This window comes from Lissotriton vulgaris, chromosome 11, assembly GCF_964263255.1.
Source record: "Lissotriton vulgaris chromosome 11, aLisVul1.2, whole genome shotgun sequence".
NCBI classification, from domain to species: Eukaryota; Metazoa; Chordata; class Amphibia; order Caudata; family Salamandridae; genus Lissotriton; species Lissotriton vulgaris.
Window position 1 is genome coordinate 472,265,521 of NC_141699.1, and position 72,089 is coordinate 472,337,609.

Sequence of the window (72,089 nt, forward strand, 5' to 3'; positions counted from 1 at the left end):
TGTACCCACTGGCTATCGCCAGTAGGTAATATACATATATAAACATATATAATCTGCATATCTATATAAATATAAATGCATGCATACATATACATATATGCATACATATGCATGTTATTTACATGAAAGTTTTAAAAACACTAATAAAAGCAAAGCTAAAAAGCCACCTCATTACAAACAGAATGGCTTTAACTTAAACGAGGGCGAGATCTATTGCATTTTCAATGCTTGTTTACTTTGGTTCTACCAAGAAGGCATTCAGATGTGTCACACATTTGCCATAAATTCTGAATGTTAGCACTCTAGTTGCTCATTAGATCACTGTAGTAAAGCTAGTGCTCACCAGGGAAGTCTGCTGCTAATCATGGTTTGCAGCCATTTTCCCGCATTTTTTATCCCGCAGACTTTCAGTCCGCATACCATTATCCCGCAAGGTCATTGACCTCGCATACCATTATCCCGCATTGTTTCAAAACGCATGTGCATTTATCGCGCATGCCTTTACAAAGAATTACGTTTTAAAGGCATGTATGGTAAATGCATTTGCGTTGTGAAAACCACGATGACGAGAGAGGTAAGTGGGTTTGTGTTAATTTTTTCGTGGGTTAGTGATTGTGTAGTGTAGTGTAGTGTTGTGTAGTGTAGTGTTGTGTTAGTGTAGTGTAGAGTTGTGGTGGTTGTTTAGTGTAGGGTCATGCTGGGGGTAGTGTTTTAGGGTTTAGGGTTGTGTTGTAGTGTTTGCGTAGTGTAGGGTCATGCTGGGGGTAGTGTTTTAGGGTTTAGGGTAGTGTTGTAGTGTTTGCGTAGTGTAGGGTCATGCTGGGGGTAGTGTTTTAGCGTTTAGGGTTGTGTTGTAGTGTTTGCGTAGTGTAGGGTCATGCTGGGGCTAGTGTTTTAGGGTTTAGGGTAGTGTTGTAGTGTTTGCGTAGTGTAGGGTCATGCTGGGCGTAGTGTTTTAGGGTTTAGGATAGTGTTGTAGTGTTTGCGTAGTGTAGGGTCATGCTGGGGGTAGTGTTTTAGGGTTTTGGGTAGTGTTGTAGTGTTTGCGTAGTGTAGGGTCATGCTGGGGTGTAGTATTTTAGGGTTTAGGGTAGTGTTGTAGTGTTTGCGTAGTGTAGGGTCATGCTGGGGGTAGTGTTTTAGAGTTTTGGGTAGTGTTGTAGTGTTTGCGTAGTGTAGGGTCATGCTGGGGGTAGTGTTTTAGGGTTTTGGGTAGTGTTGTAGTGTTTGCGTAGTGTAGGGTCATGCTGGGGTTTAGTGTTTTAGGGTTTTGGGTAGTGTTGTAGTGTTTGCGTAGTGTAGGGTCATGCTGGGGGTAGTGTTTTAGGGTTTTGGGTAGTGTTGTAGTGTTTGCGTAGTGTAGGGTCATGCTGGGGGTAGTGTTTTAGGGTTTTGGGTAGTGTTGTAGTGTTTGCGTAGTGTAGGGTCATGCTGGGGGTAGTGTTTTAGGGTTTTGGGTAGTGTTGTAGTGTTTGCGTAGTGTAGGGTCATGCTGGGGGGTAGTGTTTTAGGGTTTTGGGTAGTGTTGTAGTGTTTGCGTAGTGTAGGGTCATGCTGGGGGTAGTGTTTTAGGGTTTTGGGTAGTGTTGTAGTGTTTGCGTAGTGTAGGGTCATGCTGGGGGTAGTGTTTTAGGGTTTAGGGTAGTGTTGTAGTGTTTGCGTAGTGTAGGGTCATGCTGGGGGTAGTGTTTTAGGGTTTAGGGTAGTGTTGTAGTGTTTGCGTAGCGTAGGGTCATGCTGGGGGTAGTGTTTTAGGGTTTAGGGTAGTGTTGTAGTGTTTGCGTAGTGTAGGGTCATGCTGGGGTGTAGTGTTTTAGGGTTTTGGGTAGTGTTGTAGTGTTTGCGTAGCGTAGGGTCATGCTGGGGGTAGTGTTTTAGGGTTAACGGTAGTGTTGTAGTGTTTGCGTAGTGCAGGGTCATGCTGGGGGTAGTGTTTTAGGGTTTAGGGTTGTGTTGTAGTGTTTGCGTAGTGTAGGGTCATGCTGGGGGTAGTGTTTTAGGGTTTAGGGTTGTGTTGTAGTGTTTGTGTGGTGTAGGGTCATGCTGGGGGTAGGGTTTTAGGGTTTAGGGTAGTGTTGTAGTGTTTGCGTAGTGTAGGGTCATGCTGGGGTGTAGTGTTTTAGGGTTTTGGGTAGTGTTGTAGTGTTTGCGTAGTGTAGGGTCATGCTGGGGGTAGTGTTTTAGGGTTTAGGGTAGTGTTGTAGTGTTTGTGTAGTGTAGGGTCCTGCTGGGGGTGGTGTTTTAGGGTTTAGGGTAGTGTTGTACTGTTTGTGTAGTGTAGGGTCATGCTGGGGGTAGTGTTTTAGGGTTTAGGGTAGTTTAGTTGTTTAGTGTATGCTAAAGGCATATTCGTTCTAAAAGTTTTCGTTATTTTAATTTGCGGCCTAATAGTACATGCAGGATTTCGTCATATATTCGCTAATCATACTTTCTATGGCAAAATGAACCCCCTCATTTTGTTCCTTTTTAAATTAAATGTTTTAAGAGTTACCACTTTATTCCAATCAAGATGGCTTCAGGTGTGCCATACCTTTGTAATAAGTAGGACTGTTAGCACTCTAGTTGTTCTTTAGAACACTCTGGGACATTCTGTCATTGGGCTATAGTTGGGCTACATCTGGCTGATATTTGGGCTACATTTGTTTTTTTTTGTCTCTGGTGGCCATCTTTGGGCTACATTGGGCTACATTGGGCTACATTGGGCTACATTTGGGCTCCAACATATATATAGCCCAATGTAGCCCAATATATATTTTTCAAAGTTAATTTTTGTAAAAACCACTGGAGCCTATATCTTGAGACATAGCAAAGGCACATCGGGCTACCAGTCCCTACAATTTTGCCAAGTTTGGTGTAAATCCATTCAGCCGTTCAGGCTAAAAGTGAGGCCAACCGCCCTATGGAAAATTGCATGGGAAAAACACGTTTTGGGACCCCCCTTTTTTCTCGGCCCCCCCTTGGCGAAACCCCCCCAAATTTTCAGGGGCTGCTCAGAAACAAAATGTTCCATTTTCCTGAAAATTTCTGCCAATTCTGTCCTTAAACGCCAAAGTTATTTGACATAGAATTTTCAAAAATCCCATAGGAAAAAAATCCTAACTATATATACCTACTGGCTATCGCCAGTAGGTAATATATATATATATATATATATATATATATATATATATATATATATATATATATATATATATATATATATATATATATATATATATATATAAAATGTTCAATAAACTTACCTTGCCGCCGACCGGGTCCCACATCTCGGCTCCTACCCTCCTCAGGCACATAGAGGAACAGGATGCAGGCCTCACTAACCAATCATAAACACTGCAGCAGCATTTTGATTGGTTTTGAGCATCCTGGTATGACGCTCAACCAGGGAACGGGGGCCTGGGCTTGTTCTCCATGCAGGCTGGGAGATGGGGAAAGTGTGCATGAATGGTTTGGGCAGCCCGAGAGGGCCGACCAAACATTCATTGAGCACTTGAGTGGGCAAACCACTCTGTCCCTGCCCTGTTCAAAGAGTAGAACAGCACCCGCCTGCAGAACTAAAATGATTATAACGCAAAGTTATTATCATTTTAGGTTTCTGCTTCCCACTGGTTAAAAGCAGTGGAGTGACGCTCCTCTGCCATAGTGGGTGATCTGCCCCTGTAACTCTTGCCCTGGGCGCATTAAATTGGGCAAGTCTCTACTTTGCAAGGGACCCCAGCTTACATGCAGTTAATTTTATCATCCATTACCTCAGTGCCTGAGTTCATTTTCCCAGTGGGACAACCCATGCTTCCTTGGCTCTCGAACAATTAATGGTGACTAGGATCATTTCTGTCTTCTCCCAGGGGGACCCAGTCCTCTGGCTTTCTTCTTGCTTACTGAATTGTACTCTAGTATTCCAAGCCAAGAGAAACAAGCAATGAAGCAATCCCAGCAGTACTATTTTCCTCAGTCATTTTGCAGTAGGTGTCCTTCTTTCAGCCTTCTATTGTTTGGGCTGCCCTGCTCAAGGGGCTGACATGTCCCTCATTGCTCCTCCACTTATTTATGGCTGCCACGCTACCCATACAGGCACACCATGAGGGGTGGCATGAAGAGGAGGGTTGAGGCATTCAGGCCTAGCTCCATGCACCTCCTCCAACAGAGTTCATCCATGGAGGCTCTCGATATTGACTCACTGGGGTCTTGCCAAAGAGGTCAATTGTCTGCTACCACCCTTGTAACTAACAAAGCCACTGCCTTGATCTTGATTCAGCAGCATGCCACTGAAAGATACGACTCTCACCTTTTGAGGGTGGCCTCACTACTTCCTGGGATTCAGTAAACACTGCCCAATGTCATGTGAGCACCTCAGCTGGTGCGAGGGAAGAGAGAAATCAACATCTGAAGAATTGAAGCAGTCTCCGGCTGCCATCGCCCCCCACTCTTCGGTGCAGGCAGCCGTGTCCTCTGGTCGTTCTATTTTAATAGGTAGGATTGTTCAAAATGATATTGATTTACGTTGGGTGCTTGTTCACAGTGCATCCACCGCCTGTTTCAGGGTAATGATGTTTGAATATGTGCTGAACAGTTGATATTAATGCACTTTCTTAGTCTTAAAGATATACTTGCTCCTATGGGAATTTAGAGGCCTATTAGGATGGCGGACGGACCTACGTCTGTCCGCCACCCCCGAGGTGGATCGACCGTCCCCAGGGGCAGCAGCGGTCCCTCCATTGGAATTAGGATGTGAACCCCACCCTGGCGGTCACATCCCGTATATTTTACATTAAGGCGGGTGCTGCTTTAAGCAGCACCCGCCGCAAAGTCAAATATGAATGCTGGGAATTTGCATGCACAAAGCGGCAGGCACTCACGGTGCCTGCCGCATTATGCATGCAAATGCATGGGGGTACCTTAGGTACCCACCATGTGCACCCCCCACCCCCCAACACCCTGGGGGCTTGCAACGGGCCCCCAAAAATAAAAGACCACATGCTTTTCCACGGTGGAAAACCCGCAGTGGAAAAGCATGTTTCCGCCTGCATCGTAATATGGCTGGCGGTGTCTTGCTGCCACTGCCACCATATTTGTGTACACCCACCGCGGATCAGCGGCGGACGGACTTATTGTCCGCCGCTGATCCCAACGCCATCCTAATTTGGCGGTTGGTGTTTTCCCTCCCCAAGGCGGTGAATCCGCATCCTCCAGCCCGGCGGTGGCTACCGTCGGCCCGGAGGATGCGGATTCACTGCAATCCTAATCGGCCCCTAAGTTGGCCCTCCTACTGTGCTGCCACATAGTTGTCCTAATTTTGAAGTCAGTAAAGACATTATTTGCACTTATTTTCTCCATGTTTGTGCAGGTATTAGGTTTTGGAACAATTGCAACCATTTTGTCTATACTTATTCTCATATGAACGAGCTACACAAACACATATATAGAAGAAGAAAGTGGTACATTGGTTTCCTGTTCTGAAAAGTTAATTGTATTCGCAAGTAGAGATATGTACTATACTTGCTCACCATAGCAGGGTCTGCATTGGGTTATTAAAACAAGTATAACATGAATGCCCTTTATTTGAAATGGAACATCAATCCTCAATTGAGGTGTTGCAGAGGTTGTTCAGCACCAGACTTATGGAATCCATAACAACATGTAGAATACACGTTGAACATGGATCCAGCGAGGAGCCACAATTTATGGAGAGAATATGACTTTTTAATTATCTGGAGTGAGAGTAATAAACTGAGTGATACAGGCACCTTTAACGTGATGGTTCTTAAACTAAGCTCTATTTGAGGCTATTAGTGTCCATCAGTAAGTCTATAGAACACAGATCCACAACTGAAGTATTTGGATCAGCCATCTTCAGCCATTGATGGGTACTTTATCATATCTTGGATCTCTGGTGTGGCTCAGTAGCTTACCTGGCTGTCCTCTTCAGTTAATGGCTGATTTGATTCAATCACAAGTTTGATTTGACTACAACAGTATTGCTCCCTCACTTTGCCCCTTGGTTGATGTATTCCTCCTCATAGACAGCGTTTTCATTGTAACGCATTAGGTGCATTACTTTCAGAAGGAGCAGATGATACTAGTGACTCTTTTTTGAAGACATACCCATCTTGGAATTAAAGCTTCATCCACAACAAGCAACATTCAGCAAAATAAAGAAAGATTTACCTGTAATATATTGTAAAGGTGTTCTTGTGTGTAAAAACGAAATAAAAAATATTTTAGGGAACAATAATATCTAACAAATATGATGTTGCATTAAATACTAATTTAAATCACATTTTACAAAAATGCTTTCTTTTTGCTATGGTGTGTGTTGCTTTCATTCATAAAGTAGCCTAAGGAGGCTTCTATCTAATGGCTTCTACAGTCTGGCTATTCCAAACTCATGGGGTAACCCAGTGATCCTCAAGGCCTGGGTAACAACTGATACATTTAAAAGAAAGCCCTGTCAGTATCAAAGACCATTATAGCCAATCTATATGCTTTTTAAGGGACACAAAGAACATAATTCAATACATGCTGCGAGGAAAAAATTGGGAATATGAAAAAGACACAAGATACATAACCCTCATGAAAGTTACTGCACACAGTATGCATTACGTTTAAGGTGCATGAAACAATCTATGTACGTGTCAATGATGGTTGCTCAAAATATCAGCAATAAGTGTTTGTGCAGAGTGGCATATGGAAAAATAAGTGCCTAAAGATTAAAAAATACAGAGAAATTTAAAAACAGTGTGTAAGCCACATGCAAGCTGTCTGCCAGTACAATTATGATCCTCTTTACCGAGGGCAACTAGGAGAATTCCTCAGATGTCCACGTGGAATGTTAAGCTTGTGTCCAGATACTTAAAGAGCATTGATGTTTCAAGCCTATAGATTGCGTGGGTATTCAAAACCATCAAGGGGGTCTTCATCAGCATGAGGGGGGGAGAGCAACCTGTATGATAAGGTAGGGATAGATTAAAACCTGGCTTCGCGTGTGTTAAAAAGGAGAGCGAGTGCTTCGATTCATGCAATGGCTCTCCTTAATTCAAATGGAACAGCATCGGATAATGAAGAATTTACAGAGGTGGCACGTACGGCAAGTGTGCTTGCACTGAGAATACCTGCATATGAAATAATGTGCCTCAGTAAATCAATAATTGAGTATCAGTGAGCGTAACAACATAAAAGGTGAGAGTAGGGAAAACAACTCACCTCTGCAACCTGGTCTGATTGCACAGAACTGATGTGAGACATTTGATCCAGCGGAAGAGGTGTAACATTTGTGGGCACAAACATGAGTTACTCACTCCACCGTAAACTCAGTTTACAACTACACAATTCCCAATAATACAGAGTTTGGCCCACAGAAACTCTATAAACATTCACAAACCATTAGACCCTCGATACATCATTGTATGAGCGACTAGGGACTCAGATAATTAGAGATGGAAAGCCACTCCTTCATGAGGACCTGTAATAAATAAGTGCCTGTCTAACAACAAAATCCTCACAATGTCAATGAAATCATCAATAAGTAAGGACAAACACATGGAATAGTTATAAAGAAACGTTATCTAAATGTCAAGATGAATGGTCAAACCACAAACATAAATTGAAATTATTTATTAACGGTTAATCATTTGTATACAAGTAAGATCACAAAACATCACAGTTCAGAGCAAATACATCACAAATTCAGTACCTGGTGAATGGGTAAGAGGGGGAGAAAGAGAGCAAGAAAGAAATACACATTGCAATTACAGTATGCAATTTTGAATCATAGAAACCAAAAATTCAGTTGAAGATTTAACAGGATCAGGACACGAGATGGACCCAGTAGGATACCAGAGCACCGCAAGCAAAAGATAGAGTCATTGAACCATTCAGTCGAAAGGGTTTGTCTACTTGACTACACCAGGGGGTAAAGTGCAGAGGCAATCAGGAGAGTTCAGTTCAAGAAAATCAGAGTTCAGACCGACAGCATGTCAGGGTCAGGATTTGCAAGAAAATATCTGCACACTTTCTTTTCCCATGGGGCAATTATCCCTCCAAACGTTCACGGTTCCTACCCTTAAAGTAACTTTCGCACAGTTGGCATGATTCCTATTGGTCAAAATCCATGGTGCGATCATGGTGGGATCGTTCTACCCAAAATCGCCTGGAACCCTCATGTAATATCTTTGTTCAGTGTTCACTGTTTTCTAAGAATGTGCAATATCATTTCCCTTCGGAAATAGGAAAATACACTTGTAACTTAACATGTCCACTCCACTCGCTCTCACAATTTATATCAACAGAGAGAATGTCCATTATTCAAAAAGTAGAAAAGAAACTTCACCGATAATACTCGTACCTATAATGCAATCAGGTCAGCATTTTTAGTCTATTCAGAGCAAATAGTGAAGGACAAAATACATTTCTGAGCCTACAACAAAAAGCACTAAATCACCATTTTCTACAGGAAAACACAAATTTTGCAAACATTAGAGATATAGAGATGCATTAGAAAATAATATAAGAACACTTTTTCATTATACTTATAAGCAAAGTCTGTTTACGATGTCGTTAATAAATGAGCAAGCACTTTCTTTCAGATTTATATTCTGGAAAAACATAAACAGATATCATTTTACTTCAGCATTTTCATAACCATATTTTGCTAGAAACTACAGATCTCATTATTCCAGTTCACAACTGTATTATTCGTCTTACCGCATTAGTAGTTTTTCTCTCCCTCTGTTATGAAAAAAGTAACCTCAAGACCAATGTGCGACCCTTCTGCATGCTTTTACGATGCAGTTTTGAACTTTCACGTGCTTCAGAAACACACTGTGAGTCATGTTTCTTTTTCTTAGGTATATGTTAGTATCACATCTAATGGGGAGGAATTGATCGAGCACAACACATTAAAATAATCACACTCCACCACCTTCAGGGAGATAGGACTGGTACATTTTTCTAAAGGGGACACGATCAAAATAAGAAAACTAACCCCAGCCAGCAGAATAATGATAAGACAGTATAAAGTATCCAGCTAAAATTATGGCAGTAAGCACTTACCAAAATTGTCGTAAAATGAGTCCTCCCTTCTAATTAAGGCTGGAATGGGCTGCAAAGATTACAAAGGGACAATGTCATGTCGTGCTGGATTTGAAAAACAAAATTTAAATAAATTTAAAGGACCCCGTGGATACAGGCTGGAGAAACTCATTTAAAGCGGCTGTTTGAGGCAAGCACATTGGAACGCCAGTGATGTGCGCTCCGCCCCTTAACGATAAGGGAAATCACCTAGTGTGACATGAGCATCCACAATGGTGATAGACATGTGATAGACATCTCGCAATCCTCCCAAAGTGCCCGCCAAGGTGGCGTGTGGTCTAGTGTCTCTATGACACGATTGCAGCTCCGTGATCCCATACGTAAAGAAATGCAGATTCAGGGCCTCATCAATGAATGAATTCTCAAGGGAGAGTTGAATTCAATATGTCAATCCCCGGTGACAAGTGCTTGCGGGTGCTGACAAAATAACATCATTATAAGGTTACACGTGGAAAATTATTGTTACGGAGTCAGCACCTCACAAATTGATTCCTTAACAAAGGAGAATTGGTAAATATGTCAGATGCCAGTGACAAGCACGTCAAGCTGACATATGAGGTGACATGTAGAAAAGTGTAATTGCGGAGTCAGTGCCTCACACATTAATTACTCAACACAGGTGAGATTAAAATATGCAAATTTTCAAGGACACAAAGTTCCCTTCCAAGTGTCAACAGCCTGGCACACTTCTAACTTAGCTTTGGAGTATACATTTGTACAAGTTAAGGCCATGTATTGAGCCCATCTCTGGGTAAAGCAAAGAGCCACAAGCATTTTCACAGAGTAAAATCAATCACAGCTGGCATGTTGAAAACAGCATCACACTTGGAGTTCATGTATCAAGACAATCGCATCTCTGAAAACAGCATGGTGAGGAGTGCCTGGCTATGGGGATCAAATACATATGCTAAAGTTAACATTATATAATGAAAAGTGATGTTCCAGTAAATCACCATGGGAGAAATTGACAGTTTGTTCATTGACACCCATAATATTTGAAGTAGCGTCAACATCAAACAGTAAGCACTGACATCGATAACGCAGAATTATTACGTCACGATAGGGGAAATAAAGGGTTTCATCAGCCATTACTTAATGTGGTAGCCTGCCTGGCAATGGCCTCAAACTTATTGAGTCCTTTGGAAACTGTATCAAGAAGCTGCATTCACTTACATTCTCACATATTTTGGATATTGTTGATTTCCCCAACCCTGGGATTAATGGTAATCTTTTCTACTACAAACCATTTAAGGCTCTCTACAGTCTGGTTAAATCTAGTAAAATCTAGCACTAAAGGGGCACCCTGTACCTTATACCTTATCCTGCTGCAGTGTTTTAATATCTACGCCTTAAGTTTTGGCTCCATCACGGTCGGCCTGAACGTTTGGATTTACCCCGTCAAGGGTGACCAAATATCCCTGGTTAATGCGTTATACTTTTAAGCACTATATTTCAATGTAATCTTTAAAAAATGATGACTCCGGTTCTACTTTTACATTTTTGTCATTTGGATCTTGTTTTGTTCATTAAATTAAGCTCTATATTTCTGACGTAGGCCCTCATTACAATGTCGGGTGGATTTGCATCCGCCCGACACTGTTTTGGTGAGGAAAGAGTCCGACCATAGGTCGGCAGTTCTGCATACTGAATTAGGATGCTACTGCACATGGGGCAGACGCAAACTTCAATTTTTCAATGGGAGCTTATGCGGCAGGTCAAAACTGCCCGCAGCACAAGAACCCATTGAAAAATTAACGTTTTTGCAGATCCTGCACTGTGTGGAAGGCACATGGAGGGATCTGAAGGGGGCCACAACCGGAGGGCCAAGGGGGCCCTGCTAGGGCCCCACAAACACACTTTCCGACAGCAGTTCTATGTCGGAAAGGCTGGCATGGAACTGGTGCTGGAAAGTGCATCATAATCCTAATGGCGAAAACGGCGTCAGTTAGGGATTATGAGGCCCTTCTGACTGGCGCCCGTCGGAACCTAGTCAAATTAACCTCTTGTTTAATCTCTGACCGCCATCTTTGTAATTAGTCCTAACCAAACTTTTATTCCAGAACTAAACTGCCTAATTAAAAGGTTGAGAGGGGCATTGAACTAGTCTTTAAGTGTCTAGTGGTGTGTGCCCTGCTCTCGGATGATCAACATGTTTCGTGTCTCAATTGTCAACTCGGTCAGGACACTTCTTCAGGATCAGTGATAAACTATCTACACCCAGGTAAGTGAAAACTACATACCCTGTATGTTCATAGTAAACCTAGAAGATGGATAAAAATGGGAAAGGGAACATGTTAAAACAGCAGTTGTGTGAATAGTTCGTTATAAGCCAGTGAACCAATCACTGACCAAGCATGCTCATTCGCACCTATAATCATAGTGTGCTGTGCAGGTATAGTGTCCACAAAATATACAACATGCTTAACCAATGCAAGCCACTATCTAGACAGATCATTTATTGTAATGTCTCCACTGGAGTGCTCGGGTGCAAATCATATTGCTATTAATGGTATAAAAATAGAGATTCAGGGCCCGATGTAGGTAATTCTAAATTACCACTTCTAAAATACCGAATCATACCGATTCGGTATTTAAGAAGTGGTAAATTAGAAGGGGGGAAATGTAGGTATTTCAGATTCGGTAAATACCAAATCGTTAAGATTCGGTATTTACCGATTCTGTAAATACAGAATCGGTAAAGCCCATTGATTCCTATGGGCATTCCAGCCCATAGGAATCAATGGTCATTACCGAATCGGTATTTACCGATTCGGTAAATACCGATTTTTTGCAAGGGTGCAGGGGGTGTCACTTTGACACCCTCTAGCACCCTGAATTCAGGCACGTGTGCCATGTGGCACACAGACATGCCCTAAGGGCATGTCTGTGTGTCACATGGCACTGGTGTGCATGCACACATGTGCATGCACACCTGGATTCGGTATTTTACCTCCCAATCAGATTGGGTGGTAAAATACCGATTCTTAAAGCCCTGTGGCACTCTGACTTGTGCCAGCTACATCTGCATTTACAGAGTCGGTATTTTACCGAGTCTGTATTTACCAATTCGGTAATTTTACCGAATCGGTAAATACAGATTCGGTAAAATACCGATTCTGTAAATGCATGCCCTACATCTGGAAACCGTAATACCGGTCGGAAACGGCCGAATTCGGCCGTTTCCGACCGGTATTAGGGCACCTACATCAGACCCTCAATAAGATCCATTATGATCATATGGTAGGTTTGATTTAATAAAATAAAGGAAATAAATAACAGGACATCGCAGGACTCACCAACTGCCCGCAAAGTTTGCTTACTGCAGTAATCAGCGGTATTGGACGCCAATTGGGTCCTAGTGGGGAGGGGCGAACAAAAGGTGGAGTCGCGGTTGAACTCCATGTTAGTCTAAAGGGCCAGCAACTCTCAACAGAAAAGTACTGAGGAGTTCAAAAACAATGTCATTAATGATGATGTCCAAAGTTAGGGTGAATTCATAAGGTGGCTTAATCCCGTTTAGGAGCCGGCCCAGAGCGGCAGACCATGTAATGGGCGGGCTGCCCCGGGACCGAGTCGCCGACCGGCGCACTCTCAGCAAGCTGGAGCACGTCCTATCAGCAGCCCGGACCCGGCGCAGCGCAGTGTCCAAGTTCCAGCCGGACAACAGATGGGCCACACAGCAGGTTGCCAAAAGGGGCCCATAGCTAGGAACACTAACCTTGTAGCGGGGCAATGGGCCTCAGTACTCACCGGCGTAGCAGACGCTCACGTGTGAAAGACCTACCCTTCCGCCGACACTGGGATGGTAAATGTGCACGGCGGCGGGTCAAAATCTATTGGTACGTTAGGGTCCAGTGATGAGTCATGTGTAAGGCATAACCAAAGACATAGAAAATGTGTCAGTCGGATCGCCGGGAAGTATCAAAGTGGCGGCCATCTTGTGATGTGTTATTCCAACCAGAATGTACACCTAATAGTGGGACCAAGGTGTCTATTCTATTAAATGGGACTATGCTCCAGTGCCGATCAAGATCTTGGAGGGCAGGGGGAAAATAAAAGTCCACTTTGGGGGTGCCACCTTTAGCACGGTATCTGCGTTTGCTATAAAGTAGTGTAAACTAGTAAATAAAAAGGTGTTAGTTGTGCCTTACGATCTCCTCTTGGAAAACGTCAGTGGTTAAGGATATACTGTGCCAGGGCCATCAGGGGTTCAGTGCAACGAGCCCCAAGGTATATCTTAGTGTGCGTGTTGTTTCTGGGATTGGTTCCATTTTGGAACCGCTTTCCATTTTTTGCGACCCATTCCTGCAACCAGTTGTGAGAGAAACCCATCATTTGTGAGAGACACCACCAACATCTTATGGATCATAGACGAAACACCACACCCACGAGAGATTGATCTCCTTGTTACACTTGACGTCAAGGCCCTCTATACCAACATTCCTCAGAGGGCCACCCTAGCGACCATTGGGACGATTCTCAACACTCGTGAGTGGTCATCACCAACCCCAATCTCGTTTATTATGGATTGTGCTACCCTGGCTCTGACAGAGAACTTCTTTGAATACAGCTGTTCCATCAGAGCCAGGGTACATCTATGGGGAGCACATTTGCTCCTAGCCTAGCCTGTATCTACAGAGGCTGAAATGCCAGAAACCGGTCCCCGGTAGCTTGTCTCCTTTCTGGTAAAGAATTGGCTTGGTAGTTTAGTCTGCCCTGTTCCCATGATGCACTGGGCCAGGGACAGACTGATTTGCATATAGCCAGGTTCTGAGCTGGGATGGGGCAGTGAGATAAATAACGGTGATGGATCAAGCCCTGATCTTTGGACTGGGTAAGAGTGGTCCGCTCAATTCAGACACTCTGTTCATCACCACCCCCTTTTGTAAATCGATTTTGGCCACTATAGGTGTGGCAGGGTATACTCAGACATGAGTCCCTTTCTCACTGCTCCATCAGGATTCAAGCAAGCCGGGCCGAAGAGGCTGAAATGCCAGAAACCGGTCCCCGGTAGCTTGTCTCCTTTCTGGTAAAGAATTGGCTTGGTAGTTTAGTCTGCCCTGTTCCCATGATGCACTGGGCCAGGGACAGACTGATTTGCATATAGCCAGGTTCTGAGCTGGGATGGGGCAGTGAGATAAATAACGGTGATGGATCAAGCCCTGATCTTTGGACTGGGTAAGAGTGGTCTGCTCAATTCAGACACTCTGTTCATCACCACCCCCTTTTGTAAATCGATTTTGGCCACTATAGGTGTGGCAGGGTATACTCAGACATGAGTCCCTTTCTCACTGCTCCATCAGGATTCAAGCAAGCCGGGCCGAAGAGGCTGAAATGCCAGAAACCGGTCCCCGGTAGCTTGTCTCCTTTCTGGTAAAGAATTGGCTTGGTAGTTTAGTCTGCCCTGTTCCCATGATGCACTGGGCCAGGGACAGACTGATTTGCATATAGCCAGGTTCTGAGCTGGGATGGGGCAGTGAGATAAATAACGGTGATGGATCAAGCCCTGATCTTTGGACTGGGTAAGAGTGGTCTGCTCAATTCAGACACTCTGTTCATCACCACCCCCTTTTGTAAATCGATTTTGGCCACTATAGGTGTGGCAGGGTATACTCAGACATGAGTCCCTTTCTCACTGCTCCATCAGGATTCAAGCAAGCCGGGCCGAAGAGGCTGAAATGCCAGAAACCGGTCCCCGGTAGCTTGTCTCCTTTCTGGTAAAGAATTGGCTTGGTAGTTTAGTCTGCCCTGTTCCCATGATGCACTGGGCCAGGGACAGACTGATTTGCATATAGCCAGGTTCTGAGCTGGGATGGGGCAGTGAGATAAATAACGGTGATGGATCAAGCCCTGATCTTTGGACTGGGTAAGAGTGGTCTGCTCAATTCAGACACTCTGTTCATCACCACCCCCTTTTGTAAATCGATTTTGGCCACTATAGGTGTGGCAGGGTATACTCAGACATGAGTCCCTTTCTCACTGCTCCATCAGGATTCAAGCAAGCCGGGCCGAAGAGGCTGAAATGCCAGAAACCGGTCCCCGGTAGCTTGTCTCCTTTCTGGTAAAGAATTGGCTTGGTAGTTTAGTCTGCCCTGTTCCCATGATGCACTGGGCCAGGGACAGACTGATTTGCATATAGCCAGGTTCTGAGCTGGGATGGGGCAGTGAGATAAATAACGGTGATGGATCAAGCCCTGATCTTTGGACTGGGTAAGAGTGGTCTGCTCAATTCAGACACTCTGTTCATCACCACCCCCTTTTGTAAATCGATTTTGGCCACTATAGGTGTGGCAGGGTATACTCAGACATGAGTCCCTTTCTCACTGCTCCATCAGGATTCAAGCAAGCCGGGCCGAAGAGGCTGAAATGCCAGAAACCGGTCCCCGGTAGCTTGTCTCCTTTCTGGTAAAGAATTGGCTTGGTAGTTTAGTCTGCCCTGTTCCCATGATGCACTGGGCCAGGGACAGACTGATTTGCATATAGCCAGGTTCTGAGCTGGGATGGGGCAGTGAGATAAATAACGGTGATGGATCAAGCCCTGATCTTTGGACTGGGTAAGAGTGGTCTGCTCAATTCAGACACTCTGTTCATCACCACCCCCTTTTGTAAATCGATTTTGGCCACTATAGGTGTGGCAGGGTATACTCAGACATGAGTCCCTTTCTCACTGCTCCATCAGGATTCAAGCAAGCCGGGCCGAAGAGGCTGAAATGCCAGAAACCGGTCCCCGGTAGCTTGTCTCCTTTCTGGTAAAGAATTGGCTTGGTAGTTTAGTCTGCCCTGTTCCCATGATGCACTGGGCCAGGGACAGACTGATTTGCATATAGCCAGGTTCTGAGCTGGGATGGGGCAGTGAGATAAATAACGGTGATGGATCAAGCCCTGATCTTTGGACTGGGTAAGAGTGGTCTGCTCAATTCAGACACTCTGTTCATCACCACCCCCTTTTGTAAATCGATTTTGGCCACTATAGGTGTGGCAGGGTATACTCAGACATGAGTCCCTTTCTCACTGCTCCATCAGGATTCAAGCAAGCCGGGCCGAAGAGGCTGAAATGCCAGAAACCGGTCCCCGGTAGCTTGTCTCCTTTCTGGTAAAGAATTGGCTTGGTAGTTTAGTCTGCCCTGTTCCCATGATGCACTGGGCCAGGGACAGACTGATTTGCATATAGCCAGGTTCTGAGCTGGGATGGGGCAGTGAGATAAATAACGGTGATGGATCAAGCCCTGATCTTTGGACTGGGTAAGAGTGGTCTGCTCAATTCAGACACTCTGTTCATCACCACCCCCTTTTGTAAATCGATTTTGGCCACTATAGGTGTGGCAGGGTATACTCAGACATGAGTCCCTTTCTCACTGCTCCATCAGGATTCAAGCAAGCCGGGCCGAAGAGGCTGAAATGCCAGAAACCGGTCCCCGGTAGCTTGTCTCCTTTCTGGTAAAGAATTGGCTTGGTAGTTTAGTCTGCCCTGTTCCCATGATGCACTGGGCCAGGGACAGACTGATTTGCATATAGCCAGGTTCTGAGCTGGGATGGGGCAGTGAGATAAATAACGGTGATGGATCAAGCCCTGATCTTTGGACTGGGTAAGAGTGGTCTGCTCAATTCAGACACTCTGTTCATCACCACCCCCTTTTGTAAATCGATTTTGGCCACTATAGGTGTGGCAGGGTATACTCAGACATGAGTCCCTTTCTCACTGCTCCATCAGGATTCAAGCAAGCCGGGCCGAAGAGGCTGAAATGCCAGAAACCGGTCCCCGGTAGCTTGTCTCCTTTCTGGTAAAGAATTGGCTTGGTAGTTTAGTCTGCCCTGTTCCCATGATGCACTGGGCCAGGGACAGACTGATTTGCATATAGCCAGGTTCTGAGCTGGGATGGGGCAGTGAGATAAATAACGGTGATGGATCAAGCCCTGATCTTTGGACTGGGTAAGAGTGGTCTGCTCAATTCAGACACTCTGTTCATCACCACCCCCTTTTGTAAATCGATTTTGGCCACTATAGGTGTGGCAGGGTATACTCAGACATGAGTCCCTTTCTCACTGCTCCATCAGGATTCAAGCAAGCCGGGCCGAAGAGGCTGAAATGCCAGAAACCGGTCCCCGGTAGCTTGTCTCCTTTCTGGTAAAGAATTGGCTTGGTAGTTTAGTCTGCCCTGTTCCCATGATGCACTGGGCCAGGGACAGACTGATTTGCATATAGCCAGGTTCTGAGCTGGGATGGGGCAGTGAGATAAATAACGGTGATGGATCAAGCCCTGATCTTTGGACTGGGTAAGAGTGGTCTGCTCAATTCAGACACTCTGTTCATCACCACCCCCTTTTGTAAATCGATTTTGGCCACTATAGGTGTGGCAGGGTATACTCAGACATGAGTCCCTTTCTCACTGCTCCATCAGGATTCAAGCAAGCCGGGCCGAAGAGGCTGAAATGCCAGAAACCGGTCCCCGGTAGCTTGTCTCCTTTCTGGTAAAGAATTGGCTTGGTAGTTTAGTCTGCCCTGTTCCCATGATGCACTGGGCCAGGGACAGACTGATTTGCATATAGCCAGGTTCTGAGCTGGGATGGGGCAGTGAGATAAATAACGGTGATGGATCAAGCCCTGATCTTTGGACTGGGTAAGAGTGGTCTGCTCAATTCAGACACTCTGTTCATCACCACCCCCTTTTGTAAATCGATTTTGGCCACTATAGGTGTGGCAGGGTATACTCAGACATGAGTCCCTTTCTCACTGCTCCATCAGGATTCAAGCAAGCCGGGCCGAAGAGGCTGAAATGCCAGAAACCGGTCCCCGGTAGCTTGTCTCCTTTCTGGTAAAGAATTGGCTTGGTAGTTTAGTCTGCCCTGTTCCCATGATGCACTGGGCCAGGGACAGACTGATTTGCATATAGCCAGGTTCTGAGCTGGGATGGGGCAGTGAGATAAATAACGGTGATGGATCAAGCCCTGATCTTTGGACTGGGTAAGAGTGGTCTGCTCAATTCAGACACTCTGTTCATCACCACCCCCTTTTGTAAATCGATTTTGGCCACTATAGGTGTGGCAGGGTATACTCAGACATGAGTCCCTTTCTCACTGCTCCATCAGGATTCAAGCAAGCCGGGCCGAAGAGGCTGAAATGCCAGAAACCGGTCCCCGGTAGCTTGTCTCCTTTCTGGTAAAGAATTGGCTTGGTAGTTTAGTCTGCCCTGTTCCCATGATGCACTGGGCCAGGGACAGACTGATTTGCATATAGCCAGGTTCTGAGCTGGGATGGGGCAGTGAGATAAATAACGGTGATGGATCAAGCCCTGATCTTTGGACTGGGTAAGAGTGGTCTGCTCAATTCAGACACTCTGTTCATCACCACCCCCTTTTGTAAATCGATTTTGGCCACTATAGGTGTGGCAGGGTATACTCAGACATGAGTCCCTTTCTCACTGCTCCATCAGGATTCAAGCAAGCCGGGCCGAAGAGGCTGAAATGCCAGAAACCGGTCCCCGGTAGCTTGTCTCCTTTCTGGTAAAGAATTGGCTTGGTAGTTTAGTCTGCCCTGTTCCCATGATGCACTGGGCCAGGGACAGACTGATTTGCATATAGCCAGGTTCTGAGCTGGGATGGGGCAGTGAGATAAATAACGGTGATGGATCAAGCCCTGATCTTTGGACTGGGTAAGAGTGGTCTGCTCAATTCAGACACTCTGTTCATCACCACCCCCTTTTGTAAATCGATTTTGGCCACTATAGGTGTGGCAGGGTATACTCAGACATGAGTCCCTTTCTCACTGCTCCATCAGGATTCAAGCAAGCCGGGCCGAAGAGGCTGAAATGCCAGAAACCGGTCCCCGGTAGCTTGTCTCCTTTCTGGTAAAGAATTGGCTTGGTAGTTTAGTCTGCCCTGTTCCCATGATGCACTGGGCCAGGGACAGACTGATTTGCATATAGCCAGGTTCTGAGCTGGGATGGGGCAGTGAGATAAATAACGGTGATGGATCAAGCCCTGATCTTTGGACTGGGTAAGAGTGGTCTGCTCAATTCAGACACTCTGTTCATCACCACCCCCTTTTGTAAATCGATTTTGGCCACTATAGGTGTGGCAGGGTATACTCAGACATGAGTCCCTTTCTCACTGCTCCATCAGGATTCAAGCAAGCCGGGCCGAAGAGGCTGAAATGCCAGAAACCGGTCCCCGGTAGCTTGTCTCCTTTCTGGTAAAGAATTGGCTTGGTAGTTTAGTCTGCCCTGTTCCCATGATGCACTGGGCCAGGGACAGACTGATTTGCATATAGCCAGGTTCTGAGCTGGGATGGGGCAGTGAGATAAATAACGGTGATGGATCAAGCCCTGATCTTTGGACTGGGTAAGAGTGGTCTGCTCAATTCAGACACTCTGTTCATCACCACCCCCTTTTGTAAATCGATTTTGGCCACTATAGGTGTGGCAGGGTATACTCAGACATGAGTCCCTTTCTCACTGCTCCATCAGGATTCAAGCAAGCCGGGCCGAAGAGGCTGAAATGCCAGAAACCGGTCCCCGGTAGCTTGTCTCCTTTCTGGTAAAGAATTGGCTTGGTAGTTTAGTCTGCCCTGTTCCCATGATGCACTGGGCCAGGGACAGACTGATTTGCATATAGCCAGGTTCTGAGCTGGGATGGGGCAGTGAGATAAATAACGGTGATGGATCAAGCCCTGATCTTTGGACTGGGTAAGAGTGGTCTGCTCAATTCAGACACTCTGTTCATCACCACCCCCTTTTGTAAATCGATTTTGGCCACTATAGGTGTGGCAGGGTATACTCAGACATGAGTCCCTTTCTCACTGCTCCATCAGGATTCAAGCAAGCCGGGCCGAAGAGGCTGAAATGCCAGAAACCGGTCCCCGGTAGCTTGTCTCCTTTCTGGTAAAGAATTGGCTTGGTAGTTTAGTCTGCCCTGTTCCCATGATGCACTGGGCCAGGGACAGACTGATTTGCATATAGCCAGGTTCTGAGCTGGGATGGGGCAGTGAGATAAATAACGGTGATGGATCAAGCCCTGATCTTTGGACTGGGTAAGAGTGGTCTGCTCAATTCAGACACTCTGTTCATCACCACCCCCTTTTGTAAATTGTATCTACATGGCAGCATTTGAACAAGACGGTTCATCACAGTGGGGGATGCACACCAGTTTTTGACCAACATTTTTAATTCATTCAGTTCATCCATCCTTCATTAGAATTGCGTGCAGATGCGATTTGTAGGCATGCCCTGCTGCCATCAGTTAAAAACACAAAAGAAGAGGGACTATACAGCCCTATATCCAAATGCACAGCTTCGTGCCGCTTGATTTGCGTGCACTTAATATTCACACTCCTTAGTTCATTTTAAATTTTGTCAACCTTTTTTATCCATAACTTGACTCTTTTTTATGACATTTTGAATCATTTTTTCAATCCACGAATCGGGTAGAGTGCCAATTTTCAATCTTTAACATTCAAACCGTGCCAAGCCAGGCCTTCAAGAAAGAATGCGATGAATGCAAGAAGTCCTTCACAAGTGGTCGTTTATTTATGTAGTTAAAAAACCCAATGCATTTCGGGCCTCCAGGTGCCCTTCTTCGGGGGTCACTACAAATCAATGATAATACAAACAAAATTAATCACATTCTGTAAAGATACTCCTGGTTACAACGCACTTTCAACACTACAAACAACTTTACAATAATTGTGACATTTTACCCTAATGCGCTGCGTTCCTGTGTTTACCCTCCTTATATCTGAATCCTCATGTACTTAATCATAAATATGCGGGGTATGGAAACCAAATGTATATCTTGACAATGCTCTTACCAATTATGCCAATACTCTTCTCAAATAGCTTGCGCACAAACAGAAACCCTCCTGTGCCTTTCCGTTTGCAAAAACGATACCTCCGCTAATAAAACTTTACGCGCTGCTGTATACCGAAGTTTTCACTGTTCCACAGGAGCTGTGCTTCACTCTCAACTATATACTATAGGTTGTGGAGTCGATTATTAACAGATGCATGTTTGCATAGATTGCCACATAAACCAATACTTTTGCTTCCTGACACTTACTTGTAGCAACGGACCGCTAACGTCTCCCGGCCTCATCTTGGTTATTCAAACCGGTATAACTGATCCTTTCCCACCCACGCTATTTGAAGTGCTCCCCCCACGTGTTCCCTCTCCCAATTCCCCATGGTCCTAAAACCTGCCATTACATGAAGAACATTTCCCCACGGCAAACCCCAATTCCCAGACTACATCATTTTTTAAAAAAAGTTCACGTTGTGCTTTAACATACAGGATTTAGAGAGTCACTTAGGTGTGTCAACTCGTTTCTCAGATCTTAATAAAAATAATGCACGTGATTGATTTTCTTGTGAGGGACTCCGATGTAACCTCCGATTGTGTGTTTTCATCAAATTGTGTTCCACCATTCGTCATAAATTCTTTCGTACGGGTGCAATCCTGTATTTTGGGCTCTGGTTAAGACGGTTCATCACAGTGGGGGATGCACACCAGTTTTTGACCAACATTTTTAATTCATTCAGTTCATCCATCCTTCGTTAGAATTGCGTGCAGATGCGATTTGTAGGCATGCCCTGCTGCCATCAGTTAAAAACACAAAAGAAGAGGGACTATACAGCCCTATATCCAAATGCACAGCTTCATGCCGCAAGCTTCAAGCGGCACGAAGCTGTGCATTTGTTTGTAGTGTTGAAAGTGCGTTGTAACCAGGAGTATCTTTACAGAATGTGATTAATTTTGTTTGTATTATCATTGATTTGTAGTGACCCCCGAAGAAGGGCACCAGGAGGCCCGAAATGCATTGGGTTTTTTAACTACATAAATAAACGACCACTTGTGAAGGACTTCTTGCATTCATCGCATTCTTTCTTGAAGGCCTGGCTTGGCACGGTTTGAATGTTAAAGATTGAAAATTGGCACTCTACCCGATTCGTGGATTGAAAAAATGATTCAAAATGTCATAAAAAAGAGTCAAGTTATGGATAAAAAAGGTTGACAAAATTTAAAATGAACTAAGGAGTGTGAATATTAAGTGCACGCAAATCAAGCGGCACGAAGCTGTGCATTTGGATATAGGGCTGTATAGTCCCTCTTCTTTAGCATTTGAACAAGAGCACATCTTAAACACTGCCAATCCTTACCACGGTAATTTGAGACTGTGGAAACGTTTTATTGATGATATTCTGATTTTTTGGCATGGTACTAGAGCGGACTGTGAAGAATTTGTGGGGTAGATTAATGGACTTAATGAATATCTCAAGTTCACTCACACAATCACAGACACATCCGTTCCATTTTTAGATGTGAAGATCATGCGTACAACAGGAGGTCTTACTACTTCGTTGTACAAAAAACCAACCAACCGAAATAACTTACTCCTGTACTTCAGCTACAACCCCAAAGCACTGAGAGATAACCTCCCGTTCTGTCAGCTTTTGAGAATCAGACGCAATTGCACCACACTCGCTGACTATAAGACAGAGGCCAATAACTCAGCATCTAACCTCTTGGCTAGGGGTTACCCTAAGAGACAAATCAGCAACTCACTGAAAAGGGCCAGAAACAACCCAAGGGAAACACTACTGGAACCCGGCTCTAAACCACTGACTCATACTCTCACTTGTGTGACGTCTTTCACCCCAGACTCCGCAAGAATTAAGAAGATTATTCTTAAACACTGGCAGATCTTGAACACAGGGGATTTAAATCTTCCAAACTCAGATTTGGTTCAAAAGGACTCGCAATCTCAAAGACTCACTGGTGCATACCAGACCTTCTAAACCTAATATCGATACTCAGAGGACCTTATGGGATATGCCGGCAGTGACTGGGCACTACCCCTGCGGTTCATGTGTTTCTTGTCCATTGACCACCGCCACTAAAGAGCTGACTCTACAACCTAACTTCAAATGGACGCAAAAGAGACACACTAACTGTAACACCAAACAATGCATCTACATGCTCACATGCCACTGTGGAATGCAGTACATAGGTATGACTATGCGACCCATCAAGACAAGGATTGCTGAGCACCGGAGTTACATCCGTTGCCAGAGGGTCACGACTAAACTCTATACCCGCTAGAAAGAAAAACAACACACGCCAGATAACCTGGGTTGGACTATACTAGAAGCCTTCCCCACCATTAACAAAGCAGCACTGTTTAGAGTTGAACAGCTATGGGTGCATAGACTAGCAACACATACTATGGGCCTTAATGATGATATACCTTGGGGCTTGTTGCACTGATCCCCCAATTAGCTCTGGCACAGTACACCATCTACCGCTGTAGTTGCCCATGAGGGTACTATAAGGCACAATGATTACATTCTATCTAGTAGTTTACACAAGCCTATACCGATTGCTATTTATTGTTCCATCTATCCAACCACACAGTGACACCATGCCAAATATGGGATCACCACTATTGCCTCATGGTTACCATGTCACCTCAACATTGTTTAAATCTTGATTAATACTGGAGCATGTTCCCGTGAAATAGAATAGACACCTTTTGGTCTTGCTATTAGTTGAACATGCTGGTTACATAACACATCACAAGATGGCCACTACTATGATACTTCCCGGTGCCCCCACGGATACCTCTACTATGTCTTGGGTCAAGCGCACACTATGATATACCTTGGGGCTCGTTGCACTGAACCCCTGATGGCTGTGGCACAGTATATCATTAACCACTGACGTTTTCCACAAGGGGACCGTAAGGCACAACTAACACCTTTTTATTTACTAGTTTAGACTACTTTATAGCAAATGCTATTTTGTTGGACCGCACAGAGATACTGTGCTAAATGTGGCAACCCCAACGTGGCCTTATATTTTCCCCCTTCCCTCCAAGAACCATCACATGACCCTAACGTACCTATACATTTTGACCCGCCGCCGTGCACTTTTACCATCCTGGGTGTCGGCGGCAGTGTAGGTGAGCGTCTGCTACGCCGGTGAATACGCGAGACCCATTGCCTCGCTACAAGGTGAGTGTTCCTAGGTATGTGTCCCTTTTGGCAACCTGCTGTGAGGCCCATCCCGTGTGCAGCTGGAACGTGGACACGGCGCTGCGCCGGGTCCTGGCTGTTGATAGGAAGTGCTCCAGCTTGCTGAGAGCGCGCCGGTCGGCGACTCGGTCCCGGGGCTGCCCTCCCGTTACATGGTCTGCCTCTCTGGGCCGGCTCCTCAACGGGATTAAAGCACCTTAGGGATTCACCCTAACTTTGAACGTCATCATTAATGAGATTGTTTTTGAACTCCTCAGTACTTTTCTGTTGACAGTTGCTGGCCCTCTAGACTAACATGGAGTTCAACCGTGACTCCACCTTCTTTTCCCCCCTCCTCACTAGGACCCAATTGGCGTCCAATACCGCCGACTACTGCAGTAAGCAAACTTTGCGGGCAGTTTAGGTGAGTCCTGCGATGTCCTGTTATTCATTTCCTTTATTTTATTAAATCGAACCACCCATGTGATCATAATGGATCTTATTTGATCTCTATTTTTATACCATTATTAGCAATATGATTTGCACCCGAGCACTCCAGTGGAGACCTTACAATAAATGATCTGTCTAGATAGTGGCTTGCATTGGTTCAGCATGTTGTATATATTGTGGACACTATACCTGCATGGCACACTATGACTATAGGTGTGAATGAGCATGCTTGGTCAGTGATTGGTTAACAGGCTTATAACGAACTATTCACACAACTGCTGTTTTAACATGTTCCCTTTCCCATTATTATTCACCTTCTAGGTTTACTATGAACATACACGGTATGTAGTTTTCACTTAGCAGGGTGTAGATAGTTTATTTCACTGATCCTGAAGAAGTGTCCTGATCGAGTTGACAATTGAGACAAGAAACATGTTGATCGTCCGAGAGCAGGGCACACACCACTAGACACTTGAAGACTAGTTTGATGCACCTCTCCACCTTTTAATTAGGCAGTTTAGTTCTGGAATAAAAGTTTGGTTAGGACTAACTGACCTATTTTAATTCACGTACTTCCCTTACATCTCCACACACTAGGCCCCTCGCCCCCACTGTACCCACAGGCAGGAACAAAAGATCCCTCACAAAGAGCCCCGGTTCCGGGTGCCCACCAGGTATTGCAACGCCGACCTGGCGAAGGGCAGGCTCAAATGATAAAGCATGACACTTAGCTTGTTAGGTGTGTGAGAGCCCCAGTTCCAGCAAGGAAAACTCCCCCTCCTTACTACACACCATAACAGCCTGCTTATGACCACACTACCATTTCATGTTCGTGATACCCTAACACGCCTACTTTGAGAAGCTTCGTACTTTTTTTTGCAACATAGCCATTTCGGGGCATGTGCGCTGGACCTCAATAAATAAGCCCCCCGTCCCTCTGTTTTGCTTAAACAAATCTATTTATTGTTCTCCCATACACTTTTCTCACATGCAATTCTTTCTCAGTTTTCACCATAGGAAGCATCTTGGAAGACCTAGCTACCAGGCTCCACTCTCTTGAGGCTGTTTGAGCTGCACCGGGAGGTCCACTTTTGCTGGCCCCCAGACCAGAACCGCAAATCACACCACCCAGAAAAGCATCTGAAGACACCACTGCATCAGCACAAATGGAGGTAAGCTTGCCTCTTTCTGAGCAAGGCTCTGCTACCGTGCATGAAAGCAACAGTTAGGATGCCACATGTGAAGGGCTCACATTTTACAGGCAGTACGACTTTTTTGAAGTGTTGACACCTTGCAAGTACTGTAAAAACGACAACAAATAAACTTTTTTAATGTAATTATGTTTGCCCTTTTCTTAAGTGCTACAGTTTAACTCTGCTACTGACCAGCATGCTGTTTTTATTTTTTCACACTTTTACCTTGATCTTGCTTCATTTCAGTCACCATTTCTTCCTGTAATTTTACATTTTTCATTTTAATTCTGGCTTTTAATCTTTCTTCAATGCCTTCTCATGCTAACCTTCTCTTCAAGAATCTTTTTGGACATGTGCCTGTTCAAGTTCTCCTTTCTCTTTGCTCGTGTGACTTTTCAATTTTGCTGTTGCTTATTGCCCTTGGCTCATTATGGTTTGGCTTTTCTCACCAGATGTAATCATGCTTTTATTTTCTTTATGTTTTGCATAAAACATTCATCTACGAGTTGTGCCAGGAGAAGGAAGTGAGGCTACTAACCATAGCATAGTTATTTCACCCATTGCATTACTTCAAGCGTAAAAACCTGTCGTAATGATCATCTGCACCCAAAACTGACAACACTGCTGTAGCCAATAGGTCTGCCGTGATGAAATAACACATAGAAACACGTTCATGCTTAAATGCTGTTTATAAGTATTAGCGAATTAAAACCAGACATATTGCTTTTGCTTATGCGGAGAGAGTAAGCAGTCAAGCCAGAACAAAAAAAAATTATTATACTTCTTTAGTCCCCGTGGAACAATTCGAGCAAGAGGTTCAGCATTTGAACAAAAATAAGACTAATAATTGAAACCTGAACACTGTGCAAAATCCTAAAATAGGTTTAGTTTTAGGTGTTTGAAGTTTTGTTAATGTTAGTTATATGTATGAAAAACCGAAAACATTTGATTCATTTTTTCATTGCAATATTGTGTGATTTTTTAGATGATCTTTTGAAAACTAAATTAATTCAGACTGGGCTGTAAATATTGTGCCTTACAATTTAATGTTGTCTGAAAGATATGCATAAGTGTATGTGAAATGTACAAAAATATCACGTTTAAAAATTATTAAAAAAAGATTAAGTGAATTAAATTACTTGATCTTTCAGCAAAGAAGTGTTGATTAAATAATTACATCCTGGGTACACTGCATGGATTGAACTTTTTGAAAGTAGGCATCTTCTTGTCCTAGCCGTTTTTGCCTTCTGCCAGTGTTCAGGATCCCATGACTCTAAACAGCTCTGCTGTTGGAATTTTTGTATTCTCCCCAGACAGTGACATAAAGGGTACTAGCTGTGGGCAGGGTGGGCCATCCTGCCAAGCTAGTGGCGGAGCTGTGCCATGCCCCACTTTCATTTCAAAGGGCTTGCCTCTAGCACACACAAGCGACCCTGAGATCAGCCAGTTGTCATCCAAGACAGTTTTAAAGAGTTTTTCATAACCATTTGCTTTTGCATTTATGTGGTTCCTGTCTCCTGCTCTATTGCCATGAGCTTCAGGGGCTTGGGGGAAGAGGGGGGAAGAGGAGAAGGGTTGGCTCAGAGAGTCTCATACATATATGATAAAGACTTTTCAAAGTTCAAAATAATGTGTTTCTTTATAATGTGGTCTTTGCAATTAATTTCAGTTCAGTTGTTAATGTATACTACTGTATTGAGTGACAATTGTTAGAAGTGACAGATTCTAATCATGATGTCATTAGAAAAAATCACGCCCTAACCAACACACTGACGATGATGCTGTTAATGAACCAAGAGCAAAGCTGTCTTTTATCCCCTAAGTTGCACTGAATCGGAGCGACATTCCGCCCCGTGCCGGGTGCACAACTATGTTCATAGCATTCCACAAATGCCAACACCATTACTTATTTTTCTTCCAATTTTTTTTTTTTGTCCATTATTTCAGTTTTCCATCATTTGCAATCCAAATTGTAACATAGTTTCATTCCTTTTGCGCAAGTCACAGGAAAGACTTTTTATGTTTTTGCCATATTCTAAACGATACAGAAGTGTTTATCCAAACTTTATCCTGCACCCCGAAGGTGATCGTAAATCCTTAAGCATAACTTTAGTTTACCCAATGCATTTCGGACCCTCCATTCGGTCCTTCGTCAGGGGTTAATGTATCTACAATATGCAAGAACATGGTTCAGACTCTTTTTCAATCCCCCTCTCTCAGTTTAAAAGCGCACCCCCGCCCTTATGCCACATATCACAATCAACGTCTTCCCGCTTTCCGGGGAGCACGCAATCAATAAAAAATGTGAAATACGATACATATAAAGAAAAGTATGAAAAAGGTGTGCACCGTGCCACTCTCACAGTGCAGTTTACTTATACTCAGTTGTTGTTAGGTGAAATCTATCCTGTGACGGATTGTCTCTTATGCCATTTTTGAGTTTTATTCCATGTTGTTTAATCTCCTCTGGTGGGTGCTCCGTGACCGGTAGGGGGCCAGTTTTGTTACTTGGAGCTGAATTTATAACTGGGGATACTTTTTCAGAAGTGTTGCATAATCAGCCCACACTAGCAAAATCAGCAAGCCTCCACTCGCTTTCCAGCCTCCCGGAGGTATTTGGTAATGTGGCAGTGACTCTGAGTCAGAGTCAGGCGGAAGTACATATCCAGCTAAGCACCCGGCAGTGTCCATTTCTATTACATCAGTGATTGTGGAACTAAAAGACAGACAATGGCTCTCAGTCTTCACTCATTATGCGGCTGAATATGCAGATGTGATGCAGCAGAGAATGAGAATGAGTAAGAATGAGTAGGATCAGAGCTTGGTGACCTGTGCTGCCATAAATGACCTGGGAATCAACACACTGTTGACTATATCTTGGTACCAGTGATGGAGCAGATTTCATCTGCAGTCAGGCATTGTTTTATTTTTTGTGCTTCAGACAGACTGCATTTAAATTGCCACGCACCTTTTGGTGCAAGTTAAAAACATGGCACATGAAAAATATGAAAGTGAGGCCTATTCACTCTCAAATGCTTTTGCTGAATTAACATGTGTTTTTGCAATGTAGAGAAAGGTGACCTTTTTTAGCTTTGAAGATTAATAGAATATGTTTCTCTCTTCCCAGCTCATCCCTAAATCCACTATTTCTGTCTTAATAGACTTTGACTTGTTGCATATTTTGATACATATTTTCAGTTAATAACATCTCTTTTTCTTTGTTGCACATTGCCATGTTGTCATAAATAATAGAAAAGCTGCTTTACACTAGTAGCTTGGCTAGGTAAACATTTATACATGACATTAATATTATCTTTTTGTTTGTTTTATTTTGGGGCCTACCATTAAATGGCTGCCTGTGAAACCAGGCTATGGCTTGCTTTGAAAGAGAAGAGAGCATGCGCAGACTGTACCAGCCTTCCTAAAGGAGTCAAGGACATCTTGAACTGTACATTCTTGTGATTCTGCCAATGTACCAGTGTTAGTTAAAAGTATCCATCTGACTGCTCTGTGAAGGAAGGAAGGAAGGAAAACTATAGAAACATTTTCCCTAGCAATTGTTGCAAACTTATAAAATGTATTTATTATGTATGCTTCTTTTGGTAAAACTAATATAGTCAGGTTTTTAGAATGAGTCAGGGTGATGAGAACTCATGCCATCATGACGGACCAATCAGGTACAGGTTTTCCTGAAAGTTGAAACATTTTGTGTAGTCTGCCAAAATTTTGTGTATAAATACTACCTCTCCGGAGGAGGGGCTGGCTTTCTCAGCTCAGCTGGCTTCTAGGCTCATTAGGGGCGTGTGTGAGCTCTTGAAAGAAGGAACAGATTAGGCCAGAAATCCTATGGGTTAGGTACGAGAACGTCCCGGGAGACTGTGAAGCGTCCGAGGAGAGTCAGGGGGAGGTTTCTTGCTTTCACGTCATATTTTGGCACTGCAGGCGCATTCCTTTGAGGTCTGGTGAAGGAGGGGCTATCTCACTCCCTGCTTGTTCTTTAGACACAGAGATGCACAGGGCACCATACAGATAGAAAGGCTTTTTAGATGTAGATGCTAAACTATAGGTTTATGCTTTGACTAATTAATTAGGTCTGAAAAGATTTTATTTGTTTTATGCATTTATTTCTCTTTATGGGTGATTTTTGCAAACTATTTGATTTTTGATTAGCCCTGCAAGACTCTTTTTCTTAGAAACTCTTTAAGAGTTTTGAATGACATTTTGCGCAACATTTTCCTTCCTATATGTAATGCTTATATGCAGACTGTAATATGTTCTGTATTAATGCTATTTTTCCTGTTTTCCAAATTCTGTAACCTGATTGATATTTTACTAATGAATAAACTGTCAGAGAAAATTTAACTTTTGACTAGAAAATAAAACCCTTTAAATACTCAACAACGGGGGCGTGGCCAAGATGGCGGGGTGAGCGGACGCTTCCTCCCGCAGCTCCTCCAGCCCGACTAGGCTCGAGCCCTTTTCTTCAGCTTTTCTCCCCCCGCTGAAGCTCAGCGTGTGAGAGGAGTGTGGCGGAGTACCTGGTGCACACGTTGATGTCGCTTTGACAATAATCGCTCCGGTGGAAGCACCTCAAAAGACCGATTGAAGATCGAGGGGCGACGGAGCGCCCGGGAGGCGGAGCGAATCGGAGTGCTGTCCAGGCGCCTCGGCTGGGCCTGGTGCTGAAAGTTGGCGATCCGGGTGGGGACCGTCCCGGCACTCGGCGGAGGTCGAATGAGAGCTACAGGCTGAGGGCCGGCTACGCGGAGGACTTTGGGCATGTGCTTTGGCGCCCGGACTTGAGGCGGTGGCACCCTGCATGGCGAGGGCCCCGGTCCCGTGATCGGAGGGCGATTGGCTTGAAGCCGGGGACAGATCAGTCGACTCTTCTACGTAACAGTGTGGTATCGGCTGTGGAACTTTTCAGATCGCCTGGTTTCAGCGGTGCCCCGGTGGTGTCGCCGGGCTCGGACGCTCCGCTTGGCCCCACCCAGCCGCCATTTTGTCCCCGAGGGGTCGGTGTCGTTGGCCTCCTCCAGAGTCCTTTGCTGGCGGATTTCTGCGCCCCCGCCTTTGCAAGGCTAACTCCCTGTGGAGCGTACTGACCGGGGCCCCCCCAGTGTAGTTTTCAGCTGTCGTCTCGACTGGGCACCCGCGGCTGGCAGTGCCCGGACTGACCCGCCATTTTGTCGTCTGTGACGCAGCACCCCGGTTCTGCTGGGAGCTCCCCACATCGAGTGCTTGCTGGCGGTTGGACATTCCCCGGGGCGGTTGGGCCCGTGCCCACTCATCAACTAAAGCGCCTGCGATGACTGGAAGAGGTGGTTCGAGGAAGGGGGACCGCACCCTGCCGGATATGCTTGGCAGGGCCCAGCAGCTACGGGACAGAGCACAGCCGTCGCCGGGGTCTTCCCGGGCCTCGGCAAACGCATCTGGGGGAGAACCCCCGGTCACGAGATCCTTCATGGAAGAGCTGTTCAGCTCCCTCAAAGAGGACTTCCAGACACTGAAGCGGGAAGTGGCCAGCGAGGTCCGTGAGGTCCGCAGGGAGGTGGAGGGCCTTGGTGAGCGGGTTGAGACGGTGGAGACAGCGGCCCAGCGCCGGGACGATGAGATTGTCCACTTACAACAAGACGTTCTCCGTCTCCGGGAGCAGTGTGTTGAGCTCCAGGCCCACTCCGAGGACCTTGAGAACAGGTCACGGAGAAATAACATCCGAGTGCGTGGTGTGCCGTCTGCGGACGAAGGGGCTGACTTAGTGGGCTATCTGCAGGACCTGTTCCGGGAGATCCTGGGGGAAGCCACAGACTTCCCTATCCGCATTGATAGAGCACACAGAGTTGGTCGACAGCGCCACTCACCGGCGCCCCCACCGGACATCTTAGCTTTCCTGCCCGACTTCCCGCTGAAGGAGCGCATCATGTCTGAGGCCCGTAGGAAACAGCCCCTGACTTTCCGGGAGCGGCCTGTCGCGCTCTATCAGGACCTGTCCGCCATCACGCTGCAGAAGCGCAGGTCCTTCAGGATTGCCACCGACTTCTTGCGCGAACAGGAGACGCCGTACTCCTGGGGGCATCCCTTCTGCCTGATCTTTCGATGGAACGGAGTGCTGCATCGACTACGCTCCTTGCAAGACATTTGCGGGGTCCTGGGGCTCACAGCTACGGAGGAGGAAGGGGCCACACCGTCATGGAGGCGATCAGAGAAAAGGGGCCGGCGAATGTCGTAGAGGAGACAATCGACGGCGAGCGCTGGGCGTCCTGATTCCCCTACTATCAGGGCGGACATGGCCGGCGCTTTGAGGGCGGCAGCCAGGGACTTGGCCGACTCCAGCGGCGTGGCCTTGACGGCCTAGACTCACTCCGGGGGGAGATGCACCTAGCTTCTTCGATGCCAGGTTTTGGGCTGGGAGGGGTCGGGGGGGAGCGGGTGGAGGTGAGTGGCTGGACGTCCACTTTTCTATTTTCTACGGACTTGCCCGTTTTGGAGCTTGACTGAGACAATGGGGTGTTTGAGTTGGCATTTGGCTAGTTGCCATGGGTGTGTTTTGGGTGGGTTTGGGTGTTGTTCTAGAGTTGGGGAAGTCCCGTCCGATGTTGTCCGTGCCCACGCTCGGCCTACTCTGGCCTGTCCCGCACTGCCGCCCCGCGCGCCCCACCCGCTGATTCCTTGCCCGCAACATAGCGTTCCTGATCCCTGGGAGACATGTCATCCCTGAAGGTGGTGACCCTTAACGTTAAGGGACTGAATAATCCTGTTAAGCGCAGGGCGATTTTGTCTCTGCTCGAGGGGACGCAGGCTGACATTTGCCTTTTGCAGGAGACCCACTTATTGTCCTGAGACTGCCATAGATTGCGCTCTGCCAAGTTCCCCACCCAGTTTTTCTCCTCTGCAGCGACCAAGACCGCGGGGGTGGCCATTCTCATAGCGAGCTCCTTTAGGGGGGAGGTACTGTATAAGTATGCTGAGCAGAAGGGGAGGCTTCTTGCATATCGCCTACGCCTGGGGGGCATAGCGTTCACAGTTGGCTCCGTCTATAGCCCAAATGACCACCAGGAACGCTTCTTGGACTCAGTGCTGGTGGACGTCACTGCCTCTCCTGACCGACATGTAATCTTAGGGGGGGACTTTAATATTGTCTTTGATTCGGTATTGGATAGATCGGTGCAGCGGTCTCCGCAGACGGGAGAACTTTCCCAGGCTGTGAAGGCCCGGATTGCGGACATGGACTTACACGATCTTTGGCGCTCCATGCACCCCACGGATGCAACTGGGGGGTATGAGAACAAATTGTACTGCCTAGAACGCTAGCTGAATGACACTCGAGCAAACTGAATAGCTTTTTTAAAAACTGTAACCTAGATGTGTTTGACACTTATTGCTGAATCAATAGCATTTTTAAAATAATTCTCTTCTATTTTGCGCCGTCATTGTACTAATATTTACCACTACTTGCTAATACCGGCTGCCTTTACACTGAGCCCCGCCCCGGCATTTCCCCGGCCCACCGTGGGTTAACTTTCCCGACTGAAGTGGAGGGAAAGGCTGTTCCGGGTAGGCGGTGGCGGAGTGCTGCTGCAGGTTATGAATTTCACACACAAGGCAGAGCGCGCAGCGGATGCGACTGGGGGGTATGAGAACAAATTGTACTGCCTAGAACGCTAGCTGAATGACACTCGAGCAAACTGAATAGCATTTTTAAAAACTGTAACCTAAATGTGTTTGACACTTATTGCTGAATCAATAGCATTTTTAAAATAATTCTCTTCTATTTTGCGCCGTCATTGTACTAATATTTACCACTACTTGCTAATACCGGCTGCCTTTACACTGAGCCCCGCCCCGGCATTTCCCCGGCCCACCGTGGGTTAACTTTCCCGACTGAAGTGGAGGGAAAGGCTGTTCCGGGTAGGCGGTGGCCGAGTGCTGCAGCAGGTTATAAATTTCACACACAAGGCAGAGCGTGCAGCGGATGCGCGCAGCGGTGCGCCTGAGTCGCGCCAGACCAGCGCAAGACGCCACCTCCCTTACATCTTGAGGCAACACCGCGCCATGGCCATCATCAGGTATACCCGGTCTGAGCTCCTCTCTCTGAATACTTCCCACTCCCTGCCCCATAGTTCTGCCCAACAGCCTCTATCTACGCCATGTCCCAAATATCTTAGCTGTATGTATGGCAATGTACGTTCACTACCAAAAAATGCCCTAGCAGTATGGTCTTTACTTGACCTAGAACAGCCAGATCTTTTCTTCATTACGGAGACATGGCTGAAAGACTCATCCCTCCCTGACCTTGCACCAGCCCTACCCACGGGCTATAGTATCATAAGACTAGATAGGACTGAAAAAAGGGGAGGTGGAACAGCTATAGTATTTAAATCTCACATAAATATTGCCATCATTGACACGCAAATTACAGAGAGAGGTGAATTTCTAGTTTTCTCCCTAAAAGTAAACAATAATGAATCATGGAAAGGAGCACTCGTTTATAGACCACCAGATAGCAAAACTCATTTCACCACTCAGTTATTAGAGATTTTGGCCCCGCATGTCCTTGCCTGCAATAATTTCTTGCTAATAGGTGATTTTAACTATCATATAGAATTAAAACAAGACACGCACACCATGGAACTCATTGATAGCATCAATTCTCTTGGCATGACGCTACTAGAAACTGGTCCTACACACAAGGCTGGCCATGCTCTTGACTTCTTATGTACTAACTCCCAGAATATACAAATGGTGGAACTCTGCCCAGTCCTATGGTCAGACCATATGATAATAAAGTTTAACATTTGTATGAAGATGGTTAAACCTGTCCATACAAAGAAGGCGAAATTAAGCAGGCCTTGGAACAAAATCACTCCTGATTCCTTTGCCAGTGCAGTTACACCCTCTCCTGTGACTCCCAACATGAACCCAGACATAGCTGTAATAAATTTGGACATAGCTATCACTAAGGCATTAGACCACATTGCCCCAAAACAACAAACCAAATGTCCTAATACTAGGTCTCCTTGGTTTACTCCTGAGTTGAAACTTGCCAAACAGGCTGCCAGGAGCGCAGAGCGCAAATGGCGTAAAACTAACGACTTTACGGATAAACAAAAGTACAAGTCCGCACATAAAGAATATATGTGCCAGATAGCTGCAGCAAAAAAAAGTTACCTGGGAAATAGAATTGAAAAAGCGGGCAATTCCCATAAAGAGCTTTATTCCATACTAAAAGAATTTACCAACCCTGCTTCCTGCCAACCTCCCACCATTGAGTCCCAGGAGTGGGCTGACAGGCTCTCAAGCTATTTTAAAGAAAAAATAGATATCATACACGAAACCTTTCCTAAAGAAACTGAATTCACTGACGCTAAGGAAAAAAATATCAGCACACCCAAACTGCCTGCCGCCCAATTAACATCTTTGCCTATATCCCTCTCAGAATTTAATACCTTTACAGAGGAAGAAGTTAATGACAAACTTGGGAAAATGAAATCAGGTTCCCTAAGTGATCCAGCATCGGCCCAGATCCTTGCAAAAGTTTCATCTGTCATGACAACTCAAATCACAGAAATCTTTAACCTGTCGATTACCCAAGCCATCTTTCCTGCAACATGGAAAAAAGCAACAGTGAAACCCATCCTTAAAAAGAACAATGCAGATCCTAAACTGTCTATTAACTACCGCCCTATTTCCCTTTTACCATTTTTTGGCAAAGTAATGGAGTCCCTAATAAATAATCAACTGACTAAATATCTAGAAGACAACTTGATCTTAGACACCTCCCAATCGGGCTTTAGAGCCTGCCACAGCACTGAGACCGCGCTTCTAGAGGTGGTAGACAACATCCGGCTGGCCCTGGATGCCAAACAATCTGCCATCCTGATCCTATTGGATCTGTCGGCGGCCTTCGACACCATTTCCCATAGCGTCTTGTTGAGACGGCTGGCGGAGATTGGTGTCGGAGGTCGCGCACACAGTTGGATCCAGAACTATCTTGCCGGAAGACAATCTCAGATTAAGATCGGTCCATTCTCGTCTTCCTTTGTGGAAAATGATAAAGGAGTACCGCAGGGCTCCATATTGAGCCCTACTCTATTTAATGTTTATCTATCCCCACTGGCAAAGGTAATCAAAGCACACAGCTTTGATACGATATCCTATGCTGATGACACTCAGATTCTGATAACCTTAGGCCCCAATCCTGCAGATGCCAAAATCAGATTCCAACAGTGCATGATCGACATTCAAAAATGGATGAACAACAATTATTTAATGCTGAATGCTGCAAAAACAGAGATCATGCTATTTGGCATGGCCAATAAAATCTGGTCCGATGAATGGTGGCCTACGGCCCTTGGCCCCTGCCCGGCCCCCAAAAATACAGTCAGAAATCTGGGAGTCATCATTGATGATAAACTATCCCTGACCCCACACATAAACAAAGTTGTCCATTCAAGTATTGGATTAATGAGAAGTCTTAGAAAATTTTTTAAGTGGCTCCCACTTGCTTCTCGAAAACCGCTCATTCAAGGCCTCATAATTAGTCGTCTTGATTATGGAAATGCGTTATTGGCCGATGTGAACGACAGTGCCCTCACCAAACTCCAGACTCTGCAGAATTCAGCGGCTAGGCTGACTCTAGACCTCCCACCCCGCACACCTTCAGCCCCTTGTCTGAAGGCGCTCCATTGGCTCCCCATAAGAAAACGTATTTCATTCAAAATCTGTTGCCTGGTGCATAAATCCATCAATGGACACGGACCAAAATACCTGCAGCGGAAACTCCAAGGTTACTGTCCCGGGAGAACCCTGCGCTCTTCCACTAAACATCTTTTAAAGGTCCCCAAGGTCAGGACCGTAAGAAACGGAGACAGGAGCTTCTCCAAAATAGGCCACACCACCTGGAACACACTACCACTAACCATCAGACTGGACCCCAACCTTAAAACTTTCCGCAAAAACCTTAAAACATGGCTCTTTAGTCGGTAATGAATCCCCTTTGGGTTCCCTTCTCTCCAGTTGTCTCGCAAGCGCTCTGAGACCTATTGGTGAATTATGCGCTATATAAAAATAAATACATAGACATACATAGACATAGACATAGATAGGGACTACTCCTACTTTTCGCACGCACACCGAACCTACGCTCGGTTGGACTATCTCCTGGTTAGTGGGCCGATGCGCGCTGCCGCCACGGCGGCGGACATTGGGGTCCTGACCCTGTCTGACCATGCGCCGGTTATTGGCGCGTTTGCGTGGCCGGCGGTCTCCCCCTCTTGGGGGGTGTGGCACCTTAGGGATACTCTTTTACAGAAAAAGACGGTAGTGAAACGTATTGAGGAGGTCATACGGGGTTATCAGACACACAATAGTAACACCGACACTTCCCTAGTGACACAATGGGCAGCATTGAAGGCGGTTCTCCGGGGGAGTTCATCTCCATCTCCTCAGCCGAAAATAAGGAGCGGCAGCGGAAGAGGGATGAACTGACTGTTCAGGTTCGGGAGCTTGAGCAGGTCCACCGCCGTACGGGGGCTCCGAGGGTGTGGAGGCAGCTGAAGGCTGCAAGGAAGCTCCTGTCGGCGCTGGATCTGGATAGAGCGGAATACGCCACCTTGCGCTTGAAACATGCCTACTACACAGGGGGGGACAGATGCGGCAAGCTCCTGGGACATCGGCTCCGGGTCGCGCAACAGCGTAGCGTAGTGTAGGAACTTGTGAGTGTGGACGGGGTGGTCGTTTCCGGGGACGCAGAGGTGGCGGAAACTTTCCGCAGCTTCTATGAGGCGCTGTACGCTGAGGAGCCCTCCTCGCCGCGAGACGCCGAAGACTATTTGGAGTCGGTGGCCCTTCCGGCGCTGGATCCCGCTCAAGCGGAATATCTGGAGCGGGACATTCACGTTGAGGAGGTGATTTCCGCTATAGCTCGGTTGAAGCATGGGAAGGCCCCGGGCCCGGACGGATACACGTCCCTGTTTTATAAAACTTTTTGCCCGGTTGTGGCCCCTGTCTTAACTCGGCTATTTAATTCCTTCTCCGACCCGGGAGCCATCCCACCGGATCTCCTGAGTGCGACGGTCTCAGTGATCCCGAAGCCTGGGAAGGATCGGGCCTTATGTGGCTCGTATAGGCCCATCTCGCTCCTGAACGTCGACCTCAAGCTGTACACGGGGATTCTGGCGTCCAGGCTGGCCCTGCACCTCCCCGGTCTGGTGGAGGCGGACCAGGCTGGCTTTGTACCCGGCAGGCAGACGGTTGACAATACCAAGCGGGTGGCGCATGTTCTAGAGAAGGCCTCGCGGATCCCGGGGGAGCGGATGCTGCTGTCAGTTGATGCGGAGAAGGCCTTTGATAGGGTTCATTGGCCGTATCTCGAGCTGGTTCTCAGGAAACTGGGAATTGGTGATAAATTCCGCGCTATGGTATTCAACTGCTATAAGCATCCTTCAGCGTCGGTGCGAGTCAACGGGTGTAGCTCCCGTGGCTTCGCCATCGAACGCGGCACGAGGCAGGGCTGCCCCCTCTCTCCGCTTCTGTTTGCTCTCTACATGGAGCCGTTTGCCCAAAGGATCCGCCACAATCCGGATGCTATTGGGGTCAAGATGGGCCAGTATGTCCACACGGTTAGCCTCTATGCGGACGATGTCCTGCTGACCCTGGACGACCCTAGGAGGTCCTTACCCGCTTGCATCCAAGAGTTGGATGCCTTTGCACGTGTGGCCGGCTTCAAAATGAATATGAGCAAGTCGGTGGCTTTAGATGTGTCTTTGGCTGCGGATACTAGGAGGGACCTTCAGCGACTCTTCCCCATGCAGTGGTCTTCGTCCATTGTGCCATACCTAGGGATTCTACTGGCGCTCACATTGCCGGAGATGGTGGCGGCCAATTACACTTCTCTCAGCAAGAAGATCAGGGAGGAGCTTGGCCGTTGGAGTAAGGGCCTGCTGTCCTGGCTGGGACGAATCGCGGCGGTTAAGATGACGGTGTTGCCCCAGATATTATATCTTTTTCGTGCCCTGCCTCTCCAGCCTCCAGTGGGCTGGATTCGACAAACGCAGGCCGACATCTCCCGCTTTGTCTGGCAAGGCCGCAAGCCGCGGATGAAGAGGGTCCTCTCCACGCTTGCCCCGGAAGCAGGGGGCCTTGGTATCCCGGATCTCCGTAAGTACTTTCAGGCGGCGCAGCTACGATACCTTGTAGAGTGGAGCAGGTGGGAGTCCGACAAACATTGGCTTTTTCAAGACCAGGCGGGGGCGGGCCGCACCTTACAGGAGGTGCCATTCTTACGCCGCGCTCATCGCCCCCCCAACCTTTACGCTTCTTTTGTTACGCGGGTCCCCTTGAGGGTGTGGGATGCAGTCTGCGAGGTTCGGGGCCTTACCACCTTCCCTTCACCGTTCACACCCATAGTGGGTAATCCAGACTTCTCCCCGGGGATGGAGCCGGGCGCTTTTTCCCATTGGACGACCGCGGGCTGCAGGGCGCTCTTTCAGGTCTATGGGCCGGAAGGCGTGGTTCCCTTTCAGCAGCTTCGGCAGGAATTCGGCCTGACGGAGCTGGATAGATTACGCTACAGGCAGGTTCGGCATTGGGCCCTTCAACCCCAGGTGCGAGACACCGCTGCTCGTCAAATTACACCGTATGAGCGGTGGCTGGTGACCCGAACCTCCGATGCTAAATTGATTACTGATCTTTACAAGCATCTACAACCCCAGCCGTTCCACTATTATAACCCGGGGAGGGAGCGATGGCACAGGGAATTAGGTAGGTCACTCAGCCACAAGGAATGGGACAAGATTGCATACCGGGCACGACACTCTGCGTATCATACTGGCCTTACGGAGACCTTCACCAAGGTGTCCACGTACTGGTACTACACCCCGGAGAGACTGTATGAGATGCATAGGTGTAAACAAATAGGAGGACCCCACTCTAGCTTTGTAGAGGACGGTGGGGAAACATTCAGGAAAAAGAAACAAACGTCCGGGTTCGTTGGACAGTTTAGATAATGTCTTATTTTAGTGTAGGACTAACGGGTATCCCCCTTTGGCACCCTATGGTTATTTATTCTTTCTTAGAGGGGCATGTTTTCCATGAAGAAGGCAAAAAACTAACCACATATTCGTGAAACAAGGAACATATGTCTGTGTGAAAAGATTATACTGATGTTATCGAGATAGAGTTTTCAGGTGGAGAGACAAATCAAAAGGAGTTGGTTTGGTTGTCTATACTTAAAATTTTGTATTTCCTTGCAACAACAAATGGACAATTTGATAGACAAATTATTAAACAAATAAACGTTTTTTTCTGATTAAAAACATATCACTACTTTGGTTCGGTAACAAAAATTTATTACACAATACAATGTTATAAAAAAGAATACATTAAAACCATTACACAATGTACATAATCATCACAATGTTATTAAAATACAATAAAAAGGTCACAGAATCAAAAAGGTCGACGCAGCGTTTCGGCTTTTTTTCTAGTATGCCTTCATCAGGACTGATTCTAGACAATTAAAATAATAAGACACAAAGTTACCAAACAGGTAAAAAACATCTTTTCACATCATTTGTCTGTCCATTGTTGTTTCTAACCCCCTGGTAAACACATTTCTGTTTTGCTCCTGATCTATACATATATTGTATTTTTAGTTATACTGAACATTATTGCTTCTGTACCGTTTCTTACTATAAAGATCTTAAAAGAGTCTTCCCACTATTTGCCTTCCCCTTGGATATGTCTACTACATCTATAATGAAGACACCTATTTGCTCCTTCACTAAAAAAGAGAAAGTACCTCCTATAATCAGGTGCGTACCTTGTTGGTCCAGTTGAGTTTATTATCTCCCTGGCTGGAACTACTTAGTTCTTTGAAAAATCCTTTTTTGAAATTTGGACTTTTGTTGCTTTGCCAATTCAATGTGTGCAAAGTTGCTTTGTCTCCTAAATAGAGAACCCATGATCAATGACCATTTACTATAAACAAGTAAGTTTGCTTGTTAGGGCTGCGTTCCATAAACAAAACCTTTCATTACATACCAAGTCAAGGGTTTAAAAGATATCCTTTGCTTCCAGACCAATTTGTCAAGATTTCTACAGTACGAGGTTTGATGCTCTCCTTTTCTGCCTGTGGATATTCAATTGCCTTTATTGAGGGTTTTATTTTTTATTATTTTTTATGTGAAAATTTTTTTAAATTGTTACTATCATTTATATCAATTACCCACATACCTTAATAGGGCTCTATATTTGCCGTGTCTTTGGGTGCCAGGAGGAGCCACCGTTCTATATATTGAACCTTCTAGATCTGTCCTCCCTGTGGAGATTAAAATGTGTCAGATATCTTTCTTTTCTTTTTGACTCCTTACCCATTTTCTTTTCATATATTGTCAGTGCACTCACCGTGGGAGTCAGGGTTATAGTTCCAAGTTCCCCTTTTCAATTGGGTAGCGATGTGTCTCACTCGCAATGCCTGTCCTGTGAGATATCTTCTTCTGTTTGGCAGGTATCTGTATGGGATGTTTGCTAAACGTTATAGTCTTATTGTTCCACAACCCAATGCGCTCATTCTTAATAGTTACATCTTAATTCATGTCATGTAGGGCATGTTTTGAACTATTGGAATTATGACTACATTGTTAAAGTATAAGTTCTGCCAGGCTATATTCTGTTAGGTATAGCTCTATATTTGTTTCCCTTGCATTTTACATTTATAATGCTGTTGAAAAAATAGACTGAAATTAGTTAGCCTAAGGCAAACCCTAACCAGTGTGATAAAGTTTTTTGTAAAAAAGCCCACTTTAAACCAGTTTCTATAGTAGATATTTATCCTCACTAATCTGGGTAAAACTACATCTATTTAGATTGCCGCCCGTGTAGTCTGCTTACCGATATTGATGCAGTCGGCCTCCCTGCTCCTTTCTTCCTGGCAGCCCGTCCTTGTGATCACCACACGGCGTTTTTCGGAAATGAACGAAGCATGCCGTGTGGTGGTTTAAATACTCTTTGCCGATTCATTGGGCGCCTTCCATTCATCCATCCATCCATGAGAACACAAAACTTACAGTCGCCATAGCGATCGTTTTGTTTATTACTTTTCATCCAATAAAATGGATGAATGGAAGGCGCCCAATGAATCGGCAAAGAGTATTTAAACCACCACACGGCATGCTTCGTTCATTTCCGAAAAACGCCGTGTGGTGACCACAAGGACGGGCTGCCAGGAAGAAAGGAGCAGGGAGGCCGACTGCATCAATATCTGTAAGCAGACTACACGGGCGGCAATCTAAATAGATGTAGTTTTACCCAGATTAGTGAGGATAAATATCTACTATAGAAACTGGTTTAAAGTGGGCTTTTTTACAAAAAACTTTATCACACTGGTTAGGGTTTGCCTTAGGCTAACTAATTTCAGTCTATTTTTTCAACAGCATTATAAATGTAAAATGCAAGGGAAACAAATATAGAGCTATACCTAACAGAATATAGCCTGGCAGAACTTATACTTTAACAATGTAGTCATAATTCCAATAGTTCAAAACATGCCCTACACGACATGAATTAAGATGTAACTATTAAGAATGAGCGCATTGGGTTGTGGAACAATAAGACTATAACGTTTAGGAAATATCCCATACAGATACCTGCCAAACAGAAGAAGATATCTCACAGGACATGCATTGCGAGTGAGACACATCGCTACCCAATTGAAAAGGGGAACTTGGCACTATAACCCTGATTCCCACGGTGAGTGCACTGACAATATATGAAAAGAAAATGGGTAAGGAGTCAAAAAGAAAAGAAAGATATCTGACACATTTTAATCTCCACAGGGAGGACAGATCTAGAAGGTTCAATATATAGAACGGTGGCTCCTCCTGGCACCCAAAGACACGGCAAATATAGAGCCCTATTAAGGTATGTGGGTAATTGATATAAATGATAGTAACAATTTAAAAACATTTTCACATAAAAAATAATAAAAAATAAAACCCTCAATAAATGCAATTGAATATCCACAGGCAGAAAAGGAGAGCATCAAACCTCGTACTGTAGAAATCTTGACAAATTGGTCTGGAAGCAAAGGATATCTTTTAAACCCTTGACTTGGTATGTAATGAAAGGTTTCGTTTATGGAACGCAGCCCTAACAAGCAAACTTACTTGTTTATAGTAAATGGTCATTGATCATTGGTTCTCTATTTAGGAGACAAAGCAACTTTGCACACATTGAATTGGCAAAGCAACAAAAGTCCAAATTTCAAAAAAGGATTTTTCAAAGAACTAAGTAGTTCCAGCCAGGGAGATAATAAACTCAACTGGACCAACAAGGTACGCACCTGATTATAGGAGGTACTTTCTCTTTTTTAGTGAAGGAGCAAATGGGTGTCTTCATTATAGATGTAGTAGACATATCCAAGGGGAAGGCAAATAGTGGGAAGACTCTTTTAAGATCTTTATAGTAAGAAACGGTACAGAAGCAATAATGTTCAGTATAACTAAAAATACAATATATGTATAGATCAGGAGCAAAACAGAAATGTGTTTACCAGGGGGTTAGAAACAACAATGGACATACAAATGATGTGAAAAGATGGTTTTTACCTGTTTGGTAACTTTGTGTCTTATTATTTTAATTGTCTAGAATCAGTCCTGATGAAGGCATACTAGAAAAAAAGCCGAAACGCTGCGTCAACCTTTTTGATTCTGTGACCTTTTTATTGTATTTTAATAACATTGTGATGATCATGTACATTGTGTAATGGTTTTAATGTATTCTTTTTTATAACATTGTATTGTGTAATAAATTTTTGTTACCGAACCAAAGTAGTGATATGTTTTTAATCAGAAAAAAAAGTTTCTTTGTTTAATAATTTGTCTAACAAATTGTCCATTTGTTGTTGCAAGGAAATACAAAAGTTTAAGTATAGACAACCAAACCAACTCCTTTTGATTTGTCTCTTCACCTGAAAACTCTATCTCGATAACATCAGTATAATCTTTTCACACAGACATATGTTCCTTGTTTCACGAATATGTGGTTAGTTTTTTGCCTTCTTCATGGAAAACATGCCCCTCTAAGAAAGAGTAAATAACCATAGGGTGCCAAAGGGGGATACCCGTTAGTCCTACACTAAAATAAGACATTATCTAAACTGTCCAACGAACCCGGACGTTTGTTTCTTTTTCCTGAATGTTTCCCCACCGTCCTCTACAAAGCTAGAGTGGGGTCCTCCTATTTGTTTACACATTTTCACTCGGCTTGTTAGCTGAGGAGGTTTGATCACTGCAAATCAGCAGTAGGGCAATTTGTAACACAGCCCAGAAATTTAACATATAATAATCGACAGAGAGAATGGAAGGAATTAAAACATACACCTTCTCGGAAGATCAGTTCAATAAATTAATTCACAACAACAAGTCTAGAAATACAACAACCCCGATTAGATTAGATAAATCCGATGAGGAACAATGGGAAAAATTGTGGAACCGTAAAAAGAAAGTCGTCAGAGCGGAGCTCCACGCAGAATTCTTAGTGGAGTACTGCAAGAATGGAGTAATACCGAAGGGGCTTCAGGTTACAAACGAACCAGGGATCTTCATTACAGATAGGAAATTTATAGAAAAATGGACATTAGTAGCAAACCGTTGTAGTAGGGATTGGATCCTTTTAATAATAGAGACAGCAAATGAATTCCTAGTGGTAGAACGTAGGGAGATTGAGGAATTAGAGAGTCAATTGAAAGACAGTACGGGACTAGAGGATGCAAAAGCCAAATTAGAGGAGATACAAAATGACATAACAGGGTATAGTGAATATCTGGTTCAAAAAAAGAGTAATAAACTTAAAAAGGACATAGAGAACTACAACCCTGAATTTGTGTACCCCTATTTACAAAAGGATTTCTACGAACGCCCTAGAGAACAATACCAACCCCGCAGACAATGGCACAACCAGCCCAGAAACTTTCCCAAAAGGAAAGTGAGGTTTTTTGACACATCTTATACAAGTAGTGATTCAGAGGGAGAACAGATGACTGACAAAGCTAAAAATAGTGAACAAAGTAAACAACCACAAGCAAAAGAAGGCTTCTCTTTTTTAGGCAATCGCAATCAACAATTTGGCCAACAGAGAGGGAGAGGGAGGGGCCGCAACAACTACAATCAGCAACCACAATATCAACAGGTCCAACACCCTCAACGTCCACGCACCAGAAGCCAGAAGCAGTGGGACTAAATAGCACACATAAAGCAGCAATAATTAATTTGTCTAAACATCATCCCACCTCAATAGAAGTAAAATTACTGGAAAAAGGTCTAGGTTATGCAATTTGCTCCCCCGTAGACAAGCACGCACTAGAAAGGGACTTACAAAACTTTTTCAGAAAAGTCAGACTTCGTGTATTCTTCGAAGGTAAAGACATTCAACCGAAAGAGAATAAGTCAGGCCTCAAAAATAAATCCACTTGGACCCCATCCTTGAATCTAGTACACAAAGACATAGAGGCTTTTGAAAGATCCATAGATAAGAGTGTAGAAAACCTCCTAAAACAAAAAATCTGGACACCCTTTAACTTAAGTAGAGAAGAGAAAAAGGCACTTGAACTCCTAGAAAAAAATGAAACCCTAACTATTAAACCAGCGGATAAAGGGGGAAGTATTGTACTGATGGACAGTGGAGACTACAATAACAGAATGTATAAACTCTTAAACAATAGGGACCACTACAGCAAATCAAACAGGGAGGAATGGCATACCTTGAAAGATGAAATAGGTAGACTGCTCCGACACGCCAAAGAGGACAATATAATATGTGAGGAAGAATATGCATTCATGATGAACTCAGATCCCCTTATTCCAGCCCTCTGCGGCCTTCCCAAGGTACACAAAGATCTAGAGGACCCTCCCATGGGACCAATAGTGTCATGCATAGGGTCTCTCACAGAACCTCTAAGTAAATATGTTGAAATATTCTTACAACCCTTAGTCCAAAAACAAAAAGCGTATATCAAGGACACCACCCATATGATTCAAAAAATTGAGGGCCTCACATTTAATCCGGACACACAGGTACTAGTGACTTTGGATATAGAAGCACTATATACCAACATTCCTCAGAACAGTACCATTGACATCATGGAAGAGATATTAGACTCCCAACAGGACCTATCTGTACATCATCAAACATTCATTTTAGAGTGTATCACATTAATCTTAAAAAACAATATATTCCTGTTTCAAGACAGCCTATTCAGGCAAATTAAGGGGACCAGTATGGGGGCTACATGTGCCCCCAGTCTGGCTGGTCTGTATGTTGCTAGATTTGAGGACAATCACATCTATAACACTGTTGCCCCCTTCTACGAGAATATCTCGGAGTGGGGCAGATATATAGACGATATCTTCTTCATATGGACAGGAGAGTTGGGGATGTTGGATGAATTTCTTCTCTGGTTAAACCTTGGAGATGCAACCTGAAGTTTACCTCACACATTAACAAGCAATATGTAGAATTTTTAGACATTATAATAAAACACACTGAAGGTCACCTTACTGTAGAACTTTACACTAAACCCACGGATAGGAACACGATGTTGCACTTCCAGAGCAACCATCCGGCCTCACAGAAAAATAATATCCCGTTTGGCCAATTTTTGAGGCTAAAAAGGAACTGCACGTCAATGCTAGACTATGAAAAACATGCGACAAATCTAAGGAATAAATTCTTAGAAAGGGGTTACCCCAAAAAAATGATCAGGCATGCCTATAAGAGGGCTAAGTATTTCAACAGGGACAATCTGTTCACACCTAAAGAAAAAACTCAGGACCTCCAAAATTCCATCATGTTTGTGACCAATTTCTCACAAGTGAGCCATAGAGTAAAAAACATTATAAATAGAAATTGGCACCTAATAAAAGACAAATCTCAGATTCCGATCCCCAAACCAATTTTTTCTTATAGAAGAAATAAAACCATCAGGAATTGTTTGGTACACACATATAGAGAAAAGGGCATAAACAACCAGCGTACTATTAATGAGACTCCCATACCAACTGGTACACACCCATGTTCAGGCTGTAGCAACTGCGCAAGCATTATAAAAGTAAAAACTATAACAGTAAACGATAGATCGGTAAACGTGAAGAGCTTCATGAACTGTAGAACTAAAAACATCATATACTTGATCCAATGTCCGTGCCAAAAATCATACATAGGCGAGACATCTAGAGAAATTAGATTGCGCTTAAATGAGCACAGATCAGCTTTAAGGACGAACAAACTAGGAGCACCACTGACTGAGCACTGGAAAAATGCAGGTCATCAAATCAATGATCTGAAGTGGTGTGGCCTAGAAAAAATCACAGGAAGTAAGAGAGGAGGCAATCTAGACAACAAAAGGAAAAGGAGCGAACAATTTTATATGTCCTCTTTTAACAGCGTAAGATGCGGCTTAAACTCAAGAGAGGATTGGGAAAAAATAATCCTGAATTAACAATGTCCAATAAATTACCTATCCCTCCAACATATAAAATAGATATCTGTAACGCCCTGACCAGCATCCCAGTATGTGATATATGGGGAACAGTACCATTCTATAAAGAAATTTGAAAATATTTGGTATTTTCCTTTTTATACACAGTGATACAATGAGGGGAATAAAAGAAAACATGAGAAGCTTAATATTCAGCGGACAACCACAACCAGAGTTAAAATCGTTAAGGTAAACTTAGGGCACATTGAAAAGTGACAGAGTTGCCTGAGAATAGCAGTGATTTAGGAAGACAGAACCTATATGCAATGGTCCAAAAATCGAAAATTCGAGTGATAGGACCCTATGGAATAACCTTAACAAAATCCACAATATTTATAAACAAGGATAACGGTGGTTACACGACCTCGTTTATCAATGTAGAATCATTCTGATAGTACACACACAAAAAAGTATCATTTGCAAATCACATTGAAGCATAGAGTATGAGCCAGAAGTAATATACTTCATGATCACTGGGTCGTAATAAAGACTAGAGGCGAATAAAGCACCCTCAATGGTAGCAGATAAGTAAACTGTCCATTAAAAGCATTGGAACACATTATCCCGCAGGCCAACCAATATAAGCGTCCTAACAAAAATCTAGCCAATAGGAACATGCCGTCTATTTTACCATCCCACAGGCGCGCTATCAACAAAATAGGCAATAGAGAGAATCTTAAAATAAACTATCTTGAACAGCTTTGTTAGGCATTAACAAGAACAGTGCCCTAATAACAAAACCGCCGAAGTTAACAAATTAAAACACTAATCGGATACGTAAATAACGGGCTGATTAGATGCAGTAAAAATCACCATGGCAATGCGTCTTCAAGCGCGATTCCGATAGGCTGGTAACGATTGCCAAATAAACCAATGAGGATGAGAACACAAAACTTACAGTCGCCATAGCGATCGTTTTGTTTATTCCTTTTCATCCAATAAAATGGATGAATGGAAGGCGCCCAATGAATCGGCAAAGAGTATTTAAACCACCACACGGCATGCTTCGTTCATTTCCGAAAAACGCCGTGTGGTGACCACAAGGACGGGCTGCCAGGAAGAAAGGAGCAGGGAGGCCGACTGCATCAATATCGGTAAGCAGACTACACGGGCGGCAATCTAAATAGATGTAGTTTTACCCAGATTAGTGAGGATAAATATCTACTATAGAAACTGGTTTAAAGTGGGCTTTTTTACAAAAAACTTTATCACACTGGTTAGGGTTTGCCTTAGGCTAACTAATTTCAGTCTATTTTTTCAACAGCATTATAAATGTAAAATGCAAGGGAAACAAATATAGAGCTATACCTAACAGAATATAGCCTGGCAGAACTTATACTTTAACAATGTAGTCATAATTCCAATAGTTCAAAACATGCCCTACATGACATGAATTAAGATGTAACTATTAAGAATGAGCGCATTGGGTTGTGGAACAATAAGACTATAACGTTTAGGAAATATCCCATACAGATACCTGCCAAACAGAAGAAGATATCTCACAGGACAGGCATTGCGAGTGAGACACATCGCTACCCAATTGAAAAGGGGAACTTGGCACTATAACCCTGACTCCCACGGTGAGTGCACTGACAATATATGAAAAGAAAATGGGTAAGGAGTCAAAAAGAAAAGAAAGATATCTGACACATTTTAATCTCCACAGGGAGGACAGATCTAGAAGGTTCAATATATAGAACGGTGGCTCCTCCTGGCACCCAAAGACACGGCAAATATAGAGCCCTATTAAGGTATGTGGGTAATTGATATAAATGATAGTAACAATTTAAAAAAAATTTCACATAAAAAATAATAAAAAATAAAACCCTCAATAAATGCAATTGAATATCCACAGGCAGAAAAGGAGAGCATCAAACCTCGTTCTGTAGAAATCTTGACAAATTGGTCTGGAAGCAAAGGATATCTTTTAAACCCTTGACTTGGTATGTAATGAAAGGTTTCGTTTATGGAACGCAGCCCTAACAAGCAAACTTACTTGTTTATAGTAAATGGTCATTGATCATTGGTTCTCTATTTAGGAGACAAAGCAACTTTGCACACATTGAATTGGCAAAGCAACAAAAGTCCAAATTTCAAAAAAGGATTTTTCAAAGAACTAAGTAGTTCCAGCCAGGGAGATAAAAAACTCAACTGGACCAACAAGGTACGCACCTGATTATAGGAGGTACTTTCTCTTTTTTAGTGAAGGATCAAATGGGTGTCTTCATTATAGATGTAGTAGACATATCCAAGGGGAAGGCAAATAGTGGGAAGACTCTTTTAAGATCTTTATAGTAAGAAACGGTACAGAAGCAATAATGTTCAGTATAACTAAAAATACAATATATGTATAGATCAGGAGCAAAACAGAAATGTGTTTACCAGGGGGTTAGAAACAACAATGGACAGACAAATGATGTGAAAAGATGGTTTTTACCTGTTTGGTAACTTTGTGTCTTATTATTTTAATTGTCTAGAATCAGTCCTGATGAAGGCATACTAGAACAAAAGCCGAAACGCCCCGTCGACCTTTTTGATTCTGTGACCTTTTTTTTGTATTTTAATAACATTGTGATGATCATGTACATTGTGTAATGGTTTTAATGTATTCTTTTTTATAACATTGTATTGTGTAATACATTTTTGTTACCGAACCAAAGTAGTGATATGTTTTTAATCAGAAAAAAACGTTTATTTGTTTAATAATTTGTCTAACAAATTGTCCATTTGTTGTTGCAAGGAAATACAAAAGTTTAAGTATAGACAACCAAACCAACTCCTTTTGATTTGTCTCTCCACCTGAAAACTCTATCTCGATAACATCAGTATAATCTTTTCACACAGACATATGTTCCTTGTTTCACGAATATGTGGTTAGTTTTTTGCCTTCTTCATGGAAAACATGCCCCTCTAAGAAGGAATAAATAACCATAGGGTGCCAAAGGGGGATACCCGTTAGTCCTACACTAAAATAAGACATTATTTAAACTGTCCAACGAACCCGGACGTTTGTTTCTTTTTCCTGAGATGCATAGGCACACTGACAGGGGGTGCTGGCGAGGTTGCGGGCAGGTGGGTACCCTCTCACACATTCTTTGGGATTGCCCCGTGCTGACCGCCTATTGGAAGGAGGTTTTGGATGAGGTGGATAAGCACTTTGAAATCGAGCTGCCGCGCTTTCCGGCGTATGTCTTGCTGGGCCTCCCTAATGACCTAATGTACCCACTGAAGTCCCGCAGGGGTAGGCAGATCGCAATTGCGCTGGGGTCTGCGGTCCAGAATATCCTTATCCACTGGCGCACCACCACTGTCCCCTCCATTACGGGTTGGCTGCATAGACTCTGGCATGTGTTGGGAATGGAGAAGTTGTCGCTCACGGTGGCGGGGGAGATAGACCAATTTGAGGAGCTGTGGCAACCCTTCCTGGCGCTGCTATCCACCGAGTTCAGGGAGCTCACCTGCCCAAGGTACCTCAGACTTTTAAGGCTGACGCCACCGGTGACCCCGGCGGAGTAGGATGAGTGGGGGGCGGGTTTCTGGGGGGAGGGGTGCGGTTTTGGGGCGGGTGGTACTAGTAATGGGCCATTGGACGGGGGAGTTGGGGGGAGTTGGGGAACTGTTTCTTTCTCTTTTGGGGGGGGTCTGGGAGGGGTTGGGATGTGCTTTGTTGGGTTGCTATTTGCTCTCTCTGCTTAGACTTGGGGTGTTGGATATGCGCACAGGGGAGACACAGGTTGCATTTTATTTTTCCATTTATCAATGCTTCTCCTTTGGACCAACGAACTTTTCCTCGACAACGCTCCTGACATTGTGCCTTTTTTCTTTTATTGTATTGTATGTAACCCTAACCTCCTACTCCCTCCCCCGTGTTCTTTTGTCTTAATAAAAATGCTTTAAACCTAAATACTCAACAACTCTCTTTATTGGCTTAAAATAATAATTCAATTTTTAACTGTTCATCTTTATTTAAAGTCTCCTGAAGGTAATACATGGTGTGAAGGGCCCAACACCTTTTGAGCGGTAAATTAGAGGTAGCATGAGGGTTTTGCATTGAGAAATTACCAGAAGAAATTACCGCTCCATCAGTTTTTGGTAATCAGAGGATGGTCATTATTGATTAGTTTGGTGATTAATGATTATTGATTTCACCATCAACTATTCAACTAATGGATCATTGACCTTAGGAGGGAAATAAAATAATTGCCCAAGTTAGATAAATGTCCAAGTCCTGATTCCTGACTCCAATGCTCAGAACCTGAAGACTGGCAAAGCAGTACTGGAAGGTGGTGCAAGAAGTGGTGTGAGTATGAATAGGGTTGTGAAATGTTGTTCATATGCTAGCATGTATTTTTGAAGTGTTGAAAATAGTAAGGATTTTTAATGTTGGTGACATTTTGCGCATTTTGAATTGATGGTGTTATTGATTATATTGGTAATTTCATAGGATATAATTTTTGGGTTATTGATTACATGTTTTAACTCTTTATGTTAAGTAAGTGTCTTGTTCTATGTTGTCTGAACACGCAGGTATGCACATCTGTGGAATCCCGGGAAGGAATAGCGGGTGGTAAATGGAAGCCACACTGCACTGAGGTTACTTGTCTGTTGGAATAGCACTGAGAAGCTAGGTAGGGCTGGCAGTGTTAAATTAGGGACTATTTTCTGTATGAGTGATTGTATTAAAGAGTTCGCTGGTGAAACTTTGGTCTGATATCACCTAGAAAGGGTCGCACTAAAGGAGTAGCAGGTTCTTCTGAGCTTGAGTGACAGCAAAAGGGTTCGCTGTTGAAACTTTGACCTAAGATATATCCTGAAGGATAAGTCCAAAGGAGTAGCAGGTTCTTCTGAGCTTGTGTGAAAGGCAAGCGGAAGGGATTTACCTGTAGTGTTTGAAGAGTAAACAGAAGGTCTTACTTTGTGAAGGGTAAGCGGAATGTGTTACTCGCAGTGAATATAAATCTATCCTTTATTTAGCACAACAGAGAGTAGCGAATGTATTTATGTTGTTACTAACAGAGTTATTGATTCAGAGAAATATTGCAGTAAGATTTTGTGGAGGGTCAGTAGTAGGAGTAAAACTGACTGATATTGAGACTGACAGCTTTGGAAAAAAGAAATTGCATTGAACTATTTCAAAAAATGAAAATGTTTGAAGGTTTAAAGAAGCTGTTAGGAGGTAAAGTGAAAAAATTGTTTTTTATTGGTGATGCTCCTGAAGGAACACCTGTGCACTTTATGTCTACCAATTTGGGACAAAATACATGTATGTGGGTTCACCAATGGTGCAAGATTACTGAAAAAGAGGGTGTTTTGAGGTTTCCAAAAGATGGTACTTTTGAATTGCAAATTATTGACAAATTAAGGGAAGTGTTATGTGAAATAAAGACACAATCTAAAGCTGCACAATTTGAGGCCTTAAGCATATGGGAAAAGACAGCAAGAGAGAAAACAAGTGAGGATAAAAAGGTAAAGCACCAAATGCAGGAGAAGAGAATTAATGATGATAAAGAGCTTCAAATAAATAATGATTCAGGTGATAAAATAATGGATGCATTGTTAACTGAGTGTCCACCACTTTATGTGGTTCCCATTAAAAATAATGAAAATGGTGTACTAGTAAGCACTACAGTGGCTACTGCTTCTGTTGAACAGAGAAAAACACAGATTGAGAAAACTGTGCAAACATTTCAGATTGACCCATTACCTTTTGATTCAGCACTGACAGTGATACCTCCAGGTGTTACTGCTTCAAATGTGCCTGATTCAGTCCAAGAATTGCTAACTGCAGATGCACAGATGATGCATAGAAAAATTATGACTGTCCCAATTAATATGGTCCCTACTGAAAAGGTTCAAAGAGCTGCAGAAGGAGTGATTATGGCAGGGTTTATTTCAGAAACTCAGAATACACAGGTTATTGAACATAAATTACCCCAAGCACTGAAAGGTGAGGGAAAATGGCCTTTACAACATCTACAGCTCAGGATAAAATAAATGTAATTGAAAATGTTATTTTTCAAACCTGCTTAGAGAAAGCGGCAGTGATTAAAAAGATTGAAAACATGGGAGAACATATTAACACAGGCCCTGAAAAAGATAGACAGCTTAGTGTTTTAAATTCAGCACTTGAACATGGAGAAAATAACAGTCCATGCTGTTTAAATCATGAAAATGTGAACCAGTGTCAGGAAAAAGAATTAATTTCCCTGAGTAAGGAAACAGTTACATGTGCATTAACTACACATAATGGCCTGACAGATTTGGCTCAAAATTATGAAATTGATGTTTCAGGAAGTTTTGCATCTCAGAAAAGTTTTAGGGTACATATGGATGATGAAGCAAATGAGAAAATGTGTTCTTCAGGAATGCAATTGCACATTGCAGAAATAAAATATATTTTTAAATGCAATGGGTTTGAGAAATTAAGAGGCAAATGGGCAAGAAAACATGAGAAGAAAAAGAAACCACCAGACCTAGCAAGGAAACTGGAAAAGGAAAAGAAGCCACCAGATTTAGTTAAGAAAAATAATAAGCAGAATGAGGGAGAAGCTTTTGCTTACTCATTGAGAGAAAAGGTGGGAGAAAAGCATGTTCCTATGCCACAGAATAAAAGTGAACTTGCAGCATTTCTGAACACAATCCCACAATTGAGAGACAGAATTATGCTGTGGTACCCAAATGTTGATGGATTTGTTGACATTTTAAAAGAGTTGTGCATTAATTTGGAAATGTTCTTTTACATTGTCATGCAGACTGAATTGTGGTTTGAATCTAAAGTTTTGCAAAGGCCAGGTGAGGAGACAATGAAAAGGGTTTGCATGAATGCACCATCATTTTCTGTTGATATGGAGGAAAACATAGCAGTGATTATTTTCCTGAAGGGCAGAGTGCCAGCAAAGGATGTTGATTGGGTACAGATTAAAATAACACAGGATGGAAGTAAAGGTGTTTTGGTTTGTGCACATTCAGGTATGAATGTTGTACTGCTGGAAAATATGTCCTTTTGCCATCTTTATAGCAGATTTGAGCATTGGAAGAAGAAAAATAAATTTAAACATGATGCACAAAAACATGGAGAAATGCAAATGCAAAATATGCCAGCTAAGCAAATGCAAATGTCAGTTCAGAAACAGGTACCTATGGCAGGAATTTTCCAAGCAAAGATGGTCCCACAAAATATGGAAAATGCTAAAATTAATTCAAATAAGATGTCCAGAGCAAATGTGAATTATTTCCAGAGACAAAAACAGAACCCAGTCCAACAGGTTGCTGTGTTTGAAAATGAGCGTTTTAACCCTCACAATTCTGAATTTGCCAAGTCCATTGTGGAGGCAGTGGAAAGTCTAGACTTAATTTCAAGAGTTTTAAACAAAGAAATTACAAACCCAGTTTTAGAAAAATTTGCACCAAAATTAGGCCCATTTGAGGAAAAATGCTAAACTGTTGTCTGTGACTCTGACCTAGCAGAAAAACTATTGTTTTGCAAATTAAACAGCACAGATTTCTGCACATCAGATAATGTTCATTTTCCGATTCCTGATGAGGAGGTACAATTTAAAATGGCCCAACAAGAAAGAGCTGTAGCATTATTTTCAGAAAAGACAGTTGAAAAATTACCTTCTGATTTTGAAAAAAATATAAACACAGAAATAAGAGAGTTCACAGAGAAGGATGCCAAATTAATAAAATGTGCAGAACATGTCTTATTAAAATTAGAACCAGATGACATGTATTCAGGAACACCATCAGTTGCAGAAATTTTACCAATAAAAGGAGTTTTGATGGAATTGATTAGAAGTTTATGTAACTTTCTGTTCACAGGTTCACAGAAAATAAATGAAAAGAACAGAATAGTGCAGGAGATTAAAAGCATATTTTTTTCATGTTGTCCTGTGGTACCGAATCCAGCCAATATATTTTTTCACATTCAATGTGCTGAAGAATGGCTTACTTTTATTGATTTTTGCAAAGTCCATGTAACAGTGCCATTGCATGAGAATAGTCAGGAGTACTGTCAAAAAGAAGATGAATACCTGGGACACAAAATTGGAAAGGGAGGTAGAAAGGTGTCACCAGAGAGGGTGGAAATGATTTCCAAGAAAAATCCACCTCAAATTCAGAAAGAAGTCAGGACATTTTTGGGAATGGTTAGCTGCTGTAGAGAGTGGTTACTAAACCTTTCCCTAGTGGCTAAGCCTTTACTGAGGCTGACACATGAGGATGTGTCTGATCCGCTTCCATTGGACAACAATAGCACAAAAGCATTCCTAGAGTTGAAAGAGAAAGAATGTTGCGCCCCAGCACTAGGAATGAAAGTTTATTTGAAAGAAAATACACCAATTTGCAGTGAGAGGGAGGGCTGCACCCTCTCATTGCCTATTCAAAAAGATGACTGTGTTCAAAGCTCTGTGATGTATTGCCCAATGACCTTTGACCCTAACTTCACAAAAATGTCAGCAAATGAATTGGATTGTGATGAAACTGAATATGAGTGTCTAAATATCATGAAAATATGCATAAAGCCAAATTCAGACTTTAATGATGAATGTCTGAGTCAGCCCAACAATGTCCACTTTGTAGATGGCCCATGTTTGAAAGGTGACACATTAAAAGCAGCACATGCTGTGCTCCTTATGCATTATGGTGTCAAAGCGACATTGCTCTCAGTAGTTGCCCCAGTCCAAAATTCGAAATTGATTGCCCTTACCATAACATGCAGTATATCTGCTCAAATGAGAGTCACTGTTGTCGTGGGAGAGAGAAATGCTTATTCAGTTGCACACATTTGTGTTCTGTTAGCATGTACATTCTATGGAATCTTCACTGTTGAATTAAATGAGGCTCAAGAAAATGTTTTTGAAGCAGCACAACAGGGTTGTATCAGAACTGTTTTTGAGAAAAGTGACAACTGCAAAGTGGCAAAAGTGTTATTGCAAAGACTGATGCCCAGGTATAGATTGCCAGTTTCTCTGAAATCAGATCATAATGTGGTCTCAAAGATAATGAGTGCAGAACAACAGATTGGACAAGGAATGGATTGTAGCTATCTGCCTGAAGTGTCAAGCATAATAAAGCAACACAATGGCAGCACAGAATTACCTTTTGCAAAAGACGGTGTCTCACCAACACCAAAGTGGCTTGAAAATGCATATGCAAATGCACTTGTGGAAAACAATGATGTGAACACTAGCCATTGCTGTGTAGGTCTGGTTGATGTACAGTGTGCAGTTTCTCACCAGATTGCAGCTGCTACACAAGATCTGCATAATGGATGGTGCAACGGCTTTGATCTGAGAGATGCTGTGGTGAAACATCTGAATCTGATCAAAGTGAAAATAAGAGTGAAAGGCATTGGTTGAAAAAGAGATTGATGGTGCTTTGTCAGAATTTCTAGCACCTAAGTAGTCTAATTTGCATTGAAAAAGGTACAGAATGCCAATGAGCCATTCTGATGGCAAGCTGATGACAAAGAGAAAAGAAATGCTGAAACTGTCCTGTTGAATTTTCCTTTTTTATTATTTTAGTTACTTATTTTAAAGAAGACTAACTGTTCCAAGAAGCTACTTACAGAACTCTGCACTAAAACAATTGAGCTTGGCTATATATGATCTGATTACAGATAGACTTGTGTTTGCCTTAGAAATAGAAGTAAAATTGTTATATGCTCAGCTTTTGCAATTTAAAAAAAAAATCACTTTTGAAAATGAAATATGTGTGATGAATTAAAAATCATCTTATTATGATTTGAATCAACAGAAGGGTGGATTGATGGAGCAGATTTCATCTGCAGTCAGGCATTGTTTTATTTTTTGTGCTTCAGACAGACTGCATTTAAATTGCCACGCACCTTTTGGTGCAAGTTAAAAACATGGCACATGAAAAATATGAAAGTGAGGCCTATTCACTCTCAAATGCTTTTGCTGAATTAACATGTGTTTTTGCAATGTAGAGAAAAGTGACCTTTTTTAGCTTTGAAGATTAATAGAATATGTTTCTCTCTTCCCAGCTCATCCCTAAATCCACTATTTATGTCTTAATAGACTTTGACTTGTTGCATATTTTGATACATATTTTCAGTTAATAACATCTCTTTTTCTTTGTTGCACATTGCCATGTTGTCATAAATAATAGAAAAGCTGCTTTACACTAGTAGCTTGGCTAGGTAAACATTTATACATGACATTAATATTATCTTTTTGTTTGTTTTATTTTGGGGCCTACCATTAAATGGCTGCCTGTGAAACCAGGCTATGGCTTGCTTTGAAAGAGAAGAGAGCATGCACAGACTGTACCAGCCTTCCTAAAGGAGTCAAGGACATCTTGAACTGTACATTCTTGTGATTCTGCCAATGTACCAGTGTTAGTTAAAAGTATCCATCTGACTGCTCTGTGAAGGAAGGAAGGAAAACTATAGAAACATTTTCCCTAGCAATTGTTGCAAACTTATAAAATGTATTTATTATGTATGCTTCTTTTGTTAAAACTAATATAGTCAGGTTTTTAGAATGAGTCAGGGTGATGACAACTCATGCCATCATGACGGACCAATCAGGTACAGGTTTTCCTGAAAGTTGAAACATTTTGTGTAGTCTGCCAAAATTTTGTGTATAAATACTACCTCTCCGGAGGAGGGGCTGGCTTTCTCAGCTCAGCTGGCTTCTAGGCTCATTAGGGGCGTGTGTGAGCTCTTGAGAGAAGGAACAGATTAGGCCAGACATCCTATGGGTTAGGTACGAGAACGTCCCGGGAGACTGTGAAGCGTCCGAGGAGAGTCAGGGGGAGGTTTCTTGCTTTCACGTCATATTTTGGCACTGCAGGCGCATTCCTTTGAGGTCTGGTGAAGGAGGGGCTATCTCACTCCCTGCTTGCTCTTTAGACACAGAGATGCACAGGGCACCATACAGATAGAAAGGCTTTTTAGATGTAGATGCTAAACTATAGGTTTATGCTTCGACTAATTAATTAGGTCTGAAAAGATTTTATTTGTTTTATGCATTTATTTCTCTTTATGGGAGATTTTTGCAAACTATTTGATTTTTGATTAGCCTTGCAAGACTATTTTTCTTAGAAACTCTTTAAGAGTTTTGAATGACATTTTGTGCAACATTTTCCTTCCTATATGTAATGCTTATATGCAGACTGTAATATGTTCTGTATTAATGCTATTTTTCCTGTTTTCCAAATTCTGTAACATGATTGATATTTTACTAATGAATAAACTGTCAGAGAAAATGTAACTTTGACTAGAAAATAAAACCCTTTAAATACTCAACAACTCTCTTTATTGGCTTAAAATAATAATTGCATTTTTGACTGTTCATCTTTATTTAAAGTCTCCTGAAGGTAATACATGGTGTGAAGGGCCCAACACCTTTTGAGCAGTAAATCAGAGGTAGCATGAGGGTTTTACATTGAGAAATTACCAGAAGAAATTACCGCTCCATCACCAGTACCACCTGCTTTCTTAAACGAACTTCACCCACAAAGGTGTTTGCAATCTATGGGAAGCCATGCCTGAGGGAGAAACAATAATTCACATTTATCCTCCTGGTGGCTCTTCTTTCGTTGCTGTACAACCAAGGAAACTGTTTCAGGTAGCCCCTTTCGTTTTTACTTCGAAGCCTACCAGACAGAATAGCTATCTGGCTTGCTAAGAACATATTGGGGACATTCAGAGAGTTTCACTGTTAATGCATTCCACCCATTGCTTGCCATTGGCTTTGAGGTTTATAACTTACACTTGCATTCTTTCTATTTGCAGTCTCTATTTGTTTAAGGATGTCCAGCATGAATTTTTCCCTTCCCTGTTCCAAATACTATTTACTGTATTCTTCCACCAGTACTGAATTTCTGTAAACAGGCCTGTAAATCTTTTTCTTATATTGTCACCTTTGTTGTGCATTCAAAAACAGAGGTTAAATGACAGGCTCTGTCTTCCAGGGAGCTTAGTGTTTACTTTTCTTTCTCTGACTTCAAAGTGAGAAGATGTATGTGACAATCATGCTGGCTAGTAGGGTAGTGCTTCGGGAAGGCTGTACAGTGGTATTTTTATTTCTAGCTCACAACAAAATTTAAACATCTGTAAATGAACTATGTAGATATTTCAGAACATATCAGAAGTAGAAAAGCACAAATGAAGCACATTTGTTGGTAATTCTGAAGCGTGGTGGAAACAAATATTTTAATGTGATCAAATCAATACAGTAGGTAATTACATTTCCACAGATCGTTTTGTTTGTGTCCTGTATACTTTGATCAGTAAAACTGTATGTCTATGCAAATGTATTGGTCATTTCAATTGAAGATGTGTTGCCTGTAATGGCAATTAGCTACAACACCATGCATACTCCCCTCTACGTCACTCCACTCTATTTTGCACCACACTACCCTACTCCACTCCACGCATCTCCACACTGTGTATCATGCACTCTACTCTGCACCACTCCACTCTAAGCCACTTCTCTCTACACCACTTTACTCCACTCTATGGCAAGGCACTCTACCTCACACCATTCTACTATGCACCACTCGAGTCTTCGCTACTGCTCTCTACTCTGTACCACTCAACTCTATGCCACTGCACTCTATGCCAATCCATTCTACGCAACTCTAATCTACTCTGCATTCTACAACCCGCTGCTCTAAACCACTATACCATGCACCACTCCGGTTTACTTTGAAACAATTTCTTTACACCACTACACTCAGTACCATTGCACTCAGGGCCACTCTACTCTACTCTGCACGACTCCCCTCTATTCACCTGATTTGTAAAGCATGTGGCTACCCGACACCGGGCTTTCCAGCGCTAGCGATTCTAACAGGAGTGAAGAATTAAATGGTTAGGGGAAAAGAAAGGATTTTAGTTTCTTTCTGAACCTCATAAAGTTGTCCTCCGTTCTCAAGCTAATCTGTATGTAATGAGGACATGTGGGCCCACTTTGTGTTTTGCTCAATGTGACATGCGTAGTGCATTGAATTGTACGCTGCAACCTATGTGCAGCCAGAGGAGAGTTTTAAGTGCTGGCCTTTGCTGACTGGGTTTTCAGTATACCTAACTGTATTCGTGCGGCAGCGTTCTAAATAATTTGAAGTTTTTGAACTACAGAGTGTGAACTACCCAAGTAAAGAGAGTTGCCATAGTCACGGCGAGAAAGAATCAGTCCCTCATTCACAATTTTATACAACTCCATCGGGAACCAATTCAGAGTGTTTCTTAGGGCTCTCAGAAAGCCGAAGCAGCAGGTCGCCACCATCTTTACTTGGGAGGCCATGGAAAGATGCTTGTCCAGAGAGATGACACTTCTTCTGGCCACATGAGGCCCCCACTGACCAACTCCATCTCCTGATGCTGCTTGTTGTTGTCTGGCTCACGGTCCTCCAGTGCGCCTATCATGCCGTGAAGGTGTGGGCTGCCCTCCTGACATGCCGTAAAGGCGTCTGTGCACTCCAGCAGCGCTGGACACTTCTTCTGGCTGCCAGAGGCCCCCACTGACCTGTTGCATCCCTTGCTGCTGCCTACTGTTGCCTGGCTGGGGTGGGACATGGTCCCCAGGAGTGCCCAGGACACCATGAAGCGAAGGATGCGGGGCTGCCCGCCCAACATGCCATAAAGCCGTCTGCGCACTCCTGCAGCGTGGGATGTGTGCACGCGCACATGGGTGAAGCCCAGGACAAGGGTGGGCCGGTCTGTGCACTTCAGAGCTTGGAAGAGGCTGGACAACCTCTCTAAGATCTTCTACCTGGGATATTAAGGTACTGGCTAACTTTTTCACAGAAGTACCAACTCCGAGACTAAGTAGACGGGACTAATCCCCCAGTCATATTGATTCACTGTACCTAACAGAGCTTGTATAAACTCTTACTTGTTATCTTTCAAGGGATGGGGAAAAGAAAAGCGGTGGAGGGTGTGGAAGGGGGGTAGCAGGGAAGGGGCAAAAAAGCTAGGAAAACGGATAAACATGCAGGAAGCAACTGTGTGGTAGATCAAATTGACAGCATGCCAGTCGAATGTGATGATATTTTAGACATGCAAGTGGTGCTCTCCCTATGCGCACCTGGTAGACAGATATCTTCTGAAAACGCAAATTCTAGTAGCACACCAGTCTTCCCAATTTTTTTTAAAACAGTTAAGAGTAAGAATCATGCAGCATGTGATCATGAAGTTGAAGTTCACACTGAGAGAGTTAATTCACCATCATTCATTATATGCCTAAAGAGTCAGTCTGACCCAGTGATTCCCTGTAGCAATAGATTCACTCCCCTTCTTGATTTGAACAACTCCTCCAAGGATGCTAACATGCCACCAATACCAGAGGCATCAAGTGAAATTATATCAGATCCCCATCATTGCAAACAGAGTGTCTACCGGCTTATCAGTGACCTTGGAGCAGCAGTGGGGGATTTGAGTTCCACGATAGGTGGCCTCACAGAGCTTTTGAAACAACTACTGGAGAGCAGTCAAAGATCCTACTCTGACAGTGAGGCTTTATTAGGAACAACCAGCCAACCTACATATGCGCCATCCACCTTCGTGTTTCCCCTCAAGTGCAGAAGGGCTCCCTTCCCGCCCAAATTAGAACCTACCTCACTACTAAGGACGATGACCGGTGGGCATACTACAAAAGCCTCCCCAAAGATAAACCCCTTCTGTTTCCTAGGTTAGGCAGGGGCTACCCCATCATGATAAGACACAACATGCAACGGGGTGATGCCCCAGTAAAAGCAGGAAGGATTCAGGCACCACCTCCAGAGCCACCCATGTCACTATTTCTCCTGAAAATGTATATGGTAAATGTTCCCAAACTAGGAGTCCATAAGGGGTACGAGGAAGAAGATTCACTGAAAACAAAGCACTTCACTTGATTCACCATGTGAGAGGGTGTTGTTCCTTAATTCGAGATGACATCACAAGGGCAAGAAGATGTATGGCCCATGATCTGCCCAATGACTGTATAGAACTACTACTCAAAGGAGATGATTTAGTTGAAAACTTGCTATCCTTAGGTCTCAGAAGTTGCCCACCTGGCTCGTCCAACCTTCAATTTAAACAACATAGGCCCTTAGTCCAGACTAACACCAACCCCTCTTGTACCTTGGACCACTTAGGCCTTGATTCAACCTTGGGGGCCATCAATTGACTCCTGGGGTTGGACTGTTGGCCTGAAAGGCATTCCTCCACTGAATTAACAAAGCTTACATCTTGCTCTATCTTGGCTGACACACAGGTACCTTATCGTAATGGGAGGGTGAGCGGGGACTGCCAGGTATGAGGCTGGCAAGCACATATTAGAATTTGGAGGGCCCATTTAGGTGCATGTTTTGAAGAACAGAACTTGACATTAGTCCACATTAACAGTCATTTTGAAAGTCTGAGCAATGCAGCACATAATAGACCAGGACCTACCCCCCAATTCACAATAGTTTCCTGGAATGTGGCAGGGCTAAGTAGCAAAATGTCCCTCCCTCAATGGAACAACTTCGATATATGCATTTTACAGAAAACCTGGAGCATAGCTCCTTTATATAAGGCGGGGTATGTCTGCTACTGATGCCCAGCAGTTACAAAGGTCGACCGGCGGGGGGACTGATAATATGGGTCAAGATTGCCCTGGGCTGTAAGATCTCACTTCTTCCCTCAGATAGTCCAGATATTTTGGGGATTCTTCTCAAGGGTTGTTCAGGCAAACCCATTGATATATTCCGCATATATGCGAGAGGACCAAGGGAGGGCAGGCCATCAGCCACATTCCAACAACTGGAGGAGCTATTGGATGAGAGTCGGACACAAACATTGCTGGTAATAGCAGGCAATTTTAATTTCACATTTGAACCCTTAGATTAAGCTGATGTGACGGAGTCTAACGAGGAAGACCTAAAGTGGTCAGTCCCACCTTTGGACCTTCCCCCAGTCAAGGACTGGTGGAAAGTGGTGCTTCAATTAAATGCCTTAAGCTTAGAGTATGGGTTAAGGGGAGTAAACAGCAAGACAAACTCAGATAGAATGGTGCAAATCCCTTCAACAGGGTAAATAGCCGTATTGCATCATGTTAGATCCGAAGCTTTGGAGGAGTGTCAGTAATATGGCTGTGGGCGATACAACTGACAGCTCTGTTTAAGTATGATGTCAGTATGGGTTGGTTTAAGCACACAGGCCTCTGCTCAGCAGTTAACGAAGGAAGTCCATTCATCTAATGACAATCGCCAACTAAAGTGGCGGAAGGTAACTTTACGAGAAGATAAGCTCCTAGGCATGCATCAGGATTTGGTGGTAGGCACAATAGAATTACAGTCCCTGCTCGAGAGACCAGGAGGGCTAACCGAAGTAGACACTGTTCACTCTTGTCTTTCTGCGCAATTGGGCTCCTATTTTACTGTAACCGGGCATCACACAAAGTCTAGAAACACAAAAGGGGGCTAAGAATATTGGTTTAATCAAGAATGTAGAACCCTGTGATCTAAAATAGCCGAGGCACTAAAATACAAAGATAGGGGTCAAATTAGAGCGTCTAGAAAGAGCTACAAGGTAGGCCTCCAAAAAGCAAAGGAGTGGGATGAATTTCACTGGCAGTTAATTAAAGAAGGCTGTGCTGCCAGAGATTCTAAAATGTTCTGGTCTTTATTTGTTTGGGGCGATGTAACAGGGGCCCCTCCTCCTCCAAACCATATCTCAGCCCAAGTTTGGTATGATCATTTTAAAAAGCACTACTCAGACATTGATGTTCTGCCTTCCACGGGGATGTCCCCCGCCTAACTCAGTCTCTGAGAAGCAATCTATTTTCCCTAAGCAATATTGAGGGCTTAATTAGCTGATTAGTCCAGGCGAAAGCCCTAGGACCTGCTGGTATTACAGGGGATCTCTTTCTATCCGACATCTCCCGTTGGTCTTGTTATATTCCATTACAGTCAAATGCTATAACGGTGCACCAGTCCCAGGGTCCTGGTGGGGGGTGGATGTGGTCCCATTATATAATAATAAAAGGGACAGATGACAACCCTGCAACTTCAGGCCTATCAGCTTAATAGATGCTCTACAAAAAGTATTTAGCCGAGCTCTCCTACAAAAGATACAGAGATGGGCTGACAAAAATGCTATCTTGTCACCATATCAAGCAGGCTTTAGAGAAAAGATGGGATGACAGATCAGGTCTTTCGCCTTCTCCTCGTATAATGTAAAGTTGCAGTCATTGGCCAGGGCAGTTTATACATAGCCTTCATCGACCTAAAGTCAGCTCTTGATCTGGTGTTAAGACAGAAGTTGTGGCAAGTCCTTGAAGACATGGGAATTCCAACTGTAGTGCTTAATCTGGTCGTATGACTTCATGAAAACAATTTTGCCCGGGTATGGTGGGACTCGCAGGGGTAACTCCAGTCAGTGGGAGTTCACCAAGGATGTGTTCTGGCACCCCCACGCTTTTCCCTTTTTGTGAACAAAGTTGTACGTTTTTTATCACAAGAGTCCTCTGACGCTCCATCCCTAGGTGGGGAAAAGATAGTGACCCTACTATTTGCAGATGATACCTTGTCGGTATTAAAACTCGGGGGGCTACAATTACTCTGTGATACTCGGCCTTGAGATAAATATGTTGAAAACTAAATTTATGATCTTTAACTACTACAATCCTACAAGGGCAGGCCTGCCTTGGGAGGGGCTCCACTGGGTAGAATAAGCACCTTTGATTACCTAGGTTTTAAACTTTCCAAGAAAATGTGCTGGAAACCTCATGTAAAGAAGGTGATACTGAAACACAGCAAATAACAGGGCCTTGGGGAAAGAACATCTCTCCTCTTCCAGTAGACCAGCTGCCACCACCCTGCAAGTTTATGATTTAAAAGCAGTTAGTTCTGCTTTGTACGGGTCAGAGCTGTGGGGCTTCGACATAATAGACGAGCTCACTTGATCAGAGCAACATTTATTAAGAAATCTAGTGATGTTGCCTCAGAGCACTCCACTACATCCCCTAATGCTAGACATGGGACGATGATCCATCACCGACATAGCCATGCTCCGCCCATTGCTATTCTGGGCCCGAATTTGGAGGACCCTGGAACTTATGCCATATGCCGAAGTCATGGCGGCAGTTATCCGCCTAGATACCTGCAACAAAATTGGGTGGTCAAGTAATATAAGGAGACTTCTTTCGGACATAGGGCTTCGGGACCCTGGGAAAATCCCAACCCATCCCTACTTCAAAAATATATAGTAAAGAGGCATTACTTGAATTGGGTTACACAAACAGATTATTGTAGGACCCACTGGGGGAAACTTACAATAGAATTCATGCTGCACAAACACGCCAGCTCCCAGGAACCCTATCTCGATTTAATTCAAACACCCAATGACAGAAAGATGTATTTGCAATTTAGGTTTGGCACTCTCTCTTTGAATGACTTTGTAGCCAAATGGCATAGTAAAGTCCTAACACCAAGCATTTCCTCCAGCTGTAAGGCAACTATGGAATCTGCCGCTCATGTCATGTTTGCTTGCCCAGCTTATGTGCATCGAAGATCAACATGGATCAATCCAATTTGTAAACAAATGGGCACATTGTTATTACCGTGTTGCTTTGCGAATGTGATACCAGGCGACTCTTTGCCTGTGCAGTTGCCAAGTTTCTTGGCCATATTTGGAGCTATAGACAAAAGGTCCATGAACGTAGCTCATGAAGTGGGCCGGTTCCTCCTGCTTATATTGCTCCTTTTGCCTCAAGGTGTGTTGGTTATAATCTTGTTCCAATTGAATATGTTACACAGACTAAATGTAAGTATTTATTTATATATAGCAGAGAGGCTGGCATTGACAAAACAGTTATTAAGTACGGAGGTTTTACTGTGCACAACGTGGCAAAGGGATTGTATTATCCTCTCATATACATGAACCTTTTTAACTTGTAAGGATTTTAAATCTTTAAGAAGCTTGATCGAATTGTATCTTCTTAGTATAATTGAAAAGGTAAAGCTATGAACTTTTATTATTTTTTCAGGACAATGTACTATTGCGATGGACCTTCTTTTCTCCTTTTTTTAAGAGTTGTATATGCGGAAACGTTTAAGGAATGTATGCTGAAATAAAGATTAATGGTTGAATTGGCTTGTCCAGAGTGATCCCTAGGCTCTTAACTTCCGGTTTTGTGATGGATACTCTCGTAGGGAAGGAGGGCAGCTAATTTGGTTCCAGCATGTTGGCTCGTTCCCCATCACCATGACCTCTGTGTCCTCACCCATTTAATTTTAGGCAGCTGGCTGTCCTGTCATTTTCTAGGCAGTTATTATGTCTCGTAGAGGTGTAATCTATATCAGGAGATAATGAGACTATCAGTTGAATATCTTGGCATACAATACCATTGTAATTCCAAAAGAGGAGATATCAGATGGTGGATGTACACATTAAAAAGTGTGGGGCTCAGAGAGGATATCTGAGGTATCCCACAATTCAACTGACGGCAGGACAACAGGAAAGGCCCCTCACTGACTTGAAAGCTGCGCTTAGCTTAACCAGAAATGATGCCTGTGATTGCAAGGCATTCCCATAATGTCCATTTCTTTCAGCCAATGGAGAAGGATGGGATAGGAGACACTATCGAATACATCACTTAGATCGAGGAGGATCAGTGCTGCTGAGCAACCCTGATCCAGGACCAGTTTCAGATCTTCCATGGCCCTTAGAAGTGCTATTTCGGTGCTGTAACCTGAAAGGAAACCTGTTTGAGTGGGGTGCAGGATGTCATTGGCTTTCAAGTAATCTGTAAGGCACCTATTTATCACATTCTCTAGAATGTTACTAACTCCTGAAGGCTGTGATATGGGTCAGTAATTTTCTACCACCTCAGGGTCCAAAGTGGGTTTCTTCAACAAAGTGTGAATGATAGCGTGTTTCCATTGCATCAGAAGGCTGCAACTATATAAGGACAGATTATACCTGTCTGCCAAGACGGAGAGCATCACATCTCCCCTTGTTCAATAAAATATCTATTGGGGCACAGTCAAGTGGCGAGCCTGACTTCCTCTTTTGACAATTGAGGAAACATGGAGAGTTCCGGTTCAATATTATTAGTTGTGGGCCCACCATCTATCTTGTTATTGGGATCTGTCGAACCCGATAGAGCATTATAGATGTTCCTCACTTTTCCAAGGAAGTGGTTTGCAAGTAGTTCACATTGCTCTATAAATGGAGGAGAACCAACTTCTAGTAAATCGGGCTGTAAAAAGTGTTTACAATGTAGATTTCTTTTGAAGAGTTTGAGGATTGCTTAATGCTCCCTCTTTAAAAATGCTTACATTTTTTATTTACTTGTCTCTTCCTGTGAAAACTAGTTCATTTTATTTCCCTATTGCCTTATCTTGCTAGTTTTTAGTGGGATAATTTTGTCAAGGGCCTTATTGACCCAATTTTTAAATCCCAAATATGTCGTAGAGACCTCTTTTTCCTCGGATAGGCTTGGGATGGACTTACGCAAGGCTCACTCCCTACTGGCACTATCCAGTTTGAACCATGGATGAGTAGTCTTGATGAAAATATTTTGAGGTGTAGACGCCTTTAATTTCGGAATGGAAAAAGGAAAAAGGTAGTGTTCCAGTCATAAAACTGGCAGCGGGTTCCACTACTATGTTGAGTATATTTGTGCACATTGGGTCCAATATGACCCTTATATGTGTTAGGAAGCTAACCATCTAGGATAGATGGATCATTAACAGGACCTGCACGAAATACATAGTTCCAATACACCCATGTCCTTGGCTGTGTATAATATAGTTTAACAGAAAGGGCACTCACTTGATAGACTAAGTGGGTCCAGGGTATGACAACATACTTCCTCTGGCAGCCTATTGAGGCTCCTCTTTTCTACTGATGAGTACCTTATTCTCTCTGTCATGGATCAGCCAGGGGTTCAGACCCCTGGCCCTGTCTGGACATCGACGGGCGCTGACAGGCTTGCCTTTGGCACATCAGCAGTGCGCACTCTGCGCGTGTTCACTATGTGTCTGCACCCCACCCGCCAATAAATAATGTGGCCTCAGCAAAATGTAGACCGCAAACAGAGAGTCGACTGGCAACAGACTAGCAACAGTGAGGAGAGACTATTGGCACTGAACACAGCTGAGTAGTCTTTGACTGTAGTAAGCCCAACAGTTAAATTCCCACAGATATCAGTGCATTAAAGGGCAAGTGCAGCAATTTTAAAAGTTGCAAATGCAGTAAAACAATCTTTTGAGTGCAAGTAAAATATCCAACTCACTCCTATCCAATTCACAGCCTCTACTCTGTGCCACAACACTCTACTCTGCATTACTGCACTCTACACAAATGCACTACCCCACTTTACTCAAAATCAGATCACTCTGTGTCACTGCTCTCTACACCACTATACTCTACTCTGCAGCACTTTACACCATTGAACTCTATGCCATTGTACTCTATGTCACTGCACTCTAAGCCACTCTATTCTATTGTGCACCACTATACTCTATGCCACTCTATTCTGCACCGTTCTACACCACTGCACTCCATGCCAATGCACTCTACACTACACCACTGCACTCTAATACAGAGTACTCTGCTACACAGCACTCTCTGCCACTGAACTCTATGCCACTGCACTCTATGTATGGTGCAACCCTCTATGCCTCTATAATCTACTCTGCACCACTCTATGCCACTGCCCTCTACTCTACTCTAAACCACTGCACTCCATGCCAATGCACTAAACACCACTTTACTCAAAACCAATGCACTCTGCTCCACTGCTCTCTAAACCAACTACTTTGCACCACTACACTGTATGCCACTATACTGTACTCTGCAGCACTCTCCGCCACTGCACGCTATGCCACTGCATGCTAAACTACTCTATTCTACTCTGCACTACTGTACTCTACACAGCAGCTCTCTGCACCACTCTACTCTATGCCACTCTACTCTGCACCACTCTGTACACCACTTCACTCTATGACATTCTACTCTGCAAGACTGCACTCTCTGTCACTGAAGGTAGTGGCACTCTACTCTATATCACTGCACTCTTCGCCACTGCATGCTACACCACTCTACACCATTGTGCTCTAGGCCACTGCACTTTGCACCACTCTATTCTGCTCTGCACCACTGTACTCTATGCAACTGCTCTCTACACCTCTCTACTCTGCGCCACAACACACTACGCCAATGCATCAAACACCACTTTATTTGAAGCCAATGTTCTCTACTCCACGGCACTACTCTGTACCACTTAACTCTACACCACTGTACTCTGTACCACTTCACTGTGCATAACTGCACTCTACGCCACTGCACTCTATGCCACTGTACTCTACCCCACTGCACTTTACTCTGCACCACTCAACTCTAAGTCACTCTACTGCACTCTATGCTAATGCACTCTATGCCACTACACTCTGCATCACTCCACACCACTCTAATCTATTCTGCACCACTACACTCCAAGCCATTGCACTCTACACCACTCTACTCCATGCCACTGCACTCTATGCCACTCTACTCTACACATTTGCACTCTACCCTACACCTTTTCATCTACCCTAAACCACTCCACTCTACGCCACTTCACTCTGCTCAGAAACAGTCTACTCTGTGCCACTCCACTCTAGGCCACTACAATCTACTCTGCACCACTCTACTCTATGCCACTCTACTCTACGTCACAGCACTCTGCCCCAATGCACTCTACACCTTTTTTTCTCAAAGCCAATGAACTTTACGCCACAGCACTCTACACGAGCTATGGAACATATTATTGACCATGGGGGTTCCACCATATCTATGCCACTAATTTAAACAACTCCACGAAGGGACATTCGCAAGAGTACGATTTGGCAAATATAGCCAACTAATGGGCCCGTTTCCGGTTTAGAAGGGGGTTAGGCAGGGCTGCGTGCTGGCCCCAACCCTCTTTTCCCTCTTCCTTAACAGGCTAATAGAAGACCTCCTTGCTATTAAGGATATAGACTCCCCAAAACTGGCCTCTCAAAGATTTCCCACACTTATGTTTGCGGATGACACCCTGCTGCTCTCTAAGTCAGCAATGGGCATGCAGCGGGTGTTGAACCAGTTTACCAATTTTTGTAAAAAAAGGAACCTTGTGGTTATCATCAATAAGACCAAGTACATGGTCTTCAACGCCAGCAATATCAACTGCCCCCACCCGATGATGGAGGGCAGACCCCGGGAAAAGGCACCCATTTTCGACTATTTGGGTTTATCTCTGAATGATAAAATGGGGTGGGGTCCCCAAAAGGCTAAGGGCAACTTAAAATTAACCCAGGCCGTGGGGGGATTTTAAAAGTTCAAAAAAATGGTGTTCTAAAAACAGTAAGCCCACCGCTTAAAATATATAAAGTCCAAGCTTGGTCATCGTCCCTATACGGGGCAGAACTATGGGGCCATACATCACCAAACGATCTAACAGTCACCGAAAATAACTTTATTAGGCAAATTATGACCTTGCCAAGAAACACACCGTTAGTGCCGCTAAGGTTGGACCAAAATATTCGCCCAATTGCAGATGCCATCGCTTCTCGCCCACTTCTCTACTGGCGAAGGCTGTGGAGTACGCCTGAGCTGGTGAGCTATAAGGAAGAACTGAAGGTAGTAATGGCATCCCTAGGGGCAGGTAGGGTCCCTTGGCTATCATTTGTAAGGCACTCTCTGATCTTGATTGGCTTGGAGAACCTTTGGTTTAATCCAGAAGTTTCTTGCCCAGCCACTTCAAAGAAAATATTGGCACACACGATAAAAGATCATAATCTAATGAAAGTATTTCGCTCAGCGAATACTTCAAGTTTAACGTATGGTTTCTTGGACTTTAAGTCACAATATGATTTTGAACATGAAATTGATGTTATACAACCTACGTTAGCGAAGAAGATCTATCTGCAATTCAGATATGGAACCTTGCCTCTATACGCAATCACTAACAGGTGGACGGGAGGTCCTGTTCGTCCTTGCCCAGGATGTCGAAAGGAGGAGGAAACTCCTGTCCATGTTATTCCCTTCTGTCCGGCATACAAGAATATCCGGAAGAAGTGGATTATCCAATTGTGCAATAATATGGGCATCAGGAATTATCTTGTTTTTTTCAAGATCCTGAAGACAGACACCGACGCAGTAATTGTGGCTGCTTTAGCAAAGTTCCTGTTTTCTATGTGGTTAATGCGTAGGAACCTGACTAAGCAAATTTAGAGTCCTATTACTTGTAATTAGGTCAAGCCGTGGAGCTGTAGCTTTCTGTGAGGGAGTGATTGTGCAATGTGTAGATTAGACGGGATTTTACTGTTTTAAACTTGTACATTTAACTTAAATTTTTAATCCTTTTTTTAAACATCTTTCCTCCCACCTCGATGAATTTTAATGATGATGAAATTGTTTTGATATCAAAACTAATGTAATTGATGTTTAAAAAAAACTACAATAATTGGAAACTATATATCCTTTAAATGTATGCGCTTTTATGGTTATATCCAACCGCAATAAAGTCTTTGAACTGAACTGAATATTTCCTTTTGTTTTCCTCAGGGCCACACTGAACTGACTAATTCAATATAGCCATATAGCCCGCTGTAGCGGGCTATACCGGCTATTAATGGTCCGCTCCAGCGTTAAAGGCCCGAGCCGAAGGCGAGGGACTTTAACAAGGGAGCGGGACTTTAATAGAAGGTATAGCTCAGCTACACAGAGCTAGAAGGCTATTAGAACATTCTGCCATTAGAGGGCAGAATGTTCCAACAAATAAACAAAGGCCTCTCGGAGTTCAAGGGGTTTAAATTCCCTTAGGCTCTAGAGGCCTTTGAAAACAACATTGGAATGTT